Source organism: Vigna angularis, chromosome 11 (assembly GCF_016808095.1).
Source record: "Vigna angularis cultivar LongXiaoDou No.4 chromosome 11, ASM1680809v1, whole genome shotgun sequence".
NCBI classification, from domain to species: domain Eukaryota; kingdom Viridiplantae; phylum Streptophyta; class Magnoliopsida; order Fabales; family Fabaceae; genus Vigna; species Vigna angularis.
Window position 1 is genome coordinate 14,594,294 of NC_068980.1, and position 72,089 is coordinate 14,666,382.

General features: G+C 35.0%; 3 protein-coding genes across 3 annotated transcripts; 2 read left to right on the forward strand and 1 right to left on the reverse strand.

Moving 5' to 3' along the window:
* The first annotated feature begins 4,209 nt into the window (after window positions 1-4,209).
* On the forward strand, window positions 4,210-5,961 carry LOC108332767 (transcription factor SRM1-like). The gene is made up of 3 exons (XM_017568074.1): window positions 4,210-4,359; window positions 5,441-5,610; window positions 5,718-5,961. The coding sequence occupies exons 1-3, from the start codon at window positions 4,210-4,212 to the stop codon at window positions 5,959-5,961; spliced, it is 564 nt and encodes a 187-aa protein (XP_017423563.1).
* A 13,165-nt stretch (window positions 5,962-19,126) lies between these two features.
* On the reverse strand, window positions 19,127-26,605 carry LOC108334128 (DEAD-box ATP-dependent RNA helicase 36-like). The gene is made up of 8 exons (XM_052870740.1): window positions 26,363-26,605; window positions 25,771-26,263; window positions 25,013-25,335; window positions 21,510-21,713; window positions 21,342-21,423; window positions 20,241-20,339; window positions 19,904-20,071; window positions 19,127-19,810 (listed from the first exon to the last, which is right to left on the reverse strand). Exons 1-8 carry the CDS (start codon window positions 26,503-26,505, stop codon window positions 19,643-19,645), a joined length of 1,680 nt encoding a protein of 559 aa, XP_052726700.1. The 5' UTR covers window positions 26,506-26,605; the 3' UTR covers window positions 19,127-19,642.
* A 28,824-nt stretch (window positions 26,606-55,429) lies between these two features.
* LOC108333039 (ethylene-responsive transcription factor 4) lies at window positions 55,430-56,542 on the forward strand. The gene has a single exon (XM_017568359.2). It carries the CDS (start codon window positions 55,626-55,628, stop codon window positions 56,211-56,213), a length of 588 nt encoding a protein of 195 aa, XP_017423848.1. The 5' UTR covers window positions 55,430-55,625; the 3' UTR covers window positions 56,214-56,542.
* Window positions 56,543-72,089: the final 15,547 nt, after the last annotated feature.

Sequence of the window (72,089 nt, forward strand, 5' to 3'; positions counted from 1 at the left end):
AGGAAAATTTAGTAAGTCTTACATTTCAATACTAAAACTATTACTTTTGTTAACACACACACACTCATGTGTATATATATATATATATATATATATATATATATATATATAATTAAAGAATAACATAATTTTTTATCATAAATTTTTATTATTTCTCAACTTAAATGATTTAATAATGTAATATAATTTTTTTATTACATTTAAAAAGTAATATAATATAAACGGACACTTAACCGAAAATATATTTTTCTAAAACATTAACTTAAGAAGAAAAAATAACATTAATTTAAATTGAAAATAATTTCTTAACACATTTTTTTTAAACAATAATCTTTTAATAATAAAATATTAAATTTAAATTATAAAATATAAAATATAATAAACAAAACTTTGAAATAAAATAATAATATACATAATAGAATGAACATATTATAATCTCTTTCATTTCTAAAAGATTTAATGTAAGAGCCTGAAAATAATAAGGCTATTGGACCTTATGTTAAAGCAGTCAGTCCATAAGCTAAGGACCCATGACCTTAGGAAGGGGTTTTTTAAAAATCAGAATTCCTTCATTTTGCCAGCTTTCTTTCTCTCTCTAAAACCCTTGCCCTAAAATTCTCTCTCCCTTCTCTCTAGATTTTCTCTTCACTGAACCGATCAAATTTTGATTTGAAGGTGTTTCCGCGCTTGCTGCACCAAGGGCTTCAGTTTGAACCGAACGTTTTTCCATTCCGACCGGTAAGTGTTTTTTTCCCTTTTCTTCAACCGTTCTTGAACCTAAGCCATGCAACTTGCTGGTTACCTGTTACTGGTAGCTTTTCCTTTAGTTTCTCTTTCCCTTCAAACTCTAAGAAATGTGCTCTGCACCAATTTTTGGTGGCTTATGCGTGCTGTCAAACTCGCCTCTGTGAGGAGTACTACTAGAACGTTCCTAGGAGTGGTACTGTTAAGCTTTCCAGGTAAGGGGAGCTAATTATTTTTGTATGAATTTATTTTATAAAAATATGTGCATATGAATGTTGAACTGGTGTGCTCTTGTGAAACTGTTTTATGACTTTTATTGTATTGGGTGTTATAACTGAAACTGTGAAATTGTGCATGTTGTGATGTGATGAATTTAATTTGTTTTAAATGAGTTTGTTGGCTGAAATTGATCTTGTTGGAAGGTCTGGAGTAAGGGTTCTGTAATAGCATGTATATGGGTATTAAATAGATGTACGGGTACTGTTTGAGGTTGTTGTGAGAGGAAGTGAAAATGTTAAAATTAGGCATTTAAGATTTATAGCATAAGAGAACATGGTAGATAATTTAAATAAATTAATTGTTAATTGTTGAGAGCCTTTCTTTGTTGGTAGGATAGAGGAACCTTAAAAACATGAGTTGGCACATCCCTGATCATAGAGCAACCCTGGCCTGGTCTAGTCAGTTGTGACTAGTCATATGTGCTGGTGTCGAAGGTGAGTTTGATGCGTTCAGACATCTGGGTCCTCTCCGGTGACCAATTGGGGTAAAGAAAGATCTCTACTAGGATGAAAATAAAATAAAACAAGTTGATTGTAGATGCATAAAGTTATCATGTGTTAATTTCTAGTCAATTATAATTTTAGGAAATCAGTCACTGTGTGTTTGAAATTTAAAGTAAGGATCCATATATAAATATATATATATATATATATATATATATATATATATATTTAATATAATATATATTAGTTTAATATAATATAATGTAAATATATATATTTATAAGATAAAATACGTACTATATATATATATATATATATATATATATATATATATATATATATATATTAGTTTAATGGTGCGTTGGTATTTCCAAACAATAACTCCAATATCCATTTTGCACTTTATGATTTACAAGGTGGGCAGTTAGTTATGATTAATTTAGAATCCAGAGTAGCCTTGATTGCAACAAAACAGGTGCCTGAAAGGAGAGTTTGATATGCTTCTAATATAATATAAATATGTATATTACCAAGATACTATACTATCATGTACATATATATATATATATATATATATAAATAATAAAGTAAGGATAGTTGTTTCTTATATTGAAACGTGAGTGTTAATCAATAATTATATTACTTGTAGGTATGTATAAATTGATGCATTTTATGAGTTGTTATGGGTTAGTTGGAGCTGTTTGGTTCTTGGTATTGATTAACTTAGATTCAATTGTGGAGATGTTATTTTTATAATTTGTGAGTGGTGAGTAATGTATATTGTTGAGATTGTGTATATGTTGATTGTGGCAGAAAGTATATGATTACAAAGTGATGAAAGTATGATCCAAGTTGTAAATCAAGTTCCATTTGTGTAGGATCTCTTGGTGAGATCCTTAGTGTTTTAGAATGAAAGTAGGAGCTCAGTCTTGGGGGTCATTCTGAAACTCCAATGGCTAATCATACTCAAGTAAAGGGATTAATCCATGTGGTGAGGAGTAGCAGGATGTCTTAGTCTTTGGGGCTTCCAGTATGCCTCAAGGCCCGGAACAGGCTAACCTCGTGAGTGTGGCAGGGTGGGGAACCCAAGTTTCATAAGTTACCACGAGTGCAGGACCCGTCATAGCTCGACTATCATTCTAAAGTCCGGACGAGTCAAGTCTAGAAGATAACATGCTAGGATGTATGCCTTAAACTGCTTTGATTTAAGTTAACTCTTGTATGTTATGTGCTTGATATGATGCATGCTTTTATATAATTAGCTCACCCTTGCTTGTTTGTGTGCTTGTTGTGTGTGTTTTCTTTTGCAATGATCATCCACTTGGATGTGAGTAGAGGAAGATGAGGTTTCTTTGGAGGCAACATTGGAGAGAAATGAAGATGATGTTGCAGCTTAGACTCACTAGGAATTCTTAGTTCTCTTATGTCATTTTGAAGAACCTTGTTATGTTTTAAGTTTCAAATTCTGGACATATTTTGGAATACTCTAGTGCTTGAAGTTTTAATTTCTTAGTAAATTCTGGAAGACTGTAATCCTATAATACTTTAAGTACATCTCTTAACTGCTTTCTAAGATTATAAATTGGTGATGTCTTTGCATATATATGTATATATGCTATATATTTGGGATGTCACATTTAAAACATTTTCAGGTTACTAATTTTGAAAAAAAAAATCTTTAATTACAAAATTATATTAGTTTTATAATTTTTGAATATTGTAAATTACGATATTTTTAATTAAGATTTTTACAAGATTGAAGACTTTAATGATCTTAATTTTTTACTTTTCACTATATCCCATACTTGTATAAACTATTGTTTTTACGGATAAATGTTATTAATGGGTGAGCAGTTTCTAAGTTTCTTACATTTTGTTTTATTTTAGTTTAATAAGATTTATGACTCTTTATTTTTTTTATTTTAATCAGATTTATACCTTTCAATTTCTTTATAAGATGTAAATAAATTATATTTGTGATTATTTTCTTAACCAATATTTTTAAAACAGAATAATATTTTTATATGATAACATGTATTCATCCATTATTAAAACCTTCGTTTTAATATTTTTAATAACGGAAGTAGCTTCGTTGTATTAAAGACTCAAATATTATTATTAAATAATGTAGAAAATAAAATAAAAATTTAAATATTAATGTCCATTCAATTTCCATCAAATATCAAAGAAAAATAGAAGAAATAGATTTTCTTGTGGCACTGACAATAATATAAATTATATTGCTGATTCTTATGATCAAAAACAACAATCACAATTACTATATTTTTTAATTATTTAATTGTAATCATTATCATTATATTCTAAAATAATAAGTATTGTTCTATTAAATTTTCGTAAGATTTGTGACAACTAAGTATAAAGGGTTTGACTTAGTTATTAGTTTTTTTTTTAATATATCTATACAGATGTTTTGTAATTTACTTTTTCAATATAAATAGATTAAAAATATATTCCTTATGCATCATAAAATATTTGGTTATGTGTTACGAAAAAATTATTTTCTTTAACAATATTTTTTATTGCGAAATAATATATTTGTTGTTAATATTTTATATAAAAGTATAGTAGATAATTATATAAAAAAAATTAATTTAGAAAGATAATTAGATTTATCTTTTTGCAAGGAATGGTTGTATGTGTATAAAGAACCAGAGTTACTTGAGAGGGATCATAATTGAAAAATTAAGTGATTGAAGAAGAGAGAAAAATATAATGTGACATTATGGTTAATGAAGACAACAATAACATCTATAACTTAAACTCAGAGGAGTGGATTAAGATTATAAAATCCCTCAATGAAAAAAATCCATTGAGTGTGGATGAGATTTTAGCGGAAGTCAATGATCAATTATCCAAACTTTTAGCTAATGAGGTATTTTATATTATCATTTCTCCCTTTTTAGATTTTAGGTTTCAAGAATATTTTTTTATTAAATATTTTTTCTTCCACTATGGTTATCATCTTCTAATTTTATTTCAATAATTTTAACTTTTTAATTTAATTCTTTTGAATGAAAGGCTTCTGCAAGTATGAAGCATGCATTAGATCTTTGACCAGATCATTGACATCAGTTACAAAAATTATTCAAAATTCTTGTGAAGACCTTTTTGGTTGTGTTCATGATCAAGGTGTTGCTTTTGTTTATAGTCATGTTCCAATTCCTTCCCGTGTTGTTCTTACCATCAACAATACTCAACTTCTTTCCCCTCAAAACATTACTTTATCCAATCATATTGGGTCTGGTTGGGTTCAAACGTGTAACAACTCAAATCAATTATCTTCTTACAAATTGAAGTCAAATCGCAAACGATACCAGCGTTGGACAGAAAATGAACCCAGGTGCACTTCAATGAAATTTTGGCATTTCATTTTTCTTAAATATTTTGAATTGTGTACCTGATAATATTACATACAAATTAAATATATATACACATGCATGCGTGTGTATATAAAAGTGGATAAAAAATTTAGTAGCGATATTTTTATGAATTAACTTAATTTTTCTACCAGACTATTTCTTTTTGGACTTAAAGCTTGTGGTGAAGGACATTGGAAAGGCATTTCTGAATTATACGTTGTATCAAAGTCTCCATCTCAAGTAGCAAGTCATGCTCAAAAATACAAAATTCATCAAAAGGTCTCAACGGAAAAAAAAAACGAGAAAAAGTATTTACGAGGTAATTTAAAAGACATCATCAATTAATAAGACAAGATTTTGTAATAATGCATGTTATTATAAGTTACTATTTTGTGAACTATTTTATATATAAATAAATACATGTTCTCTTTTTAAGTATAATTATTACTAAAAATATTTTTTTATCTATATAATAAACTCATGTACTCATAAAAGTACAACCTGTTAAACTAAACAAATATTAGGAAAAAAAATCTCTTCATTAATTAAAGTATATGTATATTTTTTAAATTTTAGATTGCTTGCTTTCATCAGGTTTCTATTGAGCCGTCCAAACTTGTTCTTCCTGCTCCTATAATGTTGTTGGAGGAAATATCATCCAAAGATGATGTGTTGAACTGTGCAAATCACATAGGAAAATGCAATAATTCAATTGTCACAGTTCCTCGGAAGAAATGCAAGCATTGGACTGAAGATGAACACAAGTACTTTTCAATGAACTTTTTAACATCTTATATTTCCTTTTTTCCATGTTTTGATCTCTAAATATCATGTTTAACAAGATGTTTTGTTTTTGACTCTTATCTAACAGGTTATTTGTCCTCGGACATGCCAAATACCAAGAAAAATGGAAAGAAGTTTCAAAAAATTACGTCCCCTCAAAATCTTCAACCCAAATTGCAAGTCATGCTCAAAAATACTTCCTTCGTCAAAACCTTCCAGAGAACAAGAGAAAAAGGAAAAGCATTCATGACATAACAGTGCAGGACATTGATGCTGAAATGAAAAGTAGAACAAAATATGCTCAGCTTATTATAGAAAATCTGATTCTTTAACCATTGTCTTTGATAGAAAGTTTGTTACAATTTATAATTGTTTCTTTACCAAACATAGTATGATTTTTAATACTAGTAAATACGGTACTTATACTTGTCTAATACATGTGATTCTAAATAACTAACTTAGAATCAATAATATTATTTTGTTAAAATCTTCATAGTTAATAATAGAGATAAATTTAAACCCTAATTCACAAACTAACTATAGTTTTTTTAATAATAAAAATTATTTTAAATTCCAAAAAATTTTAATGTATAAAATGATAATTAGTCCAATAATAATTAATTATTTTTTTCCCCTAAATTTGATTGTGATTTAATACTTTTTTTAATAGTGAATTTTTTTTTCTCATTTTACTACTGACAATTAAACCTTTTGTGTATTGTAAATTTTTATATAGTTTGACCATTACACAAACTCTATCTAGATTTATAAAACCTTAATTATATTTGTTACATAAAAAGTTCAACATAAAATTAAAAGTCATAATAGAATGACAAGTTATAAAAAATTTACTTTAATTAAGTTTTATCTTCAACATATAATGTTATTAGTTATTTATTGATGTTTTCTCTTTATTATTATAAATGATATAGTCAAAATTGATAAAAACATCGTAATTTTCTTTTTGAAACTAATTTAAAGTTTAGATTATTAATTTTTTTACCATATATAAATCTTGAAGAACATATGTAATTATTGAAATAAATTTCTTTTAGAAATTAAATTCACTCAATATAGATAATTATTGAAAAGTAGAGTTGTCAAAACGAGTAATTCGGTTCGGTCCTGACCGGCCCACCACGGGTTGGTTACTTAGTGAGCCAACCCCACCCGGCTCACTTATTAACGAACTGAAAAAATTTGAACACGGTCCGACCCATCACGGATTGGTGGGTTAAACGGGTTGGATCAATGGCTCACTTAATTATAAGTTTTTTTTAAATAAAAAAATTATAATTTTTTTAAATTTCAAATCTAGATAAATTTCATTCAAAAATGATGTTAAACTCCAAAGACAATTTAAAATAAAAAAAAATATCATACAATCCAAGTGAAATCCAAAAATAAGAACAAAAGGCGAATAAATAAGCTTTTAATATTGATAATTTTTGTATCACTTCTCTGTCTATAATATTAGAGTCTTAAATAGATAAATCTATAATATTTTTCTCTCTTGAAACATCCTTTTTTTTATCCTACAACATAATAAGAAAATGCTAACTAATAATATTGAAACACAAAATAATAAATAATTAAATTAAACTAGGTGGATTGATGAGCCAACCCAGTTTATCACGGGTTCTAAGTGAGTCGAGTTGAAAACTAAGCCGCATAAAAAAATTACATTTTTTTCAAATCCAACCCAGCTCAAACTAGTGGTGGGTCGAGTTGACTCGCGATTTACAACCCATTTTAACAACACTATTGAAAAGTCAGTGATAAATTCTCCAAACTTTCTATTGCTTAGGTATTATATATTTATCATTTCTCCTTCTTTTAGATTATAATAATATTTTTCTATTGCACTTTTTTCTACAATGTTATTATTAGGATCTTCTAAACTTATTTCAATAATTTAAAATGTGATTTTTCAATATAATTTTTCAATGAAAAATAATGATGTTATTATACTTTTTGAAACTAATTTTCTTTTTGAAACATCATAATTTTCTTTTTGAAACTAATTTTCTTTTTGAAACATCATAATTTTCTTTTTGAAACTAATTTAAAGTTTAGATTATTAATTTTTTTACCATATATAAAATCTTGAAGAACACATGTAATTATTGAAATAGGGATACTCAATTATTTTAATATTAAATGATTTTAATATAAATAGTTTCATTATGAACGAATTTCATTATTTTTAAAACACACCATCTCTCTAGAAACCAGTTTTCTAAAGTTCTCTGACTTCTCTCTAGGAGTGTTTCTTCCTCTGCTCATATGATTGAAGAACTGAGATCGTCAGAGTGATCCTGCCGACAAGATCTTCATTTCACACCAATCAATTTCCCCATCTGAGTAAGTTAAGTTTCGACCCTTTCTTTGGTCCTTTCTTTTTCTGATACATGAGGGTGCCACTCGTTTTGCATGTAATGACCGAGTCTTCTATAAGACTATCTATTGATCAATGGTACTAACGTTATCGCATGAACGAATTTCTATTATTTGTAGGTACAGATAGAGTTCCTTGAGTTGTATGAGTGGAATACGATTTTCTAGAGCGGTTGGTCTTCTAAAAGGTAAAGGAAGCTAGTGACCTTTCTTTGTTTCTATTATTGCTCGAAATTGTATGATTTATGATTGAGTGGTAAAATATGTTGATTTAGTTGAAAGGTAGATATCAATTTTAGTATAAATTGTAATTGAATGATTCTAACTAGTCTTTGGATGTTTGATGTTGTGAATGATATCTATGGAATGTGATGATGTTGTTTGGACTTGCTTTGGCTATGAACTTTCTATGTTATTGGATGTTGGTGGTGTTAAATGTTGCTAAGTTATTGAGAAAGAAATATTTAGTTGAGTAATAGGTCTTTTTAGGCTAAAATAGAGGTGTTGATAAGTGAGATTCTGAATTAGGATTTAAAAGGGTAAAATTTGAGTTATATATGGTAAATTATGATAGATTATGACTTGTTGGGGTATTTAGTTGATAAAAATATGTCATATGAGGTGTGAGTAGTTAATAAGTTGAGTTTAGAAGGTTTTCAAGTTCAATCTGGGGGTTTGGACTAACGAGATTTTGAAATATAGGATCTGTGTCAAAATAGAAGGTTTGGAGTATGTTGTTAAGTCATTTTTCACTTGTGAAAGTCCCTAACTTTCTTGTCTATGAGTTAAAATAAGTAGAATTTAATTGGAGTCCATGAAGTGAGGGTTTAGTTGTTTTAGGTTGGAATCTTGTGGTAAAACAATTCAAAACGAGTTTAGATTGGCTTATATACTTTTTGTTAGGTCAATTATAGTTTAGAATTCAATTTAGGAATGGTAGAAGTTAGTAAAAGTGTTTAGGATAGGTCATGGGAAGTTTAGACGTGCAAATTATGCAGTTTAAGTATTGTAGAATTATGTAGAGTGGCTAGGCGAGCAAGGAAGGCTTGCTAGGCGAGTATATGGGAGTTTTTGCATCGAATTATAGTGGCTCTACGAGCCAACTCATTGGGCTTGTGGAACTTATTTTTTTGGCTCTCGTTGGGCTAGTAGAGACAGCTCACTAGGTAAGTTTTTGAAGTTTTAGGCAATAAGGTTTAGGGGCTGGTCAAGCTTCCTCGTTGCGCTGGAGGGGCTCCCTATTTGGGCTCTCGCTAGACGAGTGGGATGTGTCCGCTGAGCGAGTGAGTTAAGTTTGTTGAGTTGCCTTGTTTTCTACTTCTCTTGTTTAATTGGATATATATATATATATATATATATATATATATATATATATATATATATATATATATATATATATGTGTGTGTGTGTGTGTGTGTGTGTGTGTGTGTGTGTGTGTGTGTGTGTGTGTGTGTGTGTGTGTGTGTGTGTGTGTGTTAAGACTCCGGCAAGTGTACCGAATCGTATCAAGTAATATAAAATGGTAAGAAGTATCGTATCCCGAATGACCCACGACACTAAACAGTTGTGTAATTGATTAACTAATTAAGACTTAAGAAGAACAATTTTTGGGAGTTTTCAATGCAAATGCAATAAAAATAAACATGAATGCAATTTGGTCAATTGAGGATAAACACTAGAATGGATGGATGAAGTTGATAATATGAGATGAATATGTTGTTGGGGTTTAGATTTCACCTAATCACTCTCATGCATATAAAAATTCATCTTCTTCATTAATGTCAATGTCACTTTCTAAATTACTTAAAATTCGATTCCTCGACGAAGAAAGTCTGTCCTTAATTATTAGTTCATACAATTCCTAGCCTTCCTAATAATTAATTCTGAATATCAGAAGCTTAAGACAACCAGAACTCATACCCCCATTCCTGAGCAATACTGCTTCTGGGAATAATTCTCCAGAACATGAATTGTAAGATACCTTTCGGTACTCATACAAAGCATACATCATGTTAATCAATGAGTTAAACACAACAAGCAATACGCGAAGAAGAATTACCCTAACAATTAATGAAAGAAGCATAAATAATTAAGAATCAATTCAAAATACATGAGAGTTCAAGAGGTTACATCTTTCCCTAATAACAAATAAGGTTTAGTTCCCCATCATCATGGAGAACTAGATGAACAATGAAAGAATGAAAGAGATAGAAAAACCCTAGAAAGGGAAGAGGAGAGCTGTCACATCCTCAAATCTACCTCAAGGAAAAGGAAAGTTGTCACATCCCCAAATCTACCCCCAAGGGGTGAAAAGTGTGCTTTTGTGCTCAAGCCATCAAAAGATACAATCCCTAGGACGTCCAAGTCCTTAAATAGAACATAAAAATAACATAAAACAGGTCCAAGCCCACGAAACTGGCGCTCAACGCCCTAAGTGGGGCGCCCAGGCGTGGTACGGGTCAAAATTGGCGCTCAGCGCCCTTGAAAGGGCGCCCAGGCGTGGTGTGGTGCAGAATGGTACTCATCAAATGTACTTGACCGATCGGTTTCACTTTGTTGACCGATCGGCCTAACTCTTTAACCGTTCGGCCAATCTTCTACCACATCACTCGGCTTCTCCTTTCACAAACCGTTCGGTTTGTATATCTTTTTCTCCAGTCGTTCGGCCATCGTTGCACCGTTCGGCCTAGTTCCACCACCTTCACACCGTTCGGTCTGTCTTCCCTGTGTTCTTTACCGTTCGGTCTATCTTAACCGTTCGGTCTGAATTCTTAACTGTTCGGTCTGGCTTCTCCTCCATTATACGTTTCGGTCTGGTGCTTTTTCTGGGTTCCAACTCCTTGGTACTTTTGTTCTTCTTCCAAATCATATCAATAACCTACAAAATTAAGAGAATTTAGTGATAAAATCCTTAAGTATATCCTCTACTCACTTATTCACAAAACTAAACTAAAAACATGAGTTCAAGCAAACTTCTAAGTAACAAAGGGTTGATTTAATATCAAAATTGAATCACAGATAACAGTATTTTCAACCGTTATCAATATATAGCAAGAAATCATAGTGTGAGGGCATTTCTCCATTTGGCAAAGAGCGTTTTAACAAACTAACATTGTTTGGTAACTTTGAGTGAGTCAGCTAATCCACCACACAAATGCAGAACCCACCATGGCTCGACATTTATACTATATCTGAATGGCCAAGTCTAGGTCTATGGTATGATTAGGGTGGTTGTTTTACTCTATATTAAATGTGATATATGATAAAATTTTATTATACCATGTTGAATTATTTTATCACTAGTTTACCTTTGCTTTTGTGTTTGTCTGTTTGTTTGTCATCTTTTTGTTTGTGATGATCACCTTAATGGTGAGAGTAGATAAGGATGTCTTTTCAGTTGCTTGAACGAGAGGTGAGGGTAAGGTAGATGTGTAGATAGATGGTTCGATAGGGTAGATCTTTTATTTGTGGTACGTTTGATTTACCTAGTTGTTTTATTATCATCTTTGTAACATTTTATTTTAATAGTTTTATATTATTAAAATGAGATGTTACAACAAGCAACTCAATAAAGACCAAATGCAAAGCAAAATTTGATTAGGCAACCAAAGAGACCAAAATTTTAACTTACATGAATGAAAGAATTGATTGGTGAAATTTGAAGAGATCTTGATTGCAAAAAAAACTATGATAAAGAAGAGGATGAGATTTTGGAAAAATTCTCAAAGAAAGAAAATGAGTTTCTTTTTTGGAGAAAACTATTTGCAGTGGTAAAAACAACGTTTGTGTTTGGATTAAAGAGAATAACTTTAGTTCTTAAAAAAATTACAATTTATTTATTAATAACACTTTCATATTTTTTTTAGATTTGATTTTTTTTTCTGAAAATTTAAAAATTTATTAATTCCATATAAGAAATACAAAAACCAATAATTTTTATACAATACAAATCAGACACTAATTAATATAAAAGTTTATCAAATAGAAATGTTTTACCAATAAAAGAATACTAAAATAATTATATACATTATTAAATCATTTCTATAACAATATTTTAAACACTTTTAAATTTATTTTATCTTTGACTTTTTTACTTATCAACTTATCAATATTTTAACTAGAATGTAAACCGGATTTGAAATTTGAGTTAATAAAAAGAGAATAATTACTTTCTTTGTTTACTATTTTTTAAATATATATAAAAAAACTAAAAACATTTAAAATTAAATTAAATAAAAAACATCAAATTAACTATTTTTTCTAAAAGTAAACTATTCAAAAAAAACCAAACAACATGAAAATGTAAAACCCCATAAAATGATATTTTTAGAAGTGGTGATAGTTTAAAAATAGTGAGACTCAGTTATTTTAATATTAAATAGTTTATTTATAAATATTTTTTTATAAACGAGTTTCATTATTTTAAAATGTACCTCTCTCTACAAAACAATTTTCTAGAGTTTCTACCTTCTCTCTAAGAGTTATAATTTCTGAGTCATCTGTTTGACGATCTGGAAGTTCATATAACATCACAGTGGAGTAATCTCTAATTCTAACCGATCAATTCTCGGTTTAGAGTAAGTAAGTTTCTACGCCCTTTTCCTTTAATTTTCTGACTATGATCATGCTTAGGAAACCCCGACTTATGTATCATTGGTTTTCATTTCTTGGTTCTTTGTCAATTTTTTGTCCCAAGGACTCTTTCCTATCACAATTTGGTGATTCGTAGGTGTTTCTAGAGTTCTTTGTGCGGGAAGCAAAGGATGTTTGTTCTTTTAGAGTTCAATGGCGTCGTTGAAAGGTAACGTAAGCTAGAAGTTTATCATTATTTGATCTTTGTGATGTACAAATCTATTAACAAAGATGTTGTTGCTATCAAAGGAAAGCAACAGATTGAGGATTCTGGTGATGGTATTTAGGAGAATGAAGAGGATAATGAGAATGAGGAGGAATTTGTCCCATATGAAAGTGACGATGATATTTTAATTAGGAACTTGGTCTAATTAGAATCTATTTTGGTATCTTTTCTTTTTTAATGAATGTAATATGGCTATAAAGCCTTAATCGTTTGAACTTTGTTCTTTCATATTTTCTGGATAAACGAAATATAATGCTTTTCTTCATATGCTATTATATTTGCTTAAATGAACGATTGATTGAATGAATCTGGTTGGATGAATCTGATGTATGAATGCCTTTTGTTTTATCATTGTCATATACTTCATTGCATATTCATACTTATTTGAAATTTCAAGTTTCATCACAACTACTGTATATTACTGGACTAACACTCAACAATGTTGAGAAAGTTGCGGTTTGCAAGTTTATTACAGAACTTGACAGGTTGAAATAATCATAACACTTGTCTGAAACTGATTGCCAATTGTTCAGCAGAGTTAATCGGCTAGCTTCTCAGTGAAATCAATTAAAAGTCGAGCACATGGCTTTGTACTCATTTCTGCTGATTCATGTCTACTAACATGCTATAATTGTCCTTCATTCATTAAGTGGATTCAAAATGTTGCATTCTGATTCAAAATTGTTTTGAAAATCTTTACACATGCATCAACTTTTTTTAAAACATTACACTTTATGTTGCAGAATCATTTATACTGATACATTCATTCTTCTACTGTATGAAATGATATCATGCATTCATAATACTCCGTGACTTAAATCTGCTGCATAACAATATTGAGTATTTTGAAAATTTCACATGATAGTATGATTGCATCAAGCATTAGTTTTACTCTAATACATGTTATAATTTTTTACTGCTTGATACAGTATGTTGAACTCAGTATACACTTTGTTACTCATACTCTGATACATTGATTATACTGTTATATTGTGTTCATATGATCTTTTGAGCTATGATTTTGGTATCATCTTATTGCTCAAATTGTTTAAAAGTGTTATTGCATTATGATAAGGGGAGCATCACATTCTGCAAATGGTCTGTAAGAATTTCTTATGATGTATCTCTTTAAGCACTTCATTTCCTGTTACTTGATTGAATATCTTTTCTGTTAATGCCCAAAGAGGGAGAAGTAACTGGAAAAACAGTTTCTGGTTGTGCATCATCAAGAAAGGGGGAGATTGTTGATAGGGGGAGCTATGTGAAAGTTAAACCCACATATATCCCATATATGTATTTTTGATGATGACAACAACATAAATGTTTTAATAGTTTCTTGCACACATTAAGCAAAGTTGTTGTTTCTATATTTGATTGTGTTTGAACTATATGTTATGCATATTAATCATGTTTATATCTATGATATGTGATTATATTTATGATATGCATATTCGTCATTGGTTAAAGATTGATAAAACTCTTTGCACCCTGTATATGTGGATGAATAAATTGTTTACACGGTTTATAAAATTTGTTTCAATTCATTTGATATCAGTACACGATTAATTACGGCAAACTGCTAGTTTTAACCGATTACATTATGTGGATAATCGATTAAAACTCGTGTCTTTGCATATACTTGATTACTAAGTGCATTGATGAGTTTTTGGATGAAAAAGTTTTCAAATTTGTTTAAGTGTGATACTTAACCGATTACACTCTTTTCTTAATCGGTTAAAACACGTGTGTATTGAAAACTTGTTTTTTGATAAGTCATAACTACCTTAATGGTCATATTTTTAAATGTTATGATCTGCATTCATTGCTTAATCGATTACATGTTATGCTTAATCTGTTAAATGCGTTAAATGTAATTTTGTTACAACATATTAATTGCTTAACCAATTACATTAATAGCGTAATCGATTACATTAATAATGTAACAAATTAAAATAATTGTTGAGCGAATTCTTTAACAGATTATAAATCTATTTAATTTGTTAAGATGTGCAGAGTTGATCGTTATCATGATTTTGATCATTTAAACCTGTGATGATCATGATATAACTTGCAAACACAACTTTCTCAACCATGTTGAGTGTTAGCATAATGATAAACGGTATAAGAGCAAAAGTTGTGCAGTAATATAAGATCCATGAAAGAGTATGAATGAGCAAAGATCATATGACAGTGATAACAGATTGCATTCATAACATTTTTATTCATTTAATCTCATCAAATCATTTATATAATAATTCCAATAATTTCAATCAAATATCCAATCAATCATACAAATTGCATCCAAACAATAAGCTTAGGATATGGATTCAAAATATAATTGATTATTTCTATCAGATATACAAAGTGCAATATGTTTCAACCTATGATTCATTTTCATACAATTAATGCATATACCAATCAGTTCAAGCACAAAAACATATCTGATCAAGCAATTGTTTTGCCATTTGTTGTGCAAGAAACTATTATACTTTTGATTTGTTATATATCTAATTATATTGTTTTAAATTTGATCAACTAAGCTCTGATTTATGATGCTCTAAGATAGGATAGGCCAACTCTTGCAGGAAGGTGGCTAGAGGAGGCTACTTGGATTGCTCTAACCTAGTGTGACCCTACAAGAGTATTATGGCACAAAAATGGTAGCACAACTTTACTCTATTTCAAAGGTAATTACATGAAAGTAATACATCTCTATTTATAGGCTAAGGTGTCTCCAAATGGGCAGAAACTTAGACCTAAAAGAGCCACCTTGGCTAGCTTAGAGAGCAAGGAGAAATCCTCTCCATTAGGAGAAGGACAAATGGTATAAATCATCTCTAATGAGAGGGGGACATGTGGCCACTACTTATGGAGAATCATCTTCATTCCTACAGTGACATGTGGCTACTAATTAAGAAGAAAAATTCTCCAAAGGGAGGGTGACACATGGCATGGACAACCCATCCCTCCTTGTCCATCAAGTTAGATGAAACTTTGACCAGCCCAAAATCACATCCAACTTTGGTCAACATTGGGCCTTGGCCCTTTGGTGACTTAAGTGGTCAAAACCTTATTCTACTTAGCCCAAAATAAATCCTACACTACTAGGCCTATAATACAAAGCCCTAATAAATTCTAGACTACTTGGTCCAAATTACAAGACCCAAAATTATTCTTATTCTACTATAAGTTTCATGATGGCTAGAGATGGTCGAAGAGAGAGAGTATAGGCTCATCTTCCACAAATGACCTCAACTAATCTTGAATTTGTTTTGGCCATTGCTAGGGGTATGCCATCAATACTAATGTGGTGCCATGAAAAAGAGATGTTGCTCCAGATCTCAAGTTGGGGAAGACAAAGATAGTGTGTGCAAAAAAGATGGGAAAGGGGAGTGTTGTCGACAGTGCAAGCGACGTTACTAGGCACATCGTGAGGCAACGAATTTGGTCAAAGGTGGTAGCGCTAAGTTGCTTTGCTTTGATAAAGAAGATGGCCATAAATAGACGAAATAAAAATGCTACACTACGTGGATGGTGAGGAAGAAGGTGCACCACCAACGATTACAAAGTCACCAGCTATGATTGTTGTGACGATGACTAGGTTTCTAGGTGGAAGAGAAGATAACCTAGGTTTCTTTGAAGAAAAGAGAGATGTGTTGAGACAAGATTGTTTAGAAAAACTAGATTGTCTAGCAACCTATGTTTTGAAGTTTAACAAACAACACTCAACGAAATATTGATCATAAGATATAATGTTTAGTGATGACATGTACTAAAGGATAATACTGGATGAAATATATCTAGTATATCGAACAAAATAAACATAAATAATACAATGTTTGAAGTAAACTTTGTTTAAATGAAATACAATGAAAACACAATCTATGTAATCGTTGATGCTTAAAAGTTCAACATACAAACATGGAAAGTCATTAAGTGTTTGTCAAGACAAGCTATCTAGGATATCAGGATAACACACTAAATGTTATCAAAAGATGCATAATTATCTGATATCTCAAACATATCCAAGGCAGCAGGTACATGTGGTGTCAAACACTATAAAACTTTCAACAAAATATCTAACACTTTAACAAAAGTTATAGCATATGAAAATAAGCTCTTTTAAACATGTCTAAATGATGTACTAGGCTTAAAAGATCATATCATAACATACCAAACATTTTTCCTTCGAACAATGCATTTATTAAAACATGCCAAGATGTGAGAAAATATTTTGAACACGCAACATGCTTAACGATCATCAACGTTTAAAACATTTAATGTTGTATGAAAAAAATACATTTTTGCTTGCATGCTTTGTTCTTGTTATTTGTACAGGTAATGTCAATAATAAAGCTTTATTCAGGAGCGTCACACAAAGGACAAAATAACGTTGAATAATAAAAAGACATTCTTAAAATGTTTCCTCAAGCTTTGCACTAAAAGGTCGTACAAACTACATTTGAATGAAAGCATTGTTTTAATATAATGTAGACCTGAATTTAACTAGTTGCCTAAAAAGTCTATGGAGTCTATTCAGAAATCAATTATGTGTTCAACAATCATTTCTCAAGAGGATTATATGAAGAAGATTCATTGAAGTTGAAGAAGGTGAAAATAGAAGAGAGAAAGAGAACATGTTCAAAAAATATCATAAGACAATATCTCTACTCTACCTCAAAGCATATATCATTTGATGTTCTTCAACATAAGAGGAAAAATCTCATATGTTCACAGATTGTATTGTATTGATCCTCTCCTTGCGAGTTATTCAAATCTGTATTTATAATCAAACACAGATTGTGTTTATATTTAAACACTTCTACTTAGCTATATGTACTAGTCAAGATTAATTAGGAAACCAGAAGTGGTTGACAATACTCAATGTATACAAAGAGTGGTTATAGTACTTGAAAACTATGACTAGATAAACTCATTATAATCAAGATTGAATAGTATTGATACTAGGAGTAGTTAAACTCAAACTAGTCATAATTGATTAGGGAAACCGTGAGTGGTTAGAATACTCAATGTATAGTTTCTACTTTATTATAATTTTAAATAAAATTAGTGAAACTTCTCAAAAATCTTGAAAAAGACTAAACATATTTCAGAATCTAGTAAACCAATATAAAAACATGTGTTATTATCTTTTCTATTTGAAATATTTTCCTAAAATAATTTATTGAAAATACAATCGTCTAATAATTATAACAAATTCTCTAACTCCTGCTATAATTCATAAGCATTATTATTTAAGTAAAGTTTCTAACCATTAACGATTACCAAATTCCAAGGATTTGGTTGGAATGTTCACATTTCGGAACATAGGCTACTATAATTATAAAACTAAGAATCTTATTGTTTTGAGATTCCTCACACAGTTATACAATTCAACTTTTATAAGAATTGTGAAATAATTCATTATTTTTATTTTTATTTAGTTAAATATATTTTTATTTCTAAATTTTCGTATAAAATTAAAATTTATATATATTCAAAACTTTAATACATTTTCTCCAAAATTTAAAAATAAATTAATATAATCTTTTTAATTTAATATGTCATAAACAAATTAAAAGTTAAATTTAACATAATACATATTTAACATGTCAAATTGTTTTAATATAATTAAATTTAAAAAAACTATATTCATTTATTTATAAAATTTAAAATTAATATATATCAAAAATTGAAAATTTTGTGTCAAAATTCAAAAATTAAAATCATATTCTATTTTTGTTTTTCAATTTTTTCCTCTTCTATCGTCACACCTCTCTTTTCCTTCTGTCTCCACTGGTGTCCCTTCTCTATCAAGTCTCTTCTTCCACCTCACCTCCACCAGAATCTCTTTATTTTTTCTCCCCCTCTATTCTCCTTTCACAAAATTAATAATACATTTTGAATTATAAATTCGAAATACTAAATATGTATTAAGTCATAAACGATTTTTCTTGATTCCAAATACCAAAACTTCCCTTGGAACATAATCATCATTTACCATTTTTCTAAAACATTAATCATCATAAAATCACTTTACAAGTCATTTAATGTATTTCTTCCCTTGGCCTCCCGCATTTCAATGGATAGATTATTTTAGTCACTTTTACTATTAGCCATCTTATTCATTGTTTTCACCTCATCCTCCCAAAATCTGCAATAAATGATATAATGTTGAGAAAAACCTTTGATAAAATGTCCACCATCTCGCTTTTCCATTCACAAACTTGAACTCACGAACTTGCTTAAAACAGCCAAATCCAAAGGATCAACACATTAATAAAACAATTGAATTCACAAAATATGACAATTTTGTTCCACCTGTACAATTTTCTGAAGCTAAATCAGCAGCGTATATAACTGGCTACAAAATTGATTGATGACACCCTGCCTCTCAATGGCTAGGAATGTTCATCAGGTTCAAATTCAGTTGTTTATTCCTCTTTTCACCTCAAAATTAAACAAATAAAGGAGGCAAAATCAGAGCTCAAAATCAAAGGAAGAATATTGCCTAGATGTGTTTAATCTCACCTCTACAAACAGTCAGGAAGACACGAATACAATAACAAACCATTTACCAAAATACGTTTAGCTTCTCTACGTCCACTGGGATACCTCTTTTCTTTCGGCTTTTGATTTTAACTCTTTTTCTCTTTAAATATTCTTTCCATAATTAGAAATCATCGTTTACTTAAATATACTAATGTACTTCTTACCCCCTTTTCTTTGGAGTTTGCTATATCAGCTGATGCCTCCTCTACTCTCTTTTTTTGTTTTTTTCCTTCCCCTGTGCAAATTCTTTACTTCTTTGATTTAACTTTTTTTCATTAACAAACCTTTTTCTTTTAGCACTTTTAGTTTTTGTTTCCCTCTCAATGCTATCCTTACCCATCTTCATTTCCTCGACATTCTTAGCATTGAAAACCTACACAATACATCAAAGTAAACAAGTCGATTGGAAAAATGGCCAATTATGCAAGTCAATAACAGGAAGAGAAAGACATTCAGTGTTTTATACCTCTTTCCCTTGCTCTGAAAATTTTTTACTTTTTTTTCTCCTTTTATTTTTCTTCAACAGTCCTTTCTCTGCAAGCATTTTCAGTTTCTGGTTTTTCCGCTCTTTAGCTTTCTCCTCAAAGCCATCTTCTATCATTCTCATTTCTGCTACATTCTTAGCACTGAAAACCTACAATACATCACAGAATTAACAAGTCAAATAGAAATTTAGAACAAAAAAAACAAACCTTCACATAGCTCATAATTGAAAATGCAAAAATTATTTAGACACAGAAAAGGAAACAAATTAAATATATAATTCAATAGCTAGAACAAAAAACCGCCTAGCAAAAACATACCTTTTTCATGAGAGCAAGCGCCTCACTTTCTTTGTATTCAATCATTTCAAGTTGTTTCTCAATAAGTGCTTCTATTTCATGAATAAGTTCAACATCATTCTGAAAATGTCAAAATGTCAAACAAATAAGGAAACCTTTGCAATAAAAATATCAGAATCCTAAAATGATTTCATTTATACGAACATGAGTAACAATTGAAAAAACTCAGACACTTCCTCCGAAAAACACAGCAAAACCACAGATCAACAAATATTTTCTGAATATGTTTGAGTAATAACTCCACCCAATAGAATGGAATTATTTATATTCAGAGGCCACACAACCTATGTCATCACACTTAAAAAATGGTTATACATCAAGATATCCTAGACACTGCCATCCACAAGACAAGCAGGCAATTATCTAGAGTGTGAACTCATTTTTCTAAGGTTTGCACAACACCCACAATCAAGTTTAAAAGTACTGACTTACATCGGTATGTCTGGGATACAGATTGTACCGATTTAGATACTAACATAATTCAAAAAGGAAGAACCTAGGGCATTACCCCAGGATCCATGCAGTTTAAAAGTATCTATGGTCCCCCTATAAATCTCAGAAACCAATTCACGTCAACCATAGCAGTATTATAGTTAGTTGGTTAGGTTCATAATATCCCTTTAAGCTAAATTTAGATGGTAATGGTCATTAAGTGTCAAATTTAGTGAAATGACACCTTTAACAACTTTCAGAGATGCAAAAGTTTATCAATTTAATTGTTGAATTATATAACTGTCTATGGTAACATTGTTGATTTCAAGCTTGGGCAAATGAGGAGGGTTGTGTCATGCCCATTTCCATGGCTCACTCAAAATGAATGACGTGCTAATCCTAGGTTATCTCAGAATAACAAGTTGTATCTCTCGACTATAGTATTAAATGAGTTTAGTCGCCACATCAACACTCAAGTGTGATGTTGCATAAGCAACAGGCCTCTCAAATTTAACAATTTATTACACACAAAAATTCTTAGGTATTAGGTACAAATTCAATACTTGCAAACTTCAATTCAAATAACAAACAAATATACAAGCTTTCATATTAAATATAACATGTGCTAACCTGGGTGACAAGGCTCAAAGCCAGTCCACCTCTACCGGCTCTTGCCGTTCGACCAACCCGATGAATATAATCCCGTGGAAACCTGGAGATGAATAGTTGCAATATGCTAATTGAAATGCTTCAAATGTCTATTAAGAAGGTAAAAAAATTGGCACAAGAAAAGGTAACCTTGGAACATCATAGTTGATAACAAGGTCAACTGTAGGAATATCCAATCCACGACTGGCAACATCAGTTGCTAGCAGTACAGAAACCTTTCCTGATTTAAATTGATGAAGAGCTTCAAGCCTCTGCGTTTGTGATTTGAATGAATAAAGAGCTGCTGCTTCTTGATCAAGCACTTCTAGCATTAAACTTAAACGATGACAATCTCTGAAATTTGGAAACATTTAGGAACATCTAAAAAATATTTACAAGAGAATGACAATAGTAGGGTAGGATCACTTTTATTATTTTACATATCATTGTGCTACCTAACTATCAGAAATTCTATCATTTAGGATCCTTATTCAAAGGGATTTTCTTTAGCCAATTACGGCAAGTTAATTGACCCTTTGATTAGGGTTAGCATTTCAGTATGCAATCTAACTTGAAGTATAAAAGGCATAAGTGCGTGAGCATTGTTTTATGTCATCACATCAGGATACACTATATAAATTCAAGAACCTATTTACCTCCTTCATTATCTAATATCATATTTCAACAGGAATAAAAGATGAACGTAACTGCTGCCATTTTTTAACTTGGGATATCTGAATCAGAATTTAGAAACAAAATAGCCTTTCTATAAAGAAAACAAAAATAGCCAACAGAGTCAATGACCTCATTTTCAGAGTCCTGTCAAATTCATGATAGCAGAACCATTGTTCATTTACATTGCAAACACCTGAGCACTAAGATTTGGTCACAATTAAACAGTTCCAAATAAATGAAATAATGAAATGCATGTGAATCAGGTATGCCTCATTATTCAACTAAAGATGTCTATATAAGCTATTGTTGGAGGAAAAAGAGGATAGCAACAAATGCCTAATAATTATTTACCTAGTTGAAATAATAACCGCTTTCAAAATTTAATAACAATCAAATTATATTTTGCACCATAAAGGCCTAAATTTAGCTTAGTAGAACAAAAACAGCTTGGATTGTCGACAAAGCCATGCTAAACATCGGTTGGTGTGGGGAGTTACACACCAAAAATGAAAGCAAAACAAGCAATTATTTATATATACAAATTATAGGGGCCATTTTTCATTCCTTGTATGAATAACAGTTATAACATGACAGCTCTCAGGCTTCTTTAGAGCCAAACAAAAATTTCTTCCAACATCAATTTCCATCCTTGACCTCCATGCAGTATTAGTAATTTGAGTATTATGGGATATCTAAGTCCCACATCAAGTACTATGGGATGTTCAAATGGAGTACATATGTGCTTCGTTCTATAGTGCCTAAAAGCAAGCCTTTAAGGGTGGGTGGGTTCCTCCAGTGCTTGAGAACTTATCAAATGGTATTCAGAGCAGTAAACCAGAGAATTGTGGCTGTCATTTGGGGCAGAGTTTTAGAGCTTTCTTAATCAGAAATTGAGCACATCACTATCAAACAAAACTTGAAAAAAAAAATGGAGGAGCAACCACAACATGATGTGAGGCACAACTAGAGCTGGGTATATGATTGAGGCCATCCATGCTATGAAGCCCAGACACGGATATGACAGACAAAGAGATACGGCTAAATTAAAAAATTATAGGATACAGACACAGCACATACATACATCTTTGATTTCCTCCAAAGATTAGACTTCCAAGAACATTTTGAGTTCTTCCACAGCTGATTGGACTTCAGTCATGAAGGATACCGTATCATGGTCAATCATTTTGAGAGATGCAAACTTGTTTGCAGAATCATAGAAACGTTGGGTATCATTGGCATAAATGTTTTGAGCTTTCTTCCAAAAGGAGTGGCATGTTTTGAAAGCTCTAAGAGACATCAGAAGTCTTGGTTCCACATAATGCTACAACAAGGCATACAGCTGGAAATTCGCTTGTTTCCATTGTTTAGCTTTTCCGGCTGGCACATGGCTTCTTCCATCTTGCTCAAGGTGGTCATGATGTCCTAGGCCAAGGAACCACATTTCAACAAATGCAGCCCACGACAGATAATTTTAGCTTCAAGGAAGTAATGCAGGGGCTTCCAGAGAATGAAATAGCATTTCCATTGGTCATTGTTGACCAAGAAGACAAAAACAACAAGGAACCAGCGAGAAGGTGTGAAAACAATAAGGAAAAACTAAAGCCCTTGGATGACTTCGAACCACGATGGAACAAAGCTTTGAAGGCCAAAACAGAGACAGCAAGAATTAGGTTCCGCACCTGCGTGGTTGGCTGTTGCTCAAAGAGGAACTCCAAATTCAGTGGTTGCTGACGAAAACTGTAATGGCCGACAATGGTGGCCAGTGACGCACAGCAACAGCAGACAGTGAATGGCGGCGAAAACTATGCCAAAGATGACAGAGACAAGCAAAGCAGGATCAACCCATTTTGAAGGGCTTAAGAGATCTCTCTCATAATCTTTTATTTATAATGAAAAAACTGATTCAAGAGTACATGGAAGATTAAGAGACTACACTAGACACCTAGGTGCAGAACTAGGTACGGCTCTAGGTACACCTAACAGATTGTCTAACACACCACACCCTACTTAGGCTTAATGATGATACATAGATGAAATTATTCTAACAATATTTAATAAATCGCAACTTATACAGAAGAGATAAACAACATATCAACACATAAAAATAGAACCAAATACTAATTCTACCCATTTTTTTCACTATCATTGATTTACACTTTATAGAAGAAACCGAGTAAGTACGAAAACCTCAGATATGCATTCAATAAAACTCTGGTTCACCCATCAACTAAAAAACCTATATTGAAAAATTCATAACGTTAAAATGATTGCCTCCATTTTCAGCTGCATGGAATGCATAGTAGAAATCCTGCGTTTGTCCAATATCTATTTTCTAAGTAGAGACACCAAAAGCAATTTCAAGTCCAACCAGTTTGCCAAATAAAAATATATAATTCCAAATTTTCATTGTCAAACAGCAACAACTTTTTTTTCTTGTAACATCACAACTTTTAATTACTTACTGAATGTCATACACAAAGGCCATTACACGGAACTATATCACCAGACCACAAACAGATTCAATTAGACAACGGTCCACAACAATAAGCTTCAATTGAGTCCATCATAAACTGTCAACAAAAGAAAAAGAAATGCAATAACAGACAGTCAAATTTCATCATAATAATATTGGAATGAGAATGTTTACCCTTTTTACTTCATTGCAGGTGGGGACAGGGAAGCTAAACAAAAAATAACAGCCTAATAATTTATTGAAAAGCAGTCAAAGGTAAAATTCTGATATTGGATATTTAGATATTAATAGTCAAGTCAGGAACCAACTAACGAAAACAAGAGCATCAAACAAATAAATTAGCAGGTGTGATTGTTTGATATAGTAGAAGCTGAAAGAGAACACATTTTCCTATAGCACCACAAAAATATATAGATATGGAGGTAGCATAAAAATGAATAACAAACCATAATATAGAAAACAAAATTGGTAACAAAGAATCTAAACATACAATGTAGAAATATACCTGCATGTTGAGATAAACACGATGGCAGACCGGATTCCCATATCCTCCATTTTTGACAAGATATGCATCAAATATACATCCTTCACCTTTTTAGGGATGAATATCACCTGTTGCTTAAGTGATTCAACTGTTTTAAAACCTTCATATGCCTCGTAGACATACATCTTATCTTGGTAACGTTCTCGCAACTTTTGCAGATTACTTGTACTTGTCGCAGAAAAGAACAGATTTTGTCGATTTTCAGGTAAGCACTGAAAGATAAATTTCAATTCCTCCTGAAAACAAGCATCCAAAACTCGATCTGCTTCATCCAAGACAAGAAACTGCAGAAGCATAAGTCAAATATTAATTCATATAATTATGAACAATACCATAGGTAAAAGAGTATAATTAAAATGCTTATCTAAACATGCTTTAAATCAGGTCATTCATTACCTTGTTTCAGGAGAAGACGGGGGGAATAATTAGGGTTTATGAACCCTAAATCCATTTAATGAGTTCCAACACAAAGTTGTGCATGTTTGGATTAAAAATAACAGTAGAAACAAATCTTTCATTAAACGGTTCATATATTCGAACGCTCAATGTGCAACCCTAAAGAAAAAATGCATTTATTAAAACTAAGTTTAAATGTGGCCAAACGAGAATAATTTTGTTTGAAGTTTTGGTTTTAAAGCTACTTTTGGACCTATAAATTGAAATCCATACCAACACTGCTTATCCAAACGCAGCTCCAAATCGAATTACAAGCTCACTACCTTGGTTCTGGAGAAAACAGGAGAAATATCAGGGTTATCACGGAGCAAGACGTGGATTCTCCCAGGTGTGGCAATGACGAGGTGCGGCCTCGCAACCAAATCCTTCGTCTGCTTGAGCATATCCATGCCGCCTACCACAACCGTGATGCGGAGGTGCACGGCAGAGCCCAGAGCGCGGAACTGCTCCGCGAGCTGGAACGCGAGTTCACGCGTGGGCGTCACTACGAGTGCGAAAACGCCGAAGGGGTGCTCAGCGAGTCGATGCAGGATAGGAAGAGCGAAGGCCGCCGTTTTCCCGCTCCCAGTCTCGTCGATGCCAAGCACGTGCCGGCCCTCTAGCACAGGCGGTATGCAACGCTGCTGCACGTGTCGTGGCATCCGCATTCCAAGCTCCCGGCACGTACCAACGACCCACTCCTCCAGGCCGAGGTCATCGAACGTCTTGCCGTCTGTTGCGGCTTCGTCAAGGTCTTCGCGGCCGTCCGCGGCGGAGCTAGGGTTCATGTAGGGTTAGTTAATTAGGGATGAAAAATTGAATTTAGAGTTGTATGTGAATTGAAGAGATTAAAGAGTGAGTAATAATGTTACCTACCGTTGATGAGATTCTTGAGTTTGAGGAACTGGGAGCGTATGATCACGAGAGTGGTGGGGTTCTACTTGCTCACTTGTTTTATTTTTCCCACCTCCCACGGCGTCGCTGACGCCGTAGTCATTGTCTCTGCGCGAACGCTTCATTCTGTCTATACCCAAAGCCCTAATTTCAGAAAGAGTTTTTGTTAAAAGTAGGCGAAATACAATACAATTTAAAAACTTTATAAATTGTATTTGATTTCAAAGGTATGGATTTCTCGTCACATACAAGGTTTTTTTTTATTGTTGGGATTGTAAAGAAGCACTTTCGTGATCTTAATAATTTCAATGCTTAGATATATTTTTTAAATTAAAATCACTTTATTATTGTAATTTTTGTAATTCAAAAATAATAATGTTTTGTCTTTTCATTCACAATTTATTATTATTATTTTTAATATTAAAAAATTATTTCTCGTTTATTAGAAGTGTTCAATCATCAATAAATAAATAAATAAATAAATATATATATATTTATTAAGGGAGAATAGGAGAATAACTTTTATTGATAAAATTGGGGAATCCAATTTTATTGGGTCTAGAGATAACCCATTAAATATCAAGAAAAGATAAGATAAGTTTAGTGTTTCTAAAAATCATCAATTTAATCAATTATGAAATAAAATATCACATAATTTGATTAAATGAATAATGATCGTAAAAAGGTTCATCAAGACAATAAATCATTTTATTTATTAAAAAATTTGAAGTAGATGCATCACATATAAAATATAAAATAAATAACAAAACATTATTGAAAATAATTATTTTATATCTTTATATTTAAAAATTTACAATAATGATTTTATACTTAAAAATAATAGAACTTATGACGTATATTTAAATATTAGGAATTTGGAAAGTATAAGATAAGTATATCAATACAATATTTTATACATTAATGTAGAAAAGGCTTTTTATATGGACATTTTACATATGTTGAAAGTGGCGCGATGATAGTATTGTAAATATGATAAGTTTTTTTATACAGATCTCCGAAGAAAAGTAGATGACCAATTGGAATCATTTAGAGTAAGTCTGGGCAACAAGGAGTGACTTTTGGAATATACGTTTTTTAGGGAATAGGAATAGTGTCGAGGAAACAAAAATGGTAAGGTTTTCGCAAAAGAGAAGAATTCTCAAGGTTTTATCAAGATCATAGTAGTTTTGAAGAGAGTTCTTTGAGAGTGATCGTTTTTGGGTTACAGTTGTTATGAAGATAGTGTCATTTTAAGTAAACAAATTAGTAAGGAAGTATGGAATCACAGTAGCGTAGCAGATGATGGTGGACATGTTCTTATCAGAAAAGTGGTGTGTATGAAGAACTTTCTTAATCATGGGTTGGTGGTTTGTGAGGGATGAGTTTCTTTAAAACAATATTGGTGTTGTTATATGAGAATGAGTTGGGAGTGTTTGGTGATCTTCAAGAGTCAAAAGTGAGTTTAGGTATGGAAGAAATAGGTATAAGGCAAAGAAGACAAGTGAGCCTACAGTTTCAGGCTGTAGTGTCAACTTGGAAATTATAAAGTGATATAGGACGTTGAACAAGGAAAGTGGGTCAATGAGATGAAGAAGAGAAGCTAAGTTTTGGTTTCAAGTTGTAGTGTCAATCTTGAGGTGAAGAAGCATTAACAGTTGTTGGAACAAAAAGAAGGTTCATGTTGTTAGTTTAATGAGGGTAGAGACTAAGAGTTAGCTAAAAAAGTGTGAAGACTAATTGTCTAAAGGGAATGCGGTGAAGAGAACTCATTAGTATAGTTAAAATACTATAACTGGTGAGTTTCTCAAAGTGGTTGAGCTAGGGCGGTTGGATAAATCCTAGTTTAAGAGGTATCGTAAGGTGGATAAGTATTGATCAAGCTAGTGATTTCAAGTTGAAAAGGATATAGATCTAAGTATGGGTCAGGTTGGCAAGTTGAAGAAGTGTAAATGAAGTGCTCAAGTTGGTTTTGGCATTACAACGGATAAGAGTTCTAGTTTGGTAATGGGATAACATAGTTGGAAACTATGTTACTCAAGAGTGGAGAAGAGTAAAGTAATGTGAAGTCCTCAGTTTAGGTGTGTTTAAAGGTGATCAAGAGTGATTAACAGTTAACAGTAAATCAGAAGTTGTAGTGATCAAGTCAGTTGTATGGTGCTTCTTAAAAGGGATCAGTGAAAGTCAGATGAGGGGTTGGCAGTGTGGTAGACACAATATGGTTGGTTATGTGAAAGAAAGATTCGTAAGAGTTGAAGTTAAAGGTTGAGAATTGGTGGAGTATAAAACCCTAGGAAAATGTGGTAATTAGGGAATAATGTGGTTATGAGACTTGGACATTATTATTGGTAATTGTTGTTGGATTATTTGATGTTTTTCTACAATTATAATTATTATGTTATTATTTAATGTTATTATTGATTAAGTAGAACACATGGTTGGTCTGTTGTTATCATGATGATTTGTGTGGTGTGTTGTTACGAATATGATGTGTTGGATTGATGGTAGAAGAGTGATTTGAGATTTAATAGGTGTGGGCCAAATTTTTGAAAGAAAGAGAGTTAAAGTAAAGTTTTGGGTTTAATTTGTATTTTGAAGCCCAAGGGCAAAAGAGTCTTATACCCTCATTTAGTGGTGTGGACATTAAGTTAAGGGGATGTAGAAAGAAAAGGAATAAAAAATAAAAATATGAAACAAAATAGAAAGATTATGTGAATCTTTGAGATATTTGGTGGTTGTTGATATTTTAAATATTAGATAAAATAAAATAAGAAAGAAAATCTTGGTGGTTTTATAGATTAAATGAGAGATATTATCTTAATTAAAAAGATAGAGATAAAATAGAAAAAGATAAAAAGGAGAAGAGTAAAAGGGGGCTGCATATTGCTACCCTAAAATCCAAAAACGAAAATTTGAGAGTTAAGGGAGAGAAGAGACGTTTCTAGGAGAGAAGAGGAAGAGCTACAGAAAACCCTAGTGCAAGGAAAGACTTGTTGTATTTTTGAAGTTAGATAAAGCCCTATGATTGGCCAAGGTATGGGAAGCTTACCTTTGTTTGTTAATTGTTGTATGATATATCTGTTCTTGGTTATTTGATTAATAATCCTTTTTGATATATGTTTATATGATTATGATTATGGTTGTATGTTGCTCTTGTTGGGCAAGGGTTTATGTATGCATGGGCATAGGGTTTATGTAATATTTGTGTTGGGTTTTCCCTATGAATGTATGTATGGTTGTTGGGTTATCCCAACGGAGGGTTTGATGCTGGGAGAATAAAGTTATGAGGCTTGGGGGTTTTGCGTGCAAATGTATGTGTAAGGGTGTGGTAATAATTATATGCATTATAATTGTGTTGTTTGGATTATAATATGTATAATGATTGAATTTGGATGATACAAGTGTTGTAAGTATGTGTTTGAGTATGTGTAGAAGGGTATGTGATGCTTGAATGCATAAATGATGTTTTGGGGGAGTTTCCTCGTGATTTAGGGTTATTGCATGTGTGTTTGCAGACTTGAATTATATCCAGGATATGTTTCATTTCGCAGATAATTGATTATCACTAGTGATAATCGATTATTGCGCATCGATTTTGAGTCTGGTTGCGCGAATAATCGATTATCACTTATGATAATCGATTATCACCTCTTGCATGACGTTTCTGGGTGATTTTCACTAAGATAATCGATTATCAACTGTGATAATCGATTATCACAGTGTATTTTGGTGAATATTAGTGAATTCCTAAGAAGCAGTGAACTGCGTTGGTACTTAAGGAATGAGAGTAATGGGCATGTTTAGGGTCAATTTTGACTTGTGATTGTGAATCGGAGCATGAATGAGTGTTTGGATGTATTGGAGTATGTGATTGATGAGCATGAGAGTGGAGGATAAAGTCTACATGTTGTACCTGGTAAATCCTGGTGTTATCTGCTGATGAGTCAATATTTTCTTGACTTCACGTAGTTTATTGTACCGGATTTAATTAGGAAATTGTGCTTAAATGTCCAGTATTTCCCATTTTTGCTAATTGTGCTTAATTTGACCAGAAATTCTTATTTTAATTAATTTGAATTATCTGAGGCTAATTATTTGCATTATTAATTGTAGGGAAATTGTTGGATAATATTTTGGGACTTAAAGAGAAATGCCACATCAATTATATTTTAAGCTAAAATGAAAGAGAAGGTGTGAATTTCAATTATAGGAGTGCACACGGAGGTGGGCTTGATTGGAGAAGTTTCTTTTCTTTTCTCTTAAAATGAAGAAGTGGTGTTGGATGGGAATGAAAGGAAGCTACACACGCTGCAGTAGCTGATTTCGTTTTGGGCTTGGAGAAGTGGATTTCAAGTGGTATGTTTAGAGAGAAAAAAAATGCGCTGTCCAGGTAGAGAAAGAAGTGGACGCTGCTGGAAGAAAAATAGCACACAGCACATCACGGCCCAAAGTAGAAGCAGCAGCACACGAAGAAGCGGTCCAGCAACACGGAATGAGTGTGAAAAAAATCAACTTTGGATTTAAAAGAAAGGTACCGAGAGGAGAAGATGTACGCACGACCCAAAAGAAAGGAGGGTTGCCACGTCTTTGAAGGGGAGTGACGTCTAGCACCTTGGTCTAGCAGCATGTCCAGGAGGTGTCACGACTTGGTCCAGCAGCATGTCACGGCCCAGCAATAGCTAGGAGACACATCCAGCAAGGTGCTTGGAGAGAAAAGTCTAGCCTTCACACAGACAACAGCAACACGTCACGGCCTGCACCAATCAATTCTTCACACGGTCATGGCCTGGTAGCAGCTGGTCCATAAGGAGGAAGCAGTCCAACAAGCAAGTCCAGCAGAAGCAACAACACGTGAAGGAGGTCCAGCTTGGAGAGGTGCAGCCCATGAGAGACCCACACAAGAACACAGCAGCTGGGGTTGTGTCCAGCAACTTGAAGCAACGTCCAACAAAAAATGGAGCAGCCCGTCCAGTAGAAAATGGTCACAACCTGCACATCCAACAAGGCACACACGTCCAGTGGGTTTGGATGGGATTCAGTCCAGCAAGGCTTGGGAGCTCTCGGTTTTTATTCCAGTAGCACGGATGTGTTCATTTTTGAAGAGAATAGGATAGTTATTGAATAGAGGGCACGCAGCAGCCAAGACGGAGGAGGAAGAATGACTTGGCTATTTTGGAAAAAGCCACCCTAGAACGAGAGCACGTGCGTAGAATCGATGGGAGCATGGCAATGCAATGTGATTGATAAACTTTCATTTTGCTTTAAAAAAAAGGGAAGCGCTGTACGTTTTCAATTGGAGAAAAGAACTTTAATTTTTCTTGGAGGAGTGTGCACATTCGGTGATTTATTTAAGAGGTTTTCTGTTATTGTTTTTCTACTTCACGCATAGACCGGGAATGATTTTATATTCTATATATTAGAATACATTTAGCTTGAGGTAGCTACTCGTTTAACTTAGTTTTACTGTTATGCATTATTGCATTTCATTTAGTAGCTAAGGATGCATTTTTTTTCCAGCTGCAATGAATTACGTTTTCCACCTTATAATCTTTTTTATTGTTCAAGCATTTTTCTTAGTGATGTTTCGGTGATGGAGTGGTAGATTCATTAGATTTAGGTGTATTTAATTTGGTCAACGCAAGCTGAAAGTGTAGCTTCTTTTATTTTAGTCGCAAGATGCATTTTCTTAATTATTAATTGTTCTCCAAGTGATTCACGCAATGTGCTTTTCATTTTTAGCTAAGTGTTTCTTTATTATCTGTTGTATGTTAATTAGTTCACACATCTTGTTTTAGGACCGTTCGATCTTCATGCTCTGTTTATTTATTTCAATGTTTTCAATTATGTTTGGTTGTATTTAATTTCCAGTTTTAATTTAGTTCATTTCTAAGCACAAAAACACTTTCAAAACCCCCCACTACGTGTTTGACCTAAGACTCGAACCACATTTTGTCCTTGAGAAACGACCTAGGAGTCACTTCCTAGCACTATACTGCATTTTTAATGCACATCAAATTTGATGGGCCGCGACAGCCTCATCATCTACGGATAGGTGTTTGCTTTTGCCTTGTGTGCATTGGAGGTTATTCAGGTATTGAGCCTTCCTTGTGTGGAGGTGAAGGTGTCTTCCTTGTCCTTATGTGGCAGGATTACATGTTCATTGCTGGATTGTGGGACTACTCAAATGTATCTGTATGGGGAATCTACAAATGGGATGTATGGAGAATCTACAGTCGGTGAGGTAGGATAGAAGAGTTTGACTGATTCTTTCCACTATGGTGGTTATGGTATGGTGATGCTCATAGTGTTTTCATGATTGGGATAGTCATGATGATGGTGTATCTATGATGGTAATCATGGTGGTTAAGATGCTCCAAGTGATGTTATGTGATAGCGATGTTACTATAAGAGTATAGTAAGTAGTTAGCATAAGTGCTAAGGAGTGGATAGATCAAGAGTCTATGTGTAAGATGTTAGTGATTACATCAAGGGTTGGAGATCAAGGATCGAGAATCGAGGATTGAGTAATTTGTTTGATTGATTTGTTATATTAGAGGATTGAGAATCCTATTGTTATTACTACTATGTATGGGTGTTTGATTATTGTTGATTTAATCAATATGTTTATATCATGTTATTATGATTGTTGTATCGATATCTTACCCATACATGTTTGTGTGTGTGCATGTGAATGCGATGATCGTATGATGTGTAATGTTATACGTAAGCAGATGATATTGCATATGGTGTTGAAGCATGATAGATTCGAGAGATGCGGGGGACAAACTTGGGATTTTATTTACAATTATTGCTTTTGAACTTTGAGACAATGTAATTGAAGTTATTTTAATTCCTTCGTTATTTTTATTGGATAAGTGTTTTGGAACTATTATGTTTTATGCACGTTTAAATATTGAGGTTTCAAAAATACGTTTCCGCATTATGTTAAAGTTTGAAATTTTTACCAATTTTTGAATAACCTGTGACACCCTGGAAATTGGAACGTTACATTGAGGGTAGTGGTTAAGTCAATCTACATTATTGAACACTACAACATTTTAACACATAGGTAAGGTTATTATCTTAGTAAAGTTGTTGGAGAGTAGTATATTTGTCAAATAGGTGGTTGTGAGAGAGAATGAGGAGAGCATATCATCTATCTATCTGATGAGTGAATTTTCGAGGGCGAAAATTTTTCTTGTTAGGGAGAATGTAAAACCCCATAAAATGGTATTTTAGAAGTGATGATAGTTCAAAAATAGTGAGACTCGGTTATTTAAATATTAAATGGTTTAGTTATAAATAGTTTTGTTATAAATGAGTTTCATTATTTTAAAACGTATCATCTCTCTAGAAACGACTTTTCTACAGTTCTCTACCTTCTCTCTAAGACTTCTAACTCCTGGGTCATCTATTTGATGATCAAGAGGTGTCAAATCGATCATGACGATGAGGTCTACATTTCTAGCCGATCAATTTTTGTCATAGAGCAAGTAAGTTTTGACTTCTTTTTCCTCTCTTGTTCCTAATCTATTTTTATAAGAAAGAATGTTTATTGCATGTGTGATCATGCTTCTCTTAGTCATTCTTGGTTAATTTAGAGTTCCAAGGACTCTTTCCGCTTCCAATTTGGTGTTTCGTAGGTTCGTCTAGAGATTCTTTGCGTTTCAAGCAATCAGCGGAACATTATTTGAGTCGGACAGTTTATTGTGAGGTAAGGGAAGCTAGAACCTTGTTTTAGATTGTGCTTGTGCTATAAAATTAGTATCTATATGAGTAATAAATGAATTTTGAGAAACTTGTTATGTTTGAGTGTATGATAGTTATGAAATTTATGATTTTGGATAAGTATGATGTTGGTATGTTTGGAATGGTGTGTTGGTGATGCTTAAAATTGTCTTGACTATGTATGATGAAGTTATTTTGGTGTTTAAAACTGAATGTACACTGGTTGGAGTAAAGATGACTCAATTGCTTAGGTTTTAAGGTCAAAAATAAGGTTTTGATGGGTAAGTTTTAGAGGTGGGTGTTGAAATGATGAAGGAACTGACTTAGTACTATTATGTGATTATTTTGGACTCATGAGAAGTGTTAGTTTGAGGGGGTAGTTGGGCACCACTGAACATGTTTTAGGGGCTTTTCGAGGTTATAGATATCCATTTTGGACGTTCTTTAGAACGTTTGGGGATTTTGGACCCTTTCGGAGCTATTGGTAAGGGTTTCAAAGCTGTTTTCCTTTCTTGAGTATGAGTTTAAAGGGATTTTGTGTTGTTTAGTTGTTCTTCTTGGACTGTTCTTGTGTATTAATGTGTATGGAATGGTTTCATGTGATTTTTGATGACTTATTGGGGTTATTTATGGTCCTTTGAAGTATAATCAATGTTATATTGATAACGGTTGAATTTACCGTTATCTGTGATGCAATTTTGATACTAAATCAACTCTCTTTGACTGTGAAGCTTGCTTAAACTCTTGTTTTTAGTTGAATTCTGTGAATAAGTTAGTTGAGGTTATACTTAATGACTTTTATCACTAGTTCCCTCAATTTGGTAGGTTATTGGTATGTTTTGGAAGAAGAGAAAAGTATCAAGGATTTGGAACCCAGGAAGGACAATAGAAGTACTAGAATAGAACGCTACAGAAGGCTCAAGGACGCCTGGTTGCCCTTTTCTGGGGCCCTGGGCGCTGGTTGTCACGCAACCACTCCTGGTTGCCCTTTTCTGGGCCCTCAGCGCTGGTGGTCATGCATGGATGCCCGGGCGCCCTCTTCAGGGGCGTTGAGGGTCAAGGATCTCGCAAGCACGCCTAGGCACCTCCTCTAGGGGCGTTGAGCGCTAGTCAGCTACACCGCAAGACGCCTAGTTGCCCTCATTTGGGGCGTTGAGCACCACTCTTCTCACAGTACCGCTTGCTTGCCCCTATCCAGCGCGCTCAGCGCCAGCTACATGTCACACAGCTCGCCTGGTTGCCCCACTTAGGGCGTTGAGCGCCAACGATGTTGGTCCATGATCCGTGTTTGATCTATTTAAAGGCTTTTACACATTAGGGTTATCTTTTGATGGCTGAAGCACATAAACACTAATTTTTGACCCTTTGGAGGTAGATTGGGCATGTAGGAGCTTTCCTTCTCTCTTTTTAGGGTTTCCATCTCAATTTCATTCTTCCATTGTAAGCCAAGGTTCTCCATGATAATGGAGAGCTAAATTCATTTGTTGTTGGGGATGATGTAACCTCTAAACTTTCATGTATTTGAACATGTTTTAAATAATTTATGCTTCTTTCATTGAATGTTAGTGATTTTCTCCTATTCGTAATGCTTGTCTTGTTTTGGCCATTCATGACTTGATGTTTGATTTGTTTGAGTATTGGAAAATATCTTATGAATCATGATCTGGAGGATTTCACCCAAAAGGAATATTGCTTAGGAATAGGGATAAGACGTTTGGTTGTCTTAAGCTTCTTTTCTTAATGCAGAATTGGTTATTACGGATTCAGGGGACTGAGGTCTAATAATTAAGGCCAGGCTTTTTATGTCGAGGGATCGGGTTCTAAGTAAATTCGTAAGTGACATTAGCATTCCAATGAAGAAGATGGGTTCTAATATGCATGAAAATGAAGTAGGTGAAATCTAACCCCAACAGCATTATCATCTCATATCATCTCAATACCATTCATTCATTCTTGTTTTAGCTTCAAAAGATTAATTTTACATTCAAGTTATTATGTTTACTTTTATTGCATTCAAATTTCATTCAATGGAATCATTCTTTAGTCTTAATTAGTTAAGGTATTAAACGATTGTTTAGTGTTACGAGTCTCTTGGGAAACGATACTTGGTCTTACCATTTTATATTACTTGATACGATTTGGTACACTTGCCAATGAGTTAACATATATATGTTTGTATGCAATGTAAAAGTGAAAGGTTATATGTATATGGTTTCAAATGGATTCAATGTAAAGGTGAAGTGATATCAATGGTTTCAAATTTGTAACAATGAGTTCCAAGGAGGAACTTCTTGGCGGTGGTTTCAAGTATTGATAGTATGAATGGACGAAATTAAGCTGGGATTTATCCTGACATTCTAATGATCATCCATGCTCAAGTAGAGAGTGATGAGTGATGTCGTGAGAATAACAGGAGGTCCAAGTCTGGGAGGTATTTTTCCATTAGGCAAAAGGACTAACCTTGTGTGTGGTAAGGGTGAAACCCAATTACAAGGGCTCTACAGAGCAGTAGAGGCCACCACAAGTGAAGAAACCTCTGTAACTCGAAATTCCATACAATATCCGGATAGTTAGTCTAGGTCTTTGCATGTTATGTTTGGGTTGATGTATGTGATTTAAATTATTTATGTTTGCTATGTTATAAAGGTGATATGAATTGTCTTGTCACTAGCTTACCCTTGCTTCTGTGTTGTATGTTGTGTGTTGTTTTCTCTTTACGAAGATCATCGTAATGGTGTGAGTTTAGGGATACAGTCTTTTCAGTTTTTCAAGTAAGAGGTCAGGATGAAAAAGTGGGGAAGTCAGATGATTCTACACGTGTAGATCTTGTCATTCATAGGTTCGTTTTATTATAGTGGTTTCATTATCTTATATGTAATATTTCATTTTAGTAGTATTTTACTATTAAAAATGGGATATTACAATAACTTATGCTTATTCTCTTTTTTATTTAAAAATTATGTAATATAAAGGGTATTAGGCTTCAGTCATGGTAACAATCGAAATCTAATCTCTTTATGATATAAATATCTTTCTTTTATGGTATTAAGCTTTAATTGTTTGGAGAACCGAAGCTTAACATGCCCTTAGAATTAAACAATTTTTTTAAATTAGAAAGAGATTAGACTTTCGTTATTAAAATAACCAAAGCTTAATCTTTTTTTTTATTATTTATGGTTAAACCCCTTCGGAGGTTCGTATTTATGTGGGATTTTCCCAGTTTGATCCCCATCTTTTAAGTTTTGTCAATTTGGTCCTTTATAATGAAAAATTGACTCAATTAGGTCCTTGTCGTTAAATTAGCTTCACGGAGTTCAGTTTTTGATGAGGTGTGAGGGTGATGTGGACAACTTTTGAGACGTGGTACTCACAAACCCTTACAGGTGATTTTTTTTAATGAAACCCTTATACTTGGCATTTTCTTAAACAAACATTTTTAAAATTAGGATTTTTCTGAAACATTTTAAAATTAGGGTTCAATGAATTGAATTGGGATTAAAATTGGACGATCTAAGGGATGCTTCATCCAAAATGGCTCGCGCATCATCGTCCAAATTCACGCTGATGGCCCATGTCCTGCCTCGGTTTCCTCTATTTTAAATTTATTATTGCTTAAAATATTTGCTAGAATCAAGAAGTGGGTCGTTGGAAGATATGCATTTTCCACTATCCATTTGATCACATTGTTCATCTTCTGTAATTAATAAAGGGAGCGCTTTTAGGTGGGGTTCGCACAGTGGCATTGTTTGGGATCTGAAACTTCAAGAGAAGTGCGTAAGGATTTGGGATCTGAAAAGGATCTAAAGGAGGAACTTGAGGAAGTTAAGAATCACACTAATAGAATAGTTTAAACCGTGAGTCCCCGGCAACGTTGCCAAAAACTTGTTGACAATATTTTTGATCTCCAGAAATGAAACCAAAAACTTGTTGATGGATCGACAAGTGTACCGAATCGCACAAGTAATATAAAATGGTAAGATCAAGTATCGTATCCATGAAGACTCTCGGCACTAAACAGTTGTCTGATAACTCAATTAATTAAGACTTGAATAAAATGAGATTGTTGGTTTCAAATGCAAAGACATAAAATTAAATATGAATGCAAATTGATCAATACTAGAGTAACACAAAGATGAACAGAAGTTGTTTATAAAATGAGATGAGTATGTTGTTAGGGTTTGATTTCACCAAGTTTACTCTCATGTATATAAGAATTCTTCTTTTTACATTAATATTAATTCCCTAATAATTAATGAAAAAACATATAAATTAAGAATCAATTCAAATACATGAGAGTTCACAAGGTTACATCATTCCCCAACAACAAATAGAGTTTAGTTCCCCATAGACATGGAGAAACTATATGAATAATGGAAAAACATGAGATAGTGAAACCCTAAGAGTAGAAAAGGAAGCTCCCGCCTTTAGAGAGTAGAAGAGTGTGTTGTTGTGTTGCTCCAGCCAGAGATACAAAACCTAGAGCGCCTGGGTCCTTTAAATAAAGTTGGAAAAGAGTAGAAACAGGGACCGGTCCAAAAGAGTCGAAACAGAGCAAAAACTGGGCCGGATCTACGACGCACGATGCTCGGGCACCCCATTTAGGGTGCCCGGGCGATGGACAGTCCTCATGTAGGGCTTGAGCCTTCAATTGGTCGCCAAGGATTCGGGGGCCGCCGTCGGAGCGGCCTAGGAGGGCGCCCGGGCGGTGGACGTCGATTTTCCAAGGCTCAAGCCTCAGACAGGGAGCCCAAGCTTCGTGCGGTTCCTCCTCTAGGTGCTTTTCCAGTCCTTTCTGAGCTCTAACTCCTTAGCACTTCATCTCTGCTTTCCGCATTCTCTCATTACCTATCAAAACAAGGGTAATTAGTCATAAATCATCAAATTCAACCTCAACTCTCTTATTCACATAATTAAATGAAAAAGCATGAGTCCAAGCAAGTTTCTAAGTGAAAAAGGGTGTATTTAATATCAAAATTACATCACAAATAACGAGATTGTCAACTGTTAACACAACCTCAAACTTAGAACTTTGCTTGTCCTCATGCAAAACAAAATGTAACTCAACTCTTCAGAACAATCACTACAATGACTCAACATTTTTCAAAAACTTTTCCTTCCAAGACAAGAAATTACTTTTATCAATTCAACATAAAGATCTCAGTCAAGATGTGCAGATGCCTTAATTCAATCAAAATCAATGTGATGCTCATATACTTTCAACAGATGTTATCCTTAAGAATGATCAATCAACCAAGCATAGATGCAATCAGAAATTCAGAGAACTACTCCTCACAAAAGAAAGTGTTTCACTCAAGCACTCAAAAGTGTATCACTCAACTCACAGGTGTATAGTGAGATCGCTCAATCACTCTGCTATCACAATGTCACATAAATTAATTTTGCCTTTCATTTAACCAAAATCAAACATACTCATAAGCAGGTTTTCATCACAAGGGCTTTTCTTGGCTTGTAACTTGGCTGGGCTAAGAAGAAACATGGTTTTTCAGGAATGCAAAATCCTTGAGTTAAGAGAGATTTTTATGAGATTAACAATTACACACATGTTCTCTTTTCAAGAAGATCTTTCCCAACATTTTTCCCTTGCAGTGAGCTTTTCTTTCTTTCTTTTCATTTTTCTATTCTTTTGATTTCTCTTTTTCTTTTTCTTTATGCTCACTTCTTATTTTTCTAGCAACCCCAAACTTGAACCTTTATCAATACCTCACAAATATTCTCAACTCAACTCAAGGTAAAGAATTTAAAACAGTGTTTTCAAAACATGCTTAAGGCTAAAGGTTCAAAGGATGGAACAAACTGTTCTCTTTTTATTTGGAAAAATTCATGAGCAGGCTAAAAAAATAAGGGATAACAAAAGATGGCCTTGATCATATGAAACCTGCAAGCAAGTAGTTCAATCACAGAAAATTTGGGCAAAATCATTCATGCTTCCAAAGTAATAACAATTATTCACAACAACTCTGAAGCCCAAAACTCACACAGGAAAACTCTAAAGTCCCAGAATTCAGAAAAACATCCTGCTTAGTATCCCAATCAAATTTTATCTCAAGCACCTATTTCACATCATGCATCATCTCAACATCAATCAATACACTAGAATATCACAAAGCAATACTCATCGCAAAAACACATCATAGTTGAATCAAAGCAGTGTAGTTCATTCAAGCAAAGTACAATAACAAAACAATTGATTAAAAAGAAAACAAATAACAAAACAGAAAATTAAAACGAAAACAAATAACAAAAAAAAAAGCAAATAACAAAATAGAAAATTAAAAAGAAAGGTTTAGAAAGCTGGGTTGCCGCCCAGTAAGCGCTTCTTTAACGTCACTAGCTTGACGCAATAAGGCACACACCAAATAACAGAAAAATTGCAAGCTTAAAAAATAATAAACAAATAGAAGTTTTTAGAACACTGGGTTGCCTCCCAACAAGCGCTTCTTTAACATCACTAGCTTGACTCAATAAGCTCATGTCACATCTTTGATCTTGGTGTCATCTTTTCCTTCTCCACACCAATTCATCTTCAGCAGCTTCCTGTTCACCTTTTTAGTTCTCCTTGAAATTGGAGATTCAATCTCTATTAGCCCATCAGCTCTGAGTTCTTTCACAACCCAAAGCTTTTTGTTGAATTTCACTAGTATCCCTGGTCTCAGTCCTTCATGCTCTTCCAGTGAGTCTAGATGAACACCTACTCCTTTGTTGCCTTTGTCTTCTTCCTTAACCTGTGACAGAAAACACTTTTTACCTTTTTTACCTGGTTTAACAGCTTTTGCACTAGTCTCGGGTGCATCCTCACATGAAGCTTTGAGACTAGTCTTCTTTATTCGAACTGGTTGCTCAACATTGAAGACATTGAAAGTCACCTCCTCTTCTTGGTCTTTAAGGGCTATAGTTCCATCATCAACATTAATGATTACCTTGGCCGTGTTAATGAATGGCCTTCCAAGAATAATAGGGATCTCCAAGTCTTCCCCCATCTCCATAACAACAAAGTCTACCAGGAATTTAAGGTTGTCAATTTGAACTATCACATCCTCCACCACACCATAGGGCCTTTTGGTGGATCCATCTGCCATGCATAAAGTCATCTTTGCAAGCTTGACTTCAAGACCACCAATCTTTTCAAGTACAGACAAGGGCATCAAATTGATACTAGACCCTAAATCAATTAAGGTTTTCCCTATTTTGTGCCTCCCAATAGTGCAAGGAATAGTGAAACTTCCGGGATCTTTATCCTTTGGAGGAAGTGCCTTCTGTAAGATCACACTGCAATCACCTTGGATCTCAATAGAGTCCTCCTTTAAATATTTCTTTCTTTTGAGGAGTTTCTTCAAAAACTTAGCATATGCAGGGATTTTTTGTAACGCTTCAGTCACAGGAATTTTTGTCCCCAATTTCTTGAAGATTTCATCAAAACACCCTGATTGCATTTTTTTTTCTTTTTTGAACACTCCTCATGGTAAGGAAGAATTTTCTTATTTTTTTCTTTTCTTCTCTCAACCTCTTCTTTCTCTTTTCTCTCAATCTCACTTTCTCTCTCTTCTTTTTTATTTTTTTCTTTTTCAATCAAATTTTCTTTTTCTTTTCTCTCACTCTCTTCTTTTTCTTTCTCACTCAACTTTTCTTTTTCTTTCTCTCTCTCATCTTTCATACTCACAACAGCCTTACATTCTTCTTTTGGGTTAGCTTCAGTATTAGCCCCAAAACTTTTGTTAGGCATCTCTTCCAACTTCTTAGCCATTTGACCAACCTGCATCTCCAGGTTCCTTATAGCAGCTTCATTGCTTTTCTGAGTGGAAAGACTCGCCTGAATGAATTGTTGGAGAGTCTCCTCAAGCTTTGTAGTTTTGTCAGATAGAGAGGGTTGTTGTTGCCACTGTTGTTGTTGTTGCTGTGGTGGTTTATTGAATTGTCCATCAGTTTGCCCAAACTGACTTTGTCCCATGCTAGGATGAGATTTCCACCCTTGATTGTAATTGTTGGGACGAAACTGGTTACCCATGTAATTAACTTCTTCATTTAGATTCTCGGGCACAACACATTGTCCATTAATATGGTCACCACCACATAATTCATAGAGTTGCTGATGAACCTGTAAAACTTTCTGGCATTCCTTTTATGGTTGAGAAAGCTTCTTTGTCAAGACTTCTAGTTGCTGAGTGATAATCTTATTTTGAGCAAGCAGGGCATCATAAGACTGTAGTTGTAAAACTCCCTTAGGTTGTGATGAAGTTCTTCTTTCATTGTGCATCTCATTATCATTAGTAGCCATGTTGTCAATTAAGTCATATGCTTCCTCTAGAGTCTTGCACTTGATATTGCCCCCAGCTGAGACATCCAACATCAATTTGATTTATGAACAAAGACCTCCAAGGAAAAGAATGACTAATGTTGCTTCATCAAAACCATGAGTAGGTGTCTTTTTTAGCAAGCTTTTGTATCTATCCCATGCTTGCCCTAATGATTCTTCCATGCCTTGATTGAAAGAAGAGATTTCATGCTTCCCTTTGTTGATCTTCGATTGTGGGAAATACTTATTCAAGAACTTAACAACCACATCTTCCCACTAAGTAAAGCTGTTTTCCGAAAAAGAATTTAACCACAATGTAGCATTGCCTCCCAGTGAGAAAGGAAACAAGCTCAATCTAATAGCATCATCAGGTACACCATTCAGCTTCACAGTGTTGCAGATCTCATTAAAGGTGGTAAGATGCTCATATGGACTTTCATGAGACAATCCACTGAACTGGTTGCTCTTCACAAGATGGATCAACGCAGGCTTCACCTCCATATTCGCAGCATTGACCATTGGCTTTGCAATGTTGTTAAAATGGTAGGGACCAACAACAGTTGCATAATCTGCCAAAGTACGTCTTCCATCATTGTTGTCCATGCTTTCTTGATCAGATTGCAAGGCCTGTGAAATTCTTTCTAGAGAAGGTACTCTAGATAATCTGCTTCTTCTTGGCCTCCTACTTGTCTCAAGTCCTTCAAAAAGAGGTTCAACACTTATGTTGCTCCTTGTTCTAACTGTATTCTGCATAAAATAAAAACAAAGCCCTAGAAAATATTGTTAGCACAAAAGTAAAAATAAAAATAAAAGATACGAAAATAAAATAAAATAAAATAAAAAAAATCAAATAACATAAAATAAAGACAAATAAGATAAAGTCAAAATTAATTAAGAATCACACAAATAGAATAGTTTAAACCGTGAGTCCTCGACATTGGTGCCAAAAACTTGTTGACAATATTTTTTATCTCCAGAAACGAAACCAAAAACTTGTTGATGGATCGACAAATGTACTGAATCGCACAAGTAATATAAAATTGTAAGACCAAGTATTGTATCCCTGAAGACTCTCGGCACTAAACAATTGTGTGATAACTCAATTAATTAAGACTTAAATAAAATGAGATTGTTGGTTTCAAATGCAAAGACATAAAATTAAATATGAATGCAAATTGATCAATAGTAGAGTAACACAAAGATGAACGAAGGTTGTTTATAAAATGAGATGAGTATGTTGTTAGGGTTTGATTTCACCAAGTTTACTCTCATGTATATAAGAATTCTTCTTTTTACATTAATATTAATATCACTCACTAAATTACTTAAAACCCGATCCCTCAGCGCAATAAGCCTGCCTTAATTCCTAGTTCGTGCAATTCCTAGCGTTCCTAGAAAATTAAGTCTGAAGATCAAGAGCTTAAGAGGACCAAGTACTCATACCCTCATCCCTGAGAAATATTACCCTTGGGAGAATTCAACAAGAACCTGAATTGTAAGGAACCTCCCGGCACTCATGGAATTCATAAATCATGCGCCTGGGTCCTTTAAATAAAGTTGGAAAAGAGTAGAAACAGGGACCGGTCCAAAAGAGTCAAAACAGAGCAAAAATTGGGCCGGATCTGCGACGCACGATGCTCGGGCACCCCATTTAGGGCGCCTGGGCGATGGACGGTCCTCATGTAGGGCTTGAGCCTTCAATTGGTCGGCCAGGCTTCGGGGGCGGCCGCCCGGGCGCCCGGGCGGTGGACGTCGATTTTTTGAGGCTCAAGCCTCGAACAGGGCGCCCAAGCTCCATGTGGTTCCTCCTTTAGGTGCTTTTTCAGTCCTTTCTTAGCTCTAACTCCTTAGCACTTCATCTCTGCTTTCCGCATTCTGTCATTACCTATATAAAAAAGGGTAATTAGTCATAAAATCATCAAATTCAACCTCAACTCTCTTATTCACACAAATAAATGAAAAAGCATGAGTCCAAGAAAGTTTCTAAGTGAAAAGGGTGTATTTAATATCAAAATTACATCACAAATAACGATAATTTCAACCGTTAACAAGAAGTTCAAAATCTATGATTTGGAGTTGCTGTAATTTTTGGACCAATTCAACGACGTTTCGCTCTGATAATCGAATGCTCGACTTGGGCTGCTACACGAATTCAATTTGTCGTTGCAGCTCGAGCAATTCTTGTCCATGGTTTGATCTTCACGCACACTCCGAATGTGTCTCTCTTTCGCCCTTTGGAAGATCACTGAAATGTTCTTCGGTTTTGTTGAAGAAATAATTTTGATCAAGGAACAAATTGTCTTGTGTTTTCCCACTTCCCTCTTTCAAATCTTGAAATGCTTTTCAATCTTCAAAAACAACAAACCCTAAATCCCTAAATTTTACAAATAAGTGATGTCAGGTTTTAAAATCCTTCCAGAAATCCAATTTTTAAAATATTTCTTTTATAAAATGCCACGTTTAAATATTTATCCACGTCAACATCATAACTCATAAAAAACTTAACTCCGTTAAGCCAATTTAACGGTAGGGATCCAATTGAGTCAATTTTTCATTATAAAGGACCAAATTGGCAAAACTTAAAAGACGGGGATCAAACTGGAAAAACCCCACATAAATACGGATCTCTGAAGGGGTTTAACCATTATTTATTAATGGTTTTTTCTTCGGTTATTAAAACCAAGGTCTAATATTGAAGTTTATGCTTCAGTTCATTGCTGAAACCAAAAAAAACACCATTTTTTTTACCTCATTTGAATATGCTTCAATTGTTGAACTGAGGTACAATGCATAAAATAACTGATGTCAAAATCCTTTCCTATATTGGTGTGTAAGCTTATTTTTACTTATGAAATATGTATGAAAGCTCCAAATTTTACTTGTTAATAACATTTATATTTTTTTCAATCTAATTATGATGAGGTACCTGTTTAAACCTTCTAAGTTTGTCAAATATTTTATACAACCTTTCATAAATTAGGAACTGACTAGTCACAACCTCTAAGTCTCCAAATGATATAACTACATATGAGTGTGTTTTGATTTGAAAATATGATATGACCTTATATGAGAATCACTTCATTGAAGGTGTTAAGGATTGTGATTTTGTTGTTTTTGCTTTAGCTTTTATTAGTTGTGATGGTGGTCATGATGTCTTTGATGTAGTTATGGTATCTTGAGGTATGACTAAAAATTTCTAAGCAAGGTAGTAAAAAACAAATAAACTTTGGTGAATCAAATGTGTATATTCTATTCATAATAAGAAAGGATGTCATCTATTGTACTAAAAAAAATTATTATATTATTTGGTTTATAACTATGTTATTGTAATGGAGATAAGTTACTTTTTTGATTTATTGTACGAGACAAATTATAACTAAAGTAGTGTAATAAGTTGTTCTTTTTTCTCATTTTTGCAATTATTTAAAGTTTTCTTTTAGAAGTGATAAAAACCAATGAATCAGTTAGATGGAAGATGTAGATAATCTTATTGGGATTTTTCTTCTTATCCACTGGGTCAAAATTAATTGCCTTTATTTGAACAAGCATACTAAGGTCTTAGCAAGCCATGTATGGAACAAATAAGAAGTAAATCCATTCACTCTATCTGAGTACTTTGTTTTGTTTTGCTTATTCATCATATAAGCACTTCTTTTTTGTGCTCATCTATAAGTAATTCAATGTTTGTACCACATATGGCAACATTACCTAATTGTTTGTTGAATAATAATTAATGTTGATCTACTTATGTTATTTTGAAACTAAATCTTGTTGTGGTGTGAGTCACAAATGTTTGAATTGACAATTTTGAGGAAGTTATTTGAGAAAGTATAATGATGGTGGTTTGACATGAATCCACACTCTTGACATACATTATCAATCATATTTTTTCATCCCTTCACACATATTTTTTTCATTCTTGTAGAATATGGAACTCATTTCCTGTATTTTTAATTTTTACCTTTTTGTAGGACAGGGATAAAGATCAGTTAAAAAAGAAAAAATCACAATATGTTGAAATAATTTTAATCCTTTTGTGAAGTATAAGTTGTAATTTTTTTTAATCACCACACCATTTTTTGCTTTAAATCGTCTTAACATGTCAACAATTTAAAAAATATTTTCCAAAATATGTGTAAGCAACAATGTTTAATTGTTACTTATATAATGAGTTTTATTATGATATATGTCTAACACATATAGTAAAAATGAAACCTATTTTATTGAAAGCAACAACTATTAAAGTGTTGACAAGTATAGTCCAAATTTTTTTAAAAAAAATATGCTTTCTTTAAGTCACATTTGTTAATTTGTTTTGTAAAATGTGGCACTCTACACTCTAATTTTTGAAATATAGTTTTTCTAAATCATGTTTTCTAAAATGTAGATAATTGTAACACATTTTTTTCTATTGCCTAATAGATTGGAAATTTGTACGAAAATATAAAATTAATAATAGTACTTTTTTACACAATTCAAACCTTAGTGTGTAAACGTAAGGTTTTTTAAGTTTTAGGGTTTTAATTTAGAAAACTATTTCACAGAGACTGATCATGCTTTATGTTTTGTCCGCATATTGATTAAGGTAATTAATTGTGATTAAATATGATGTTATACTTTTGCTTGTGTGGATTTATATTGTTCTTAAAATTTTCCTTTTTACTTAGTTATCCTTGTTATTATTTTATTTTATTTAATCCTTATGATGGATCTAATTTATGATAGTTAAAGGACGTGGATTGTGGAATTTGTTTATATAATTTAATTATGTTTTTATAGCTAGTTTTCACTCTAGAGAAATATTAAACTAAAAAAGATGTTCATCCAAGAGTGAAAGATTAGTGAAAAGAGTTAATGATGGAAAGACAATGAGCTAATAGTAAAAAGTTAGATTTCATTGGGTTTCATGATGTTCATCCAAGAGTGGAAGATTAGTGAAAAGAGTTAAATGATGGAGAGGCAATGAACTAATAGACAATAAACTAATTTAAATTTAAGGCAACTTTAATGAATTTTTGGACTTCTTTCTTTAGTGAATTTAGAATATCTCACAATGTTTTCATTAAAACTTTGAAAGGAAGAAAAATAATAATCATATTGTGCTTTTATTGCATATATGATTGAAGTGTTTCCATGTTTATGTATTAAAGATAAAAAGGACACCATTCTTCTAGTAACATGCAAAGATCGCAAGTCAAGATATGTAACACTAGTTCTACAAAGTTGAGAAAGGCTTAATTGTGATGGATTCATTTAAAGCAAAAACATAACAATAACCATCTACATGCAAGCTATAAAAGACCCAATGTTGCAAGAGAGTAAACAAGAGTTATACACATTTTTCTAGTGACAATAAGTAATTTAAAATGTCACACTTATAGACATTTGTATTCTTCATATTGTGAGGTTATCTAGTGATCTTAAACATTTTCTTTGCGAGTTTCTTTTTCCTCTTGTTTAAGGTCTTAATTTAGATAAAGATTGAGACATAATAACCTAGAGTAGCTTGTATACTTATGATAACCAACCAATGTTTATGTACTTATTGTTAGTGATTGATTAATAGAACTTCTTAAGCATTTGTCTTAAAAAATAAGTAAATGTAGCCTATGATTGGAATGGGTTTTTTTTTATCAACAATGGTCTAATTACATCCCAATTATTGGTAATCATACTTTATTTTAAGTTGTTCAACATTATAATTAACCGCTTTAACAACTGACCGACCAGTTAGACTCGACAACCGTCCAATCTTGATGGTAGTTTGTTCGAGTGTCTTATTAACGATTGACCATTGAGTTTGTGACTGACCGGACGGTTATATAGTACACAGGCTCCCCAAGTCCAAGCCTGAAATGACTGGAAAAGGGGTATGTAATGGGATCAATGTCTCTTATTGTTCGGTTTGTTCATGGTGATCACGATCATTAGCCATATGTTTTGAGAGCCTCTAGATCGTTCAACTAAGCGATCAACAATTTTTCAAATTTTGGAAATGTAACCATTGAGGGAAGGCAGCGTCGCACTTCGAATCTCACGCTAGTCAGAATTCGAAGAGTCATATGCTATAAGTTGTTGGATTTAGCTTGATTCAACGACTAAGGGAAGTTGATTGTGAGGTCCTTTTTGGCTATAAATACAGGTAGGTCTCACCTATCATTTTCACCTTTGCTTTCAACTTTCTTCTGTCAGCTAAATGTCCATCACTCTCTTTTTCTTTCAGGTAATAATGTCGACTATTGATTTGTCTTCGTCTAAGGAGTCCGCGAGAAAAGGTGACTGAAGTTGTGTCATTGCCGGTGTCATCTTCAATTTTGGGATCAACCAAGCGAGTGACAACTTGGTTGATAGTGTATATATTAATAAAGTTGAATTTAGCGATTATGCTAAGGCCGATGTCGCGTTGGAGATCGATGCATGCAATGAGGGGGATGTGGCCGCTCAATCCCTCGTTGTCATCACGAGTAATTATTGGGCATCCCACGAAGTAGAGGAATATGTCACTTGTTTCCACATGAGGCGTCGACTACAATGATGGGCCGAGCAGACTTGATTCATCAAGTCCCCTGAAGACGTTGAATTTTTAAACCATATCGATTGCAAGAGAAACGAACGAGTGTTCTATGGAAAGGAATGTTTCACCAAAGACTTTTTCTTCATGTACGTTTGTTTGTTTAAAGACTTGCTCGTTTGTGTTCCTTTCAACAATTTTCAAATGGATGTGCTAGGGGAGCTTAACCTAGCGACAACTTAGTTGCATTTGAACGATTGGGCTTTTATGGAATTGTTCAAGATGTTGTGCACGACTCTCGATTTTACTCCCACTTCCCCATTTTTCTATATTATTTCTACACATGCCCCAATGTCAAGAGGGGGTAGGTCTCTCTTATATCTCAGAAAGGGAGGTGGTGGGGTTTAAGAACAAATATTTCAAAGTTGGAATAACGAAGGCCAGTTAGTCCAACTTTTTTTATGAGGTAGTTCAGCCCAAATTTCCCTTATACTGTACTGCAAGTTTGAGGAAAATAACTTCATGGCATAAGTCGATAATGACACTGGTCGAGGTGGAAGTAGTGGAGATGATCAACAAACTATGTCAATTGCTTTGGGTTGAAAACCTTTGTAATGAGGTATTTGGTAAGATGTCTTATTTGCCTACACTTATTGGTCGATCATTGTTAACTTGGCTAAATTCTTTGTTTTCTTTCAGATCTCATGGCTTCCTGTAATCTAAAGAAGGGTCTCTTTAAGAAGATCACTGCCCAACGCCGTATCGGGGAGAAGTGTTGAGTAGGGGAAGAAGTTGGCTATTGTTTAGGCGGATTTGAACAAGGCACATAAGGTCATTGTTGATCTTAGGGCATAACTGAAGGAGGCAACCATCGCTCATGCAGATTGCCAAAAAAGCAAGAGCAGGGCACTCTTCAGCTACAAGAAACAGTATGACGGATAAGAGCGTTGCATACCATTACTGTCTACTTCAAAGGAAGAACACGATCTTAACTTAGATTGTCAAAAGTTGAAGACAATCATGGAAGAACCAACCACCCAAAACACAAAGCTTATTCAAAGAAAAGGTGAGTTGACTGAGGAGAAGGATGCCTTGGCCACCTAATTGGAGGAGGCCAACAATGAGGTCTTTAATGAGCATCAGGCTGGTTTCCAGAAGGCCCTTACTCAAGCTGCCTTCTTCTACAAAATTCTCCTTAATGAAGACAACTTTGACGTCTACAAGGATATCTACCACGACCAACTTGTAAACATCCAAGATATTTCTAACGAAGATGCCAAGGAGGAATTAGACGCGGGGTTGTTGTTGAAGACTGGATGACTGAAGAGGAAGAGGTCACTGACGCGTGGGGCGATGATCAGGAATAAGTCCTTTAGGGTGGGGGCTCATTTTGTAGTGGCCGACGAACAAACAAACATTGTTGTAAGACTTGTACATGACTATACATAACAATGCGAATGCCTTTCCCTTAAGGGAAAATGAGAATCCCCTGCATCACATCGGATCATTGACGATGTAAAAGGTCATCTGGTTGACGAACATCTTCAAGTACTCATCCAGATCAGTCAATCCATCATATTTCTTAAAGATAGGGCGGAACTGGAGGCATAAAGGTCTTCATGATGGTCGTTGTGAAAGGTTATAGGTCAACCACGTTCACCATCTACATGGATGGGTTCTCCCTACTAACTTTTGTGCTGCTGTCGTAGGTTGTCTTGCACGAGTCTATTCTAAGCTGGTTGGGGTAGGTTGAAATTGTTGTTGTTGTTGTTTTGTTTAGGCTTTGCATAGATTGTCGAGCGTTTTTGCTCCTGGTGCATAATTGTATTTTTTTTTCTAAGAATCATAAAATCCTCTCTGTAACTCCTCTACAACTCTTCCATTTGTTGTTGCATGGTTTTCAACACCATCTTTGGCTAATTAAGGTGATTCTCATACTTCTTTGCCACAACATTACTCTTCATGTTTCTTGTAGTAAAACTTTTTTAACAATTATCTTAAAATATTACTAAATATAGCTTATAACACTAGTGCAATTAAGGTATACCGCCTCGATTATTTTCGCTTATAGACACCGGTTCTACGACCGGTGCATATTCAGCCGAGGTAAAAAGAATGAATTTTTTGGCTTGGTCCTGAACCGAATCAAAAAGATTCAGATTCTGACTCGGTTCACAGACAACCGAGGCAGTAGAGTTTTTTAATTTTTTTATTTTCAACCGAGATCAGTGTTGTTACGTTTGTTTATTCTCTTGGTGGTTAAACTTCTTTCTCTTTTCTGCAATTTTTTTCATCCATGTCTTTGGACAAAATTACTTTGACAAACAAAGATCCAAACCAAAATTAGATGTCTAAGAAGGGGGAATAGGAAGCAGAGAGAGCAGACGGGAGATCCAAACCAAAAACAAAAAATCAGACATCCATTGAGCCATCCACCTGCAAAGAAACATAACCAAAAACCAAAAATCAAAACCAAAAAACGCAGAAAAGGGTTTCTGCCATTGCAGCCGCCGTCGCGGGCTGTCTCGCCACACCGTCGCGGGCTCCCGCCGCACCGTCGCGGGCTCCCGTCGCACCGTCGCGAGCTCCCTCGCCGCGCCGTCGCGATCTCTCTCACCTCGCCGCGCCGTCGGAGCTCTCTCGCCTCGCCGCACCGTCGCGAGATCTGTCCTCGCCGCACCGTCGCGAGATTTGTCCTCGCCGCACCGTCGCTGCACCGTCGCCGCACCGTCGCTGCACCATCTCGGCTCGCCTCGTCTCGTCAAATCTCGTCTCGTCTCGCCTCGCTGCACCGTCGTCGCACCGTCCTAGGGATGCAGAGGGAGAAGCCATCTGGTCTGGTGAGAGAATGATGGAGTTGAGGGAGAGGGGACTTGAGAATGGGAGGGGTTGCAGGAGAGGAGGGAGGGAATGAGGAAAAGTGAAACGTAATGGGAAATAAAACATCTAGGGTAATTGTTTTGGCACCGGTTCACTCTCCACCGAGGCATATAGCCCTCAAAAAAAAAATAAAATGAAATAGCTATACGCCTCGGTTTCCGCCTAAACCGAGGCATAAACATAGATTTGCACCGATTCTTAATGAACCGAAACCATAGGCTCTCTGCAGATTTCAAAATTCAGATGTGTCAGGCAACTTTTAGGCATCGGTTTTGCTATGAACCGAGGTAATATTGCTTATATGTTTCGGGTTCTCTTGAACCGAGGCGTATAAGTTCACCTAAACTACAAAAATGTCATCGCGTTTTGATAGAATTCGGTTTTTCCTTAACTGATGCCTATACCGCGAGTTAAAAAACAATTTTTTTACTAGTGTAATTTTGGATGAATAAATATAAAGTTACTGTACTATATTTGTTTTGCTTACTCATTAAACTATTTAATCTTTTGTGAGAACAGAGAGTCTATTCAATCTTCTTTCAAAATTAATTGTTCCATCACACTTTTTATAATAGATTAAATTTGAAAATATATAAAAAAAATCTAATTTGATATATATTCTAATATGTTCTATTAAATCGACGTCTAACTTATTTATACGAAAGATAATATTTTTTTCTGTTGGATTAACAGTTTTTGCATGTGCATTTTTAAACGTTTTCAAAGTAACTATTGAATGTATCTTCATGTTTTATATTAGATGAGCTTGCGCTAAAACTAGATGCTCAAAATATATATATATATATATATATATATATATATATATATATATATATATATATATATATATATATATATATATATATATATATGTTTGTTAATTTATATAATCTCTGTATTAAATTTTAGTTGACAAAAAAAAATTATTTATTTTAGTTAATAAAAAAAATTTATTTATAAAAAAGAGACATACTTTCAAACACAGTATTTTAATAATTTTTATTTTAATTTAAAATAAAAAATAAAAAATTATTTAAATATTTTTAACCTTAAAATTTAAAATTTATAATATATAAAAGTATTTTTTGTTAACTAAAATAATATAGTAAAGAGAAAGCAAACCTTTTATATATATATATATATATATATATATATATATATATATATATATATATAAAATTATAGCTGTGCTCCTTAACCGTATCATGTTATTTTCTTTTATATTATATATTTTGACAATGGTTGTTAATCAACTTATGTCACCTAAGAGAAAAATATTTTATTTATTCAAGTTTTGACTCACACAAACTCATCTAATTCTAAAAAAATATTATTTATAAACTCGTGTAGTTGTATACAAAAAATATCTGTAGACGTCAATTAACTTCATAAATAATATAAAATAATTTAAAAACTGATGTCATTCAATTTAATATACTAATCGGTTTAAAACATTACTAAATTCTTTTTCAATTTTTCTACTTAAATCTTAAATCTATTAATTGAAAATACCAATCTTAAAAAAGCACTTATCACTTATATGTATACAACTCTTTTTAATTTAAAAAGAAAATTAATATAAAGTAACGCGTGACTAAAATTTAGAACATATATTTCTGGTTGTATAATTATTTTTATGAAACTATTAAATAATAAAATTACAAAAACATTGATGAAAAAAATTATAAATACGTTTTAATCAGATTTAACTTTCTAATTTCTTATTATCAGAATACCAACTTTTTTTAATATTTATATTAATTAACATGTGATTATTTTGTTTTAAAAATAAATATTACTCATAATAAATAATACGATAATACTATTAATGAAAGAAATCTGTTAAAATTACGTAAGGGACTGCCGCAACATACAGATCATGGTGGCTTAATAAAAGAAAGATATGCAATAAAATTTCCCCCACTTTTTTTATTTTTAATTTTCATCAGATTTGGAGGATCACGCGTTGTGGGTTCCGAGACTCATGTATTTTTTATTGACACTCTAGAAAAGATGGAAAGAATTGTGGACAGAATAAAAAACTATTTGAATATTATAATACACACAAATTGTGTTTTATAATATTAAATTAATAATAAATATAATAATAATATTTTTAATAATATCTGTGGTGGAAGAGAAAAGAAGGACGGCAGTACATACATGATGATATTTTGGGATGGTGCCGTATGCACAAGCGTGTCTCCCGCCAGGGATCCAAAGCACCACGTGTCACCGTTTCACTGTGCATCTCCACCGTCTGATTCATCTGACGGATTCCAACACATTCACTCCTTCTAGTTTATTCTTCAGATCCTCATCCATCTCACGCGGCGAGGAGGCGGAGCTTGCCGACAAATTCTTCGTAATCATCTTCTCCATCCAACGCCGTTAACTCTGCCAACCGCTCCGTTAGCGCGGCACGCAGACATGCAAACGGCGTCAAGGAAAACGCCGCCTCTTCGGTAGTTGCTGGTGTCAGGTCCACGTGTCATCCTTCAGAAGCAGCAACGTGGCCTCGTTCGACCCCCTTCGCAATTATTAATGTTGACGGTGGGCCCCGCCACCACGCTCTCTATCGCGGCTGGGGCGGCGCGGCGCTTTATAGAGCATACCATGATGATGCGCTAGTGCATGAATGAACACAGTGCAGTCAACGTACATCGTTGACCGCGCCAAATGTTTTAGAGATGCTTACCACCCACGTGTGGGGAGCGTTCGGGTACGCGCTCCTTGCTGCATCATTTTTTCCTACACGTGTAACCGCTATTTTTTTTTTCTTTATCTCCTCTCGCTGTCGCGTTTTAATGGAGGCGCTTTTATCTCTGCTCCTTTTTCTCCTTTTGAGCATACGATACGATAAGACACATGAGTTCCTTTCTTACAAATTAGCAGAAAATTGGAAATTCTGTATATTTTGTTTCCTTTTACCTAAGTTTTGTGATAACTACGTGCCTAACTTTTTATTTTTGCTTATTTAGGATTTTGTGTGTGATAACTGATTTGAAATAATGTTTATCGAAATAAATAAAACAAGTATAATTGACTAATTGAGTGTGGTTTTTTAATTTACCATAAATACTACAAGGACGTAAAATAAGTAATATTTGTTTAAGTGCAGAGTTTGCAAAAGAGGAGAAAAATAATCATTTACGTTTTGCCACATCTACCATCGGCTACCCACGAGAATTATACCTGTTGGTGCCGTTAAACTTCATTTCAAAGCTAGAGAATACGTTAAAATCATACTATCATTAATTTATTATTCACTAAAGATAGAATGGAAATGTAAAATATGAAAGGCCACCCACCACGCAATATATCGTACTTTCTTTCCATAAAATCAATAACTTTTTTATTTTATTCATTATATATTTTTAATTTCTCTCTTAAAAATATGAATTTATTAGTTTGTTACCTGTTATAAATAATCTTAACCATTTATGTGCCTGAGAAATAGTCATCCAAAAAGACAAGAAGCAGTATTTGTGGCAGAATTTCTTTTCATTTCGGGAAAAAAAGTTGTGTATTTTGTTAAATTTAAAATGGGAAATAAAAAGAGAGAAAATAAAAAGTGTACAGTGAGGTGGCAGGAAGGGAGTGGCGAGAAGCGTGAAGAGGTGTGGGGAAAGGGAAGTGGAGTGGTGAGGACGCGCGTGAGTGGAGCGTAGCATTAAAGACGCACGCACACGGTGTGCTTTCTCTCTCTCCATCCTGGGCTATAAAACCACTCCAACTCCCTTTCTTTCACTCAGACATTGTCTCAATCGCATCCTTACTCCTCTCACTTTTCTCTCGTATATTTGAATTGCAAGCAAATGGCTCCAAGGGATAGAACCACCGCACTCGCCGGACCCGGCCCAAGCCCAGCGCAGGCCCACAAAGAGATCCGTTACAGGGGCGTCAGGAAACGCCCATGGGGCCGTTACGCCGCCGAGATCCGCGACCCTGGCAAGAAAACCCGCGTCTGGCTCGGCACCTTCGACACAGCCGAAGAAGCCGCAAGAGCCTACGACGCCGCCGCTCGCGATTTCCGAGGCGCCAAGGCAAAGACCAATTTCCCCACACCTTCCGAACTTCTCGTAAACAACCATAGCAGTAGCAACAACAACAGCGCGCGTAGCCCTAGCCAGAGCAGCACCCTGGACTCTTCCTCCCCGCCGCCACCGCCTCCTCTGCTAGACCTCACGCTCACACCTCTCACCGCCTCGGTCCTCCCTGCCGCACGCCCAGTCCTTTTCTTCGATGCTTTCGCCCGTGCGGACACAGTTATCGCCGTCGGGCGCCGGGACACCTGTGGCTTCGGACGTCCGGCGACCGATTTCCGCCGCAGTGACTCAAATTCCGAGCGACGCGGGCTCCTGGATCTTGATCTCAACGTGGCTCCTCTCCCAGAGGTTGCGTGATTGAAGAATCTCCTGACGAACAGATCTGGTTTTCTGGCAATTTTTCGCACCTTCTTTTTTTTTTTTCAAGGCATGTGTGAAGTATTACCCATTTTGAATGGACAGAATGAGCAAAGTGAGTAGTAGCTGACATCATCATGCTCGGATTTGTTGACTATCGTGCGCGAAGATAACCAGCACGTTTATGTAAATATGTTATGACGAAGACCCATAGCAAACGCGCTTTTGCTTTTTTGCAACTGAGAACTTATCCTTAGTATCTCACGGTTGTTTCTGCATTTTCTCACAAATTCACATATATAATATTCTCATTTTATTTGTGTTGAGAATTTTCTATCCAGAACTGGCATTATTATGGTTACCTTATCCATTTGTGGGTGGTGATTTATTCGCATTCTCCGATTGAACCTCGTTGTTGGATTTCGTTGGTTGAGATCTGACATCACAGACATGTCGCCGGCATTGTTGCGCTATTGATTAGGCTTTTGTCGTTGTGGTTTTTTTGGACATTTACCTGTGCAGGCGTTTCGGTTAACTCTACCTAAAATAATGTTAAACTAAAAGTCTTGGTATTGCTCTGTGGTGTCAGCAGGGTCCCATTCAGTTGCAATCGTGTTAACGAAATCTGATTAGCAAGACTTAAGTTATTAGGTTTACGTGATTACATAGCAATTGAATTATGATTAATCCATATAGTATTTCAAAGATATGGTGGATTCTAAATTATTTTATTCTAATACAATCCGTGTAACTGGTAAATCCGATTGGATTTTATAAGCCGCAGGGAAATTAAGAAAAGGAGTTTTTTTCAGGGGTGATGAGTAGCGTGGGTACTTGATCTAAATGGATCAGAGGGTGTTCTCGTGATTCGGAAACCGGCTTATCCTATCCCGTTGCGGCGCGGATCTCAATGGCGTGTGGAATCGAACGGCTGGTGGAGTGGTCCCACAGACTAGAGATTGAAGAGAGTCGTTGATTGTTTCTTATTTTGGTAGCGAGAAGTGATAATACATTGGTGTTATTAAATTTGCGTAATGATTAAATAAATGTTAATTGCAGCGCAGGCGGCACCGACGGCAGAAACGCTGCGTGAAAAGGAAGAGCGAATCAGAAGTGGGCGTGTCTGGCGGTGGGTCCCACGTGGGCATTCCGTGTTGACTATGTGGCTGTCGGAGTTGATGTTGTCTTCACGTGATGTTTCTGCGCCCCCATCTTTCCTGTGTCTCCACCTTTTCCCACTCTTTCTTCTTCGTCCTTTCCAATTCTCTCTTACATTTTTTATAACTTTTTTCCTCGTTGCTTCACATTAAATACATAATAATCAAAAGAACCAGTTTCTGCCAACTAACTAACTACAGTGACTAACAATCAATCAATTTCTTCGTTTTCCTGCCTCACCAATAATACTTTTAACTATTCTATTCTCATTTTATTTAGTTATTATTTACAAAATTAAAAACAACGTTTTCTTAATTTTTCTTAATGTTTGTCTCTCGTTTTAGTGATAGGGCAAATGAGTTATTTATAAAAAACAGTAGGGAGATAGTAGTACTGTCATTAATATTTACTGTCCTAAATGGGTTTTAAACTCAATATTTAAACAAATAATATTATTTTTTTTGTACTTCTCAAAATTTGAGATTTATATTCTTGGACAAACCGTAATTTCAGGTTATCAAGTTCTTAAAATGAAGAGCTTATTAAGACATAAAGATTTATTATCTGGATATGTTGTAAGTTACATGTGGCATGTAAATCGAATTATGAGATTTATAGTAGAGCAAATGTTGAATTAGAAATTGTTACTTATGTTATTAATTGTCTTATAATAGAAATCAAGCGTGTTAAGTTGCGAATTGTGATACTTAAATAAATACATTTTTAAGTAAAAAGATATGTATTCAGAATTATGATTAATAACTATAGTTTTTGACCTCAGAATATAAATACATGTATTTGATTTGTTTCATAAAAAGGTCTATATTTTATTATAATAGATTAAGATGTCTTTACCTTATCATTCACCTTGCATTTATAGACTTTACAATTGTCCAACCTATTGAATGTCATTAATGCATATAAATATATCCAGGTTGACTGGTACTTTCGTCCAGATGGCCGATCTACTATTCTCACGTCTTTGATCGATCGTCTCTGTACAGTCTCTTGTCGGCGGATCCTGTATAGTACAGTAAGCCCCTAAAGCCCGAGCGACTGAAACGAGTTGCGAAGGGTTTGAAAATGCTTAGGCTTTGAAAAGGCGTGAAAGAAGGCTAATCATGGTGTCTTGAGTTCGTCAATGGGCGCTCGAACGCTAGTAAGCTTGTCACATGGCTGCTCGAGAATCGTTGGTGAGCTTGTCATCTGGCCGATCCAGAGTTTCTAATGAGCTGATCACTAGAAGATCCTAGATGAACGTCTTCACATAGCCGCTCGGGATTGCTAGTGAGTAGATCACTAGAAGACACAAGTGAGCTGATCACTTGGCCGCCCAGGATTACTAGTGAACTGGTTACTAGAAGACCATAATTGAACGTCTTCGCATGGGCGCCCGGGATTGCTAGTGAGTAGATCACTAGAAGACACAAGTGAGCTGATCACTTGGTCGCCCAGAATTGCTAGTGACCTGGTCACTAGAAGACCATAGTTGAACGTCTTCACATGGCCGCCCGGGATTCCTAGTGAGTAGATCACTAGAAGACACAAGTGAGCTGATCACTTGGCCGCCCAGGATTGCTAGTGAGCTGGTCACTAGAAGACCGTTGTTGGACGTCTTCGCATGACTACCCGGGATTGCTGAGCAGCGTGTTGTATTTGGCCGAGTGGTTTGTCCGCCGAATCCTATCATCTGTATTATTGAAAGAAAAATAACAACTCGATTTTGAAATGGTCAGAAAAAATATACACAATATAAGACCGAACGGCCAAACAAGTGAGGTCGCTTTGTTTGAAATCCATATTAGGATGTGCAACGAGTTGTAGGTGCTTTACTGTCCTGCAAAATAAATAAGAAGGTGACCGTAAAAACATTAATATCACCTCGGTTTGGACTTGGTCACCTATGAAGGGTTCGACAGAAGTTGAAAAACGTTCCCTGCCGACCGGTTGCTCAAAATTGGCCAAGTGGTTTGTATATAGAGTCCTGTTATCATTCGGTCTTTGGTTGAACACTAGTGCTCACCTGAGCTTTGAGAAGTGCTTGATTATAGTATATTGAAAAAGTAGTGTCTACTACTACATGATTAAGCAGAAGGTCGTAGGTTCGACCCCTACCTGTGCGAGATATTTTTACACACAAAAATATGAGTTGAACAAATATATTATAATTTATAAATTATAATGAAAAGTGGAACCTGTCAAGGTTGAACGATTGATTGAACTCTCTGCAGAATATTTTTACTCACAAAAATATGAGTTGAACAAATATATTATAATTTATAACTTATAATGAAAAGTGGAACCTGTCAAGGTTGAACGTAGGAGTGAACCTTCTTGTGCAGGATATTTTTACTCACAAAAATGAGTTAAACAAATATATTATAATTTATAAATTATAATGAAAAGTGGAACCTCTCAAGGTTGAACGTAGGACTGAACCTTCCTGTGCAGAATATTTTTACTCACAAAAATATGAGTTAAACAAATATATTATAATTTATAAATTATAATGAAAAGTGGAACCTGTCAAGGTTGAACGTAGGAGTGAACCTTCTTGTGAAAGATATTTTTACTCACAAAAATATGAGTTTAAACAAATATATTATAATTTATAAATTATAATGAAAAGTGGAACTTGTCAAGGTTGAACGTAGGACTGAATTGTGCAGAATATTTTTACTTACAAAAATATGAGTTAAACAAATATATTATAATTTATAATTTATAATGAAAAGTGGAACCTGTCAAGGTTGAACGTAGGATTGAACTTTCCTGTGCAGAAAATTTTTACTCACAAAAATATGAGTTAAAGAAATATACACTAGTGTAGAAAGGGCTTTAGACGTTTGTTCTTTTGGCCTTTTAACGTCCGACCTGTACCCGACGTCTTTGTGGGTGACGTTACTCAGACGTCGGGGGTATACCTCGGAAGTCTATATAGACGTCCGATGTGGTCAGACCCGACGTCTATATAGACGTCCAAGGGGCTATAATCGACGTACATAGGCCCTGAAACGGTTTGTTTAGGGTTTAGGGTTGGACGTTGGTTTGTGCATTGCTAAACGTCTATAGACGTCTGTCAGTGCACTAATCGACGTCTACTAGGGTTTTTTTTTTAAAAAATTAATTTATTTTTGCAATAAAACCACACCTAAAAAGCAGAAAATTGTTAGAACAATATAGTATAATATATATATATATATATATATATATATATATATATATATATATATATATATATATATATATATATATATATATATATATATATATATGCATTTCATATAAAGAAAGTTCTACTTAATGTAAAAAAATAATCCAATACCAAAATTATCAAGATATAAACTTAAACTAAACCTAGGCAATGTTCAACAACAAATAAAAGTGTTCCTAGCTCCATCTTTGCAGAAGATAAGTTGTGCACTCCTGCCTTATCTGCCTAATTGTGTCCTCTGGTATAGGAGATGTACTCTTGAAGCGCTACAAAATTGAAGAAAGATTCATTATGGTTTCATATATGTTTAAAGATGAATATGATTTGTAATGTATTTAAGGTATGCATCATTACCTCATTCCAGTCATCTGTAATGACAGCTCGAATGATGGTCTTAATCCAACACATGACATAGAAGCCACATTCCCATGAATCTAGCTGCTGGTTACACTAAAATGACAAACTAAATAGTCAAGAATTTAGATCATTCAATAACATAGAAAATGAATTAGAACTATAAATGACTTACAACCTTTGGATACAAAATTTGAACTAGTTGACTTCGAGATTTACCAAAAACTCTGTATAGATTGAAAACACAAAGTAAAATTAATATAACTATATTTATCATAAAAGTTTAAGGTGAACATTAAATTCAAAGTCATTTTTGGAGAAACACTTACCCTTGAAGCATGGTTCTCAAGTTATTTTTCATCTTCCTGTGCAACGAACAAAACCATATAATTTTACATTGTTTGGGAATGATGACCAACAGCTGCCAGTGCGACCTATCACGAAGGACAAATAGTTATTTAACTAATTAAGGAAAATTTAATAATGAACTTTTACATATAACAACACCTACCCATCAATGTATGGCACAAGGTATACGTCTCTTTTTGACTCATCCATCCATGTTTGCAAATAATGTTGTCTGTTTTCAAGTGTGTTACTAGAAGGTTGAATGGTCTGAGGTTCAACAAATCCGTACATGGAAGACCGACCTTGGTCTACAACGATTGTGTCCATGTACCTAAAACAACAAAGTTAAGTTGTTAGAAACTAGGAATCTAAATAAAAGTAATATGGAAGACAAAATTAACTATCTTACATGCACCACAGTTGAATGATGGAAATATTCAGCATCCTGTCTCCCCCAATCACCTCCAATGCATCAGGCAATGTGATATATACTGGCACATGGGGGGGAAGACCAAATACTCTCAAATCCCAGTATAGTTCTAATGGTGCTCTCTTCAACCTGGGTAATCTTGTCATTAGCTTTGATAGAGGATCATCCTCCGCTTCAACCATGTCATCATCTTCATATATGACTGTATCATGAATCGGCTGCTTCTGAGGACGTGTGAACTGAAGATAAGAATTTCATGAAAGAGTTATCAACAAATATTTTTAAACTTAACATAGAAATACTAATAACAAAGACATTATACCTGTGGAGTAGCGATGTGTGACATGATCAATGCTCTAGGCCAGGCTATAAATGATCCTATGGCCTCCCCCACAAAATTAATTTCTGGAGTGGGTACAGGCACCTGAGCCTGGGGATCCCGAACCTCGTCAATCGTCACACGCACGTGGTGGGGTAATATGGGAACACCATGAATAGTCTGCCCTCCCTCAAGCAGTCGTCCGACAGCCACAATGCGTGGGGGATCCCCATCAACCAACAGCTCATATTGATCGCTATACTGAGTAGGTTCTACAGCAGAGCATGATCCTCTAGTGCTGACACGAGGTAGTGTGGGAGTTTCACCGGATCCCATGTTGCCCTACGTCATGAAATACAGCTTCTCTTCAAGTGCTCTTTGTATTTCTTTTTGTTCTTGTAGATGCTCCATGAATCGTTGCTCCATTGATCTCATGCTTTGGTTGAGTCTTTCCTCCCACTGAAGATCCATCTGCCTCAGTGCCTCCTGACTCATTGATTGAGTGGTTTTCTATGTAGGGCCAAAGTAGTCACGAAGACCAATCGCCCCAGGAACTCCACGTACACGTCCTGAGTGCTTGGGCTTTCCAATGGCCTTTGTTAGAATGTGGTCCCTATCTTGGCCAACAAATGTTCCCTGAGTCTGCTGCTCAACCAACTCATCCTGCACATAAAAAAACCAAGTTACTTAGAAGACATGCTATGATAGATACACAATCAAACAATGTTTAAAATTTGAACTTACAATTCTTTGTGAGATCAAGGCAGCTAAGGAAGATGTCATGTTCCCATCAGATTTAGTCCGAGCAGCCTTCCACAGCTCGTACCTAGCAGGTGCAGGTGCTAGGTCCGGCGACTCAAGTCCCAAGGCATCCGCTCTAAACTTTCTAATTTTCTTTTCCAGTTTTGCATAACCACCTCATGATAACAAGTGTGGTGCATCGTTTAGCCTTTGTCTTTCTTGGGCGGCTAACCTTTTACCCTGTGAAACCATGTATATAAATAAGTGTAAAATCATAAGAACTCAATGAAAGACTTTGTAGATGTTAAGAAACATACCTTCCATTCCTCAGACTCTCTAGATGCACGAAACTGTATCCACTCCTCCTCTGTGAAGGTATACTGCTGACATGGATTTTCATGTTGTCTGTCTCCAAAGACATACAGTCGTGTCAGCCTTGTCTTGAAATCCCTCCATCTTATCGCTGTATGCGATAACACTTTCTTTCTAATTTGTATTGTGTTTGGAATATCATAATGTTGCTGTTTAAAACAAAAAACATGTTATGGATAAGAAAAGATGAAAGAAATAAGTATATCAAATTTCTTTTAAGTAAACATACCTGAATATCTTGCCATAAGAGGTTCTTGTCGACCTCTGGGACGTCATCCCAAGATGCATGAAGGATAGAGACATGGCTTTTTGCTAACTTACCCAGATAACTCCTAAACCTATCAGCATTTGGCCCTGATGCCTGACCTGATCTGGGGTGAATGTCAACATGTCTCCTCTGCCCATCAACGCGTCCGGATGTCACATCTGCCAATCGTGTGACGCCTCGACCACGTCTAGTCTATCCCGATCCTGAGTCTGAGGCCGACATACCTGAAAAATATATACAAGGTTAGTAATAATTTAATTATGATGAACATACATATAAAGTCAATACAAAAAATATCACAACCTATTAAGATATTGTTTTCTCCCAAATCCCTTCATTGTGATCACTACGAATTGCCTGGATGTCATCGGCAACGTCATCAACTGGGTCTTCAATGGGTCTTGATGCAACAGATGTTGTCTCAAGTATATCAAGAGAATCGTCATCATCATGTCCATGCATGTTTTTTCCTTCTAAAACCATTGACCATTTTTTATTCGCTGGATCATTTACGTAGAATATTTGTCTTGCTTGAGTAGCCATGATAAATGGTTCATCAGTGTAATTCATCTTGTTCAAGTCTACCAATGTGAAACCAAAGTCATCTGTCATGACACCAGAATTTATATCAACCCATTTACACTTGAAAACTGGGACTCTAAAAGTGACATAATCAACTTCCCATATTTCTTGTATTATTCCAAAATAACTCATGGATGCTGTGATTGGATTTTTGTCTTTAGAACTAGCAAAGTGCACAGCCTCAGCTTGTAGTGTGACGCCACTATTTTGAACTCTATTTTTGTCATCTTCTACCTTTGTCTGAAAAGAAATATTGTTTATATAGTACCCACCATATGTAATGACATCTGTGTTCGGCCCATGAGATAACCTCAATAAACTTTCAGAAACATGTGAAGTCGCATAAATCTTTTTCTTAAACCATTGTAAGAAGGTTTTCACATGTTCATTAAGATGCCATTTTTCACTCATTCTTGGGTTTGATGCCTTTATTTCATTAACGTGTTCAGAAATGTAAGGAATCACATCAACAATGTTGTTTAAGATGTACAAATGAGCTTGGTCAACTTCTTTGCTGCTAACACTTTGAATTCTCACACCTCGAACACCCTCCTTACCTTCACATTTTCCTTCATGTCTGCTCTTGGAAAGACCCACTGGTTCACAAGATGACATATAACTTGAACAAAATTCAATGGCTTCTTCTGCAACGTATCGCTCTATGATTGAAGTTTCTGGTCTATACTGATTCTTGACATATCCCTTTAAGATCTTCATGTATCTTTCAACTGGGTACATCCACCTTAAGAAGACCGGCCCACATATTCGAATTTCTCTAACTAGATGAACAATCAAATGAACCATGATATAAAAAAAGAAGGTGGAAAACATATCTCTAGTTGACATAGTAGTCTTATTCCTTCATTTTCCAATTCATCTAAACCTCGAGGGTCAACAACTTTCTTGCAAATGGCATTAAAGAACAAACTCAGACGTGTCAGAATACCCCTAACAGAAGGAGGTAATATGCCTTGAATAACAACAGGTAACAATTGTCATGTCAAATCTTGTCGTGCTTTTATTTCGTCTTTGCTCTTTCCTTTCACGTTTAATAAAGTTCTGATGACACTGTCACAAACATTTTTTTCAACGTGCATCACATCAATACAATGTCTAACATCAAGTTTACACCAATATGGAAGCTTAAAAAATATTGATCGTTTCTTCCAAATGTTTTTTGCAAAGGTACTTTTATGATGTTTTCCAAACACAATGTCAATGTTTTTGACTTCGTTGTACACCTGTTCACCATTTCGGGGTCTGGACACAACCTCATCCTCAGCACTTCCATTAAATGCTTTTTTCAATCTACGATAAGGGTGATTACGAAGAAGGAATTTTCGATGTCTTGTATATACCGTCTTCTGACCATGCTTCAATTGAAGGTAACTAGTGTTTTCTTCACATATGGGACATGCAAAATGACCTTTAACACTATAACCGCTCAAGTTTCCATACGCTGGGAAATCATTTATAGTGCAAAACAACATTGCACGCAAACAGAATTGTTCCTCAACATGTGAATCAAACACTTCGACCCCTTCTTCCCACAACAATTTCAAATCATCAATTAAAGGTTTTAAGTAAACATCAATGTCATTTCCAGGTTGTCTAGGACCCCATATCATCATGGACAACATCACATATTTTCTCTTCATGCACAACAAAGGAGAAAGATTTTATATCATCAACATAACTGGCCATGAACTATGTTTGCTACTTAAGTTTCCATAAGGATTCATACCATCAATTGCAAGTGAAAGTCTTAAGTTTCTTGGATTTGCACCAAATTCTGGAAATTTTTCATCAATCTTCTTCCATTGTGGTGAATCAGCAGGGTGTCGAAGAAGATTATCGCACTTTCTTTTGTCAAAGTGCCATTTAAGGTTCTTTGCATCTTCTTTAAAAGAGAACATACGTTTGAACCTAGGTATTATAGGCAAATACCACATCACCTTAGCAGGTGCACCATCATTACCTTCATTAGCAGTGTTTCTGTCAGATTTCTTTTTAAAACGGGATAAACCACATGTTGGACAATACTTTAGCGAAGCAAACTCCTTTATGTACAAAACACAATCATTAGGACAAGCATGTATCTTTTGATATTCAAGACCCATTGGACATAAAAAAAATTTTGCCTCGTAATTACAAATAGGTAGAGTATTATTTTCTGGAAGCATCTCCTTCAACAACTCTATGAAACTTTTATCATTCCATCCATTCCTTGCTTTTAAACAAAACAACTTTAAAGTTGCAGACAGACGTGTAAAGTTTGAGCATCCTGGGAACAACGGTTGCTCTGAATCATTTATAAGAGAATCATACAAATTAGCTCTTCCAAAATTATCTTCACCGACATCACGTATCATGTCCTCTAAATGATCACTCATCCATTCTTCCACGTAATCCGTTCCTCGTGACGTGGTAGCTGGTCTAGTACTTCTCCATGCCAAGTCCAAACGGTATAAGTTCTCATTATGCCGAACATGAATAGATGGTCACGCACATTGCCTAAGTCTTGCCGTATTTGATTAAGACAACGAACACAAGGACAAAAATATGTCCCGTTCACAGAATTAGCATTTTGTTCAACATATTGCAAGAACTCCGAAACACCCTTATCATATTCTTCACTGATGCGACATTCATTCATCCAGCTTCGGTCCGTACTATGTTCGTAAAATCATCAGTTTAAGTTTTTTAACTCTCACAAGGTTAGGCCCTACCCAATCAAAAAAATTATTTTCCATTATTTGCTAAGACACGTGCAAAGAAGTCTACATCATAAATTTGATAAGATTTTGGCAGCATTTCGCATTGGTCTCCGAAATACACGAAATGAGAGTAGTCAAGGATGACCACAATCAAATATGCATCCAGAGAACAACACAAATACTGAACCGAAATTTTATCAATCTTATCCATAAACTCCAACGTACATGTTATAGCAAATTATGAAAAATAATTTTCTCAAACTGTCCAATCGGACAATTCAAAATTTAATACAAACGATTAAAAGATTAATCGTTTGTGTTAAATTTCAAATGGGAACTAAGTTTCACTCAATGATTTGATACTTATAATCTAACATGCCAATTATAAAAACACAACTATCACATGCATATTCAAAAGCCAATAACACATGCAGACCTTAAAGCAAAAAACATGCATACGCAAAAGCCAATAAAATGTATACACAAAAGCCAATAACATGCATACAAAAAAATTATCAACAAAGAAGCTAACCTTTTTAGCAGATTCAAAAAGAAATGGAGGAGTGCATGACTTAAAATGTAGGCCAAAAAGAGTAAAAACGTCACCCAAGAACACGCCAGAAACTGCACCAAAATGCAACGAAAACGATTTTTAATCGGTTCAAATGAAAGATATTTCATCAAAGAGTAATTTAGTAGGAGTAAAAGTAAATTTAAACGGTCCAAAAGAGAGAAAACGCACCTGGAAATGCAATGTCGTAGAGAGAAAACGCGGGGAAGACGATGAACAGTGAGCGTAACTCCTCACGGGTTCGCGATTTTAGTATAAATGGCAGTAGACGTCAGGTTCTGGGGGGCCCCGACGTCTATAATATTATAGACGTCGGGGCCCTAACTAATATGACGTTTTTGTAATTTAAATATTCATATTTGCGGGGCATTTAGACGTCCGTTAGAGGGGCCCCGACGTTTATAATATTATAGACGTCGCCCCCCCCCTAACGGATGCCTAAATGGCTGAAAAAAATAACTCCTCACCTACCCTGTCAACCACTTAGACGTCCGTTGTGGGGGGCACCGACGTCTATAATATTATAAACGTCGGGGCCACTCTAACGAATGTTTAAGTGGCTGAAAAAAGAAACTCTTCAACTACCCTGTCAGCCTCCTAGGCATTCGTTGAGGGGGGCCCGGACGTCTATAATATTATAGACGTCGGGGACCATCTAACAGACGTTTAAGTGGCTGAAAAAATAAACTCTTCAACTACCCTGTCAGCCTCATAGGCGTCCGTTGGGGGGGCACCGACGTCGATAATATTATAGACGTCCGGTCACCCCCTAACAGACGTCTAGAGGGTTGAAAAAAATAACTCCTCACCTATCCTGTCAGCACTTCGGCGTCCGTTGTGGGGGGGCCCGACGTCTATAATATTATAGACGTCGGTGCCTCGCCCTAACGGACGTCTATATTCCCACTTATTTACAAAAATGCCACCGGTCAATAATTTACGTTGGTGTTTGGTGGACGGACGTCTATTGGGTGACGTTAAAGGCCAATTCTGCACTAGTGATATTATAATTTATAAATTATAATGAAAAGTGGAACCTGTCAAGGTTGAACGTAGGACTGAACTTGTCAAGGTTGAACGTAGGACTAAACCTTCCTGTGCAGAATATTTTTACTCACAAAAATGTGAGTTAAACAAATATATTATAATTTATAAATTATAATGAAAAGTGGAACCTGTCAAGGTTGAACGTAGGACTAAACCTTCCTGTGCAGAATATTTTTACTCACAAAAATGAGTTAAACAAATATATTATAATTTATAAGTTATAATGAAAAGTGGAACCTGTCAAGGTTGAACGTAGGACTGAACCTTCTTGAAAGTTCTCAAAACAAAAGACACGCCTTTAGGAATTATTACGGAATTTTTTACTCTTGTTGCAAAACCTGGTATTGATCTGAAGTAGCAATGTCGAGGCCGAGCGCGCGTCTGGTTCTTCGTGGCTTCATGGGGATGCCGCTCGGCCCCACGGTGGGCGCCAAAATGTTTCATAAAGAGGTCTATATTTATTATAATAGAATCAATACGTCGAGCAACATCCCCATGATTTCACGAGGAACGATACACAAAATTATAGACCGAACGGTAAAAAACCAATCCTGGACAACAACTTCAGAAGCTTCTCTTTAGCGAGCGACTTAGTCAGCATATCTGCAGGGTTGTCATCAGATGCAATTTTGCAGATTTGGACATCACCGAATTCCACAATGTTCCTGACAAAATGCAGCTTGACGTCAATATGCTTTGTTCTAGAATGGTAGATCTGATGATTGGCCAAATGTATGGCGCTCTGACTGTCATAATGAACCTGGACGGTCGTTTGATCAATACCCAATTCCCGAATCAAGCCTTTTAACCACAGTGCCTCCTTTACCCCTTTAGCGAGTGCACAATATTCAGCTTCAATAGTTGAAAGGGCAACAACTGATTGCAATATAGACCTCCAGCTTACAACAGTACCGAACAGTGTAAACACATATCCCGAACGGGATTTCCTTGTGTCCATGCATCCGGAAAAATCTGAATCAACAAAACCTTCAATATAACTTCCACCTTGATAGTTATTCTGGAAGAGTAATCCAGTATCAAGAGACCCCGTATGTATCTAAGCATCCACTTTAACGCTTTCCAGTGACTTTGTCCAGGATCAATCATAAACCGACTAAGAACACTTACCTCATGCGCCAGGTCAGGTCTAGTGCAGACCATGCCATACATGATGCTCCCAATCCCACTTGAAAATGGAATAGATTCCATTTTCCTCCTTTCAGCCTCGGTCTTCGGGCATTGCTCTTTGGTGAGTTTCAAGTGTTGACCGATCGGTGTGCCAGCTGGTTTGGATTCAGCCATCCGATACCTTGAAATCACTTTCTGTAAATAACTCTTTTGGGATAAAAACAAATTTCCCTTCAGATTATCTCTCTTAATGTCAATGCCCAAAATCCTCCTTGCTTCTCCGAGCTCCTTCATTTCGAAAGCACCACCCAACTTTGCTTTCATCTCATGAATCATGCTCCTGTCACTGCTGGCAATAAGAATATCATCCACGTATAGAAGAAGATACAAAAGCTCATTGTCACGATGCAAAGTATACACGCAGTCATCATAATTGCACCGCTTGAAGTTCAGCTTCATCAGAAAATCATCAAATTTTCTATACCACTGTCTTGGACTTTGCTTTAAGCCATAAAGAGACTTCTGTAACAAACACACTCTATCATCCACAGCAAATCCCTCCGACTGCTTCATATAAATTGTTTCCTCCAAGTCTCCATGCAGAAACGCAGTCCTCACATCCAACAGTTTTAGATGCAAATTGCGGTGAGTAACTATCGCCATTAAAACTCTGACCGAACAGTGCTTCACGACAGGAGCAAAAATCTCATGATAATCTATACCTTCAATCTGAGTAAAGCCTTTGGCAACAAGCCTTGCTTTGTACCTAGCTTTCTCTCTCCCTGGTATAACTTCCTTTTTCTTGAAGATCCATTTTGAACCTACAACCTTCTTACCCTTTGGCAGATCCACCAATCTCCAGGTAATATTCTTTCTCAACGCCTCCAGCTCTTCCTCCATAGCACACTGCCAAAGATGCCGATCGCTACTGTGAAGAGCCTCCTTATAACTTCTCGATTCACCTGAGCTTTCAAGATCTTCAGCAGCATTCAAGGCATGGCAAATTAAATCTGCCTCTCCAAACCGTTTGGTTGGCTTAGAGATTCTCCTTTCCCTATCACGGACAAGCTGATAATTCCTCAATTCATCACCAGCTCCTCTTGAGTGACTCTCATCACCAGATATACCATTTGTTTCATCACCAAGATCTATTCGCATTTCACCCGTTCGGTTCCCTCTAATGACCGAACGTTTTCGTCTTGCCCTTCACCCGTTCGGTCTTCCTTAGTCAACGACCGAACGTCCCCATCAGTAGTATGTTCCACCTCAACGAGCGTTTTCTTCTCGCATCCAGGATTTTCAGCATGCATTGCCATTCTCGTTTCGTCGAAAACGACATCCCTACTAATGATCAGCTTGGACAGTTTAGAATCTAACCTCTACAACCTGTATCCCTTAACTCCTTCAACATATCCAAGGAATACACTTCTCACTGCTCGGGCATCCAGTTTATCCCCTTTGATATGAGCAAACGGCAAAGAACCGAACACCCTCAAGTGCGAGTAGTCAACCGGTCGTCCACTCCAAACTTCCATTGGAGTTTTGTAGTTGAGAGTCGAAGACGGACTCCTGTTAGTCAAGTATACGGCTGTATTGGAAGCCTCTCCCTAGAAAGCCTTTGACAACCTTGATTCAAGCAGCATGCACCGAACCCTCTCCAGAATTGTTCTGTTCATCCTTTCAGCCAAACCATTCTGTTGAGGAGTTCCCACCACAGTCTTGTGCCTCCTGATCCCTTTAACCTTGCAGAACTCATTAAATTCATCTGAAACAAACTCAAGACCATTGTTAGTTCTCAGACATTTCAGCCTATACCCCAATTGGTTCTCGGTTTGAGTATGCCACTCCTTGAATTTTTGAAACGTTTCAGATTTATTCTTCAGAACGTAAATCCACACTCGTCTTGAAAATCATCAATTATGCTCAGAAAATACGCTCATCCACCATGAGTCTGAGTTCTTGCAGGCCCCCACAAGTCAACATTGGCGTACTCAAAAGGCCGTTCGGTTAAGTGCTTCCCTTGACCGAACGGTATCCTGTGTGATTTCCCCAAGACGCAATGGTCACAGAAATCCAGCTTCTGCATTTTATCACCTAGAAGTAAGCCTTGCTTTTCCAATTCTTCAAGACCCTTCTCACTGATATGACTCATCCTCAAGTGCCAAAGCCGAGCAGTGTTCTCAGTCTTCCCACTTGCTACCGAGACATGACCAATGATTGTGGATCCCTCCAGAATGTACAAGCCATTCTTCCTTCTGCCTTTGACAACCACAGAATCTCTAGAATACACCCTCATCACTCCATCCTCGACTTTCGTGGTGTAACCTCCAAGATCAAAGGAACTTATTGAAATTAAATTTCTCTTCAGTTTAGGCACATACCTCACTTCCTGCAGTACCATATCCCAGTTATCAAACATCTTCAGCCTTACCGAACCCACTCCTTGCACTCGGCAAGCCTTATTATTTCCCAGCAGCACGTTTCCATGCTCCTTCTAATCCAAACTCTCAAAGAACTCCTTCACCGGACACATGTGATAACTGTAGCCAGAATCCAGGACCCAACTCCTTTGAGAATCTTCAAACGAAGCCACCATAACACCAACAGATTCATATCCTTCAGAAGCC

What these genes read in the sequence shown, in the direction of transcription:
- LOC108332767 (XM_017568074.1), top strand. Translation starts at nt 4,210, where the DNA reads ATGGTTAATGAAGACAACAATAACATCTATAACTTAAACTCAGAGGAG. An exon ending in CCAAACTTTTAGCTAATGAG is followed by an intron (nt 4,360 to 5,440) that starts GTATTTTATATT and finishes TGCTTTCATCAG; the next exon opens with GTTTCTATTGAGCCGTCCAA. An exon ending in TGGACTGAAGATGAACACAA is followed by an intron (nt 5,611 to 5,717) that starts GTACTTTTCAAT and finishes CTTATCTAACAG; the next exon opens with GTTATTTGTCCTCGGACATG.
- LOC108334128 (XM_052870740.1), bottom strand. Translation starts at nt 26,505, where the DNA reads ATGAAGCGTTCGCGCAGAGACAATGACTACGGCGTCAGCGACGCCGTG. An exon ending in CTTTGAGCCTTGTCACCCAG is followed by an intron (nt 20,340 to 21,341) that starts GTTAGCACATGT and finishes TGACATTTTCAG; the next exon opens with AATGATGTTGAACTTATTCA. An exon ending in CGCTTGCTCTCATGAAAAAG is followed by an intron (nt 20,072 to 20,240) that starts GTATGTTTTTGC and finishes GATGTATTGTAG; the next exon opens with GTTTTCAGTGCTAAGAATGT.
- LOC108333039 (XM_017568359.2), top strand. Translation starts at nt 55,626, where the DNA reads ATGGCTCCAAGGGATAGAACCACCGCACTCGCCGGACCCGGCCCAAGC.